This window comes from Sorex fumeus, unplaced genomic scaffold (genome assembly GCF_029834395.1).
Source record: "Sorex fumeus unplaced genomic scaffold, SorFum_2.1 ptg000047l, whole genome shotgun sequence".
NCBI classification, from domain to species: domain Eukaryota; kingdom Metazoa; phylum Chordata; class Mammalia; order Eulipotyphla; family Soricidae; genus Sorex; species Sorex fumeus.
Window position 1 is genome coordinate 4627501 of NW_026606104.1, and position 59441 is coordinate 4686941.

The following is a 59441-nucleotide window of genomic DNA, read 5'->3' on the forward strand; positions in this document are numbered from 1 at the left end:
ACATACATGCACGCACACATATGCACACACACACATGCACGTGCACACATAGGCACGCGCGCGCACACACGCATCCACACATAAACAAATACTAGGGAGTGACAAGAGCTCTGAGGAACAAACTAAGAGAACGAAGAACATGGGTGCGTGAACACATCCACGAAAATTCTTTGATTTTATCTTTGTTTTTGCTTTTTGTGCCATTCCTGTGTGCTCAGGACTGAGTCTCCGTGCTGCACTGAGATCACTACTTGCCGGGTTTGGAGGACCCTTTGCAGAGACAGTGAGTGAACCCGAGTAAGTTGAGAGTCTGCCTCTGTACTGTCGCCCCAGCCTGTGCATCTTGCGTGTTCAGAAAAGACATCTGGAGCCATGTTCAAGCCCGTGGTTTCCCTTGAACATATATATCTCACTTGCTTGTCTGTATTTGTTTGCTTGTTTATTTCCACTCTGGAGATGTCCATGTTCTCTCTTGAACACAGTTCCTCTTTTCCTCTTATCTCACATCTTTCTAAGCAAATTTCATTCACTAAAATCTACTTCACTCTGGGCTAGAGAGAGATAGTACAGAGACTAGGGCACTTGCTTTGCATGTGACTGGCCGGGTTCAATCTCTGCATTCCATATGTCCCCCCCCACCCCCCCCACCCCACCCCAGCACCACCAGTAGAGTTAAGAGTAAACTCTGAGCATTGCTGGATATGACACACCAGAAACAAACAAACAACCCCCCTCAAACAAACAAAACTGCTTCAAGGAAAAAAAAAAATGGGGAGATGGAAATAGAGTACTGGCTTTGCAGTGGGAGCCCCAGTTTTGATTCCAAGCACCTATAGTCAGTTCTCTGAGCACGGCTTGGGAGCTCTCCTCCCAAAACCAAACAATAAAACAAACCGGAAAAACCTCTAGAATGACCGGTTAGTCTTGGAAAATTTTCCAGCCTGGAGCTCCAAGTGCAAATTCCCTGAGGTTGGAGCATAGCTGGGGCGGTCAGGAGGTATCGGATGTTAGTGTGGCTAGAGGCAGGGGAACAGGGAGAAAAGAAAGTTAAGATAAGGTGGGGGGAGGGGACAGAGAGATAGGACAGGGGTTAAGCCACTTGCTTCCCAGCAGCCATCCTAGATGGTACACCCAGCACCCCATAAGGTCCCCTGAGCCCAAGGAGTGAGTCCTGAGGACAGAACCAGAGGCCTGAGCACCTCAAGGTGTGGCCCCCAAACCCAAACCAAACAAACAAAAGGATGAGGTGGGGGAGTGGGAGCAGACAGGAGGGTGCTCTGGGCCTTGGTGAGGGGAACTGGGGACCAGGGTTTGTCTGAGGGATGACCTCAGGCTTTGAGGCCAGAATCGGGTTACAGGGGTGCAGCAGCTGGAGCTGAGAGCAGAGGCTGCGGCCTGTGTGCAGATGTGAGGCCAGAGTCGCTCACCCCAGGGGGAGCAGTGCTGGGCAGATGGCAAGGAAGGCAGCCAGTGAGCGAAAGGTCGGTGGGCCAGGTCTCTGTTCTGCTTCCTCCTGCTTTGTGTGGGGGCTCAGGGGGAGCCGTTTCTGGGAGGGGGAGTCGGAGAAGGGAGGAGAAAAAGGGATTGGGGAGGTGACAATCCCCAGTGCCTTTGGGGGGTGCCTGTGGGAAGCTTCCAGTAAGCAGTGGTCTACGAGAAGGGGGTGTACCAGGCGCTGACCTGGCTTCTCGGAGCTGTGTGCTCAGGGCAGAGAGGAAGTGCTGATGGGCTTGTTGGGCCTTTGGGGGCTCAGGAAAAGCATCGAAGTCCACATGCTGCCTGCAGTGATGGTCCGCCCCAGTTCTAGGCCTTCCTAGAAGGAACCAGCAGCTTTCCGCCAAACTTTACCCTGCAGGCACCTCTGGAGAGCTGCTTCCTCTGTCAAAAATTCAGTTCCTTAGGTGGAGCAATAATCTAAAAGATAGGGCACTTGGGGCTGGAGAGATAGTACAATGGGTAGGGTGTTTGCCTTGCACAAGGCCGAACCAGGTTCGATTCCCAACATTCCATATGGTCCCCTGAGCCCCGTCAGGAGTAACTCCTGAGTACAGAGCCAGGAATAACCCCTGTGCATCGCTGGGTGTGACCCCAAAAAGCAAAAATATATAAATAAATAAATAAAAGATAGGGCACTTGCCTTGCTTGGGACTGGCCCAGGTTCCATCCTCAACCAGTGAAGTATTAGGAGTTACCCCTGAGCTCAGCCAGGTGTGGACCAAACTCTTCACCCAATCAAAGAGAACCAGAAAACAAAACTCAGTTCCTCTCCCTGAAGGCGCTAAAGCCCTCCTGTCCTTCACTCTCTCCTCCTACCCCTTTTCCTTGTGAGGGCCCTCCAGGTCATGAGGAGTTGAATTCCTTGTATCAGAAGCCAGAAAACCTGTCTGTTGGGGACAGTTGGAAAAGTGGAGCAGGTTCTCTTATCTTTTCCTAAAGGAAACCTTTATCGGAAATCTTTGCCAGCTCTGGGGAAGTCCGCCTCAAGGGACCCGCCAAGCTCCAAGCTCCATTATCAATATTGTAAATCACAGTGTTGAAAATAAAATTTTTTTTTTTAAAAAGAGACAGTACAACAGGCAGGTCATTTGCCTTGTACACAACTGACCTGAGTTCGACCCCTGATCTCCTGTATAGTCTCCTAAGCGCCATAGGGAGTGATCCCTGAGCATAGAGCCAGGAGTAAGTCTTGATTATGTCCAGGTGTGACCCCCCCAAAAGCAAAAAAAAAATAAAATAAAAAAGAAACAAATTTTAAAGAGTGAATTTTTTTTATTATTCTGGCCCCTGCCCACCACTCTGTAACCAACACCTTCTAAAAACGTGCTTCTCTCTTCTCTTTCTCTATAAACACATTTTTTTTTGTTTTGGGGGGCCACACCCTGCAATGCTCAGGGGTTACTCCTGGCTCTGCAGTCAGGAATCACTTCTGGCCGTGCTCAGGGGACCATATGGGATGGCTGGTTCAAACCGCATGTAAGGCAAAAGCCTGCCTGCTGTCCTATCACCCTTGGGACAGCTAGATAAGGATGTTGTTGCAGGCAGAGGGGGTTGGGGGGCCTGGTAACATATATTGGGGGGGAAAACATGTCTGGAGCCTAGATCTGCCTTAAGGCATGAAGACCTTTGAGAGACAGGAGCCTGTGAGGAGCCTGAACTATTGAGATGCAGAATTCCAGGCCCAGAGCCTGCGGACCCCTGGGAGGAGGCTCCACCATCAACAAAGGCCAAGAAAGGCAGAACCATCAGAAGCTTTTAGAAACTGACTTTGGGGGGCCATTGGGGTAAACTAGATCAGCCTGGAAGAGGGAAGGTGCAGGTGCCCGCATCTCCTAGACGCGGGAAGGGACTTGATTTTCCTCTTTCATGCTATGGCCTCTGACCCGCACTTCCCTTCCGTGTGGACACTCTCATCCCCTGGGCGCGTTTGCCCGCATCGCCCCTGAGGTATGTTGCTCCTTCATCCAGCACACATTTCCGACCGGGGAAGTGGCCCGCACTGCCCTGCCCGGGACGTGGACTTGGCTTTTACTTACAGAGAAGCCCATGGTCTTTCTTGAGCACACATCTCTCTCTCCCTTTTATTTCCCAAATAAAACTGACTTCTCCTGAAAAGCTTTCCCACGAGGGCAGGCGATGTACCTGGCAAGTCTGGTCTTCCTGCAAAGAGCAATTCCCCGCTGCCTTGCACACCTTGCATACCGCCGACCTGGGTTCAATTCCCAGCATCCCTTATGGTCCTCCAAGCACCGCCAGGAGTAATTCCTGAGTGCAGAGCCAGGAGTAAGCCTTGAGCATCACTGGGTGTGACCCCTCAGAAAAAAAAAAACAATTCTCCACTCTGGCCTGGGTCCCATGGTTCCTGGAGAAATCAAATCAGGTGCAGGGACCATGTCCCACATGGGGCAGAACAAATAGAAAAATAGAACCAGGTAGGGTTTGATGGCCACCTCGCAGAGCTGGTGAGGAGTGAGGTCTGTGCCGAGCAGGGGCTCAGAGCAGACGCTGTTCAGTCCTGGACGTCCCAGGCACAGCCCCAGGGCTGAGGTGGGGAGAGAGGGGAGCAGCAGATGCCACACTGCATCAGCCCCACAGAAACCAACTGCTGGAAGGAGTCACCTCCCCCACAGACACAGGCCTCACCTGTCTGCCAGCTGGTGTGTGACCAGAAAGCTCTTTCCACCTGTCACTGTTTCTCCATTGGCACCCAGACAGGGGGGAACAGAATATTCATGGTTATAATTTGCTTTTCTTTGGGAGGGGAGGGCCATACCCAGTGGTGCTTGGATCTTACTCCTAGCTCTGTGCTCAGGGATCACTCCTGAAGGTGCTAGGGGGACTATATGGGGTGCTGGGGATCGAATCTAAGTTGCAATGGCCACTAGGCATGCCAGGTGAGCATCTAATCCTTTATACAATCTCTCCAGGCCTTCATGGTTATAATTTGGCAAAGGCAGACAGTGAAGTCATGGATGCAGACCGACTTCAGATGGGAAAACTTGGGACCCTCTCTGTACCTCTAACTCTTACATCATTCCCAAAGGGTCAGAGAAAAAGCTGGGGTGAGTCTGTGTGTGTGTGCAGGGGAGCGTGTCCAGGTACTTGAGGTACGTGTCCAAGTACTCCCTTGTCCTCTCTCTGGGTCCCTGTGGACACTGGGCAATTCCATGAGTTCTCTCCAGGAGTGAGGATGGTTGTGGATGTTTACCCAGATGCGGGAGTGGAGTGCTCTCTCTGCATGTGGTCCTGTCTGTCTGTTGTTTCCCAGAAAGAATGCCTGCAGAAAGGGAAATTCTGATTTAAAAGATACCCTTGTCTCCTTGTGAGAGCTCTGCAAGGTTGGAGGCAGATCAGCATAGAAATCATGGCGTTCAGATCTGGTTTCATTGGTTGGCAAACAGGACAGACCAAATCATTGCGGAAGACCAGAGCAATGTATAATCCAGCAATGTCAGAGACTTGGACACTGCTTAGTTAGAAAGTGGGCATTGCCCCACTGCCTTTTACGTGCCTGGAGAGGAGGCAGCTGGGTGCTTTCTCCATATACTGTGTGTCGTTTGTGTTATATGTTGGTTTTCCTGTTTGAATCTGCGAGTTTGGAGAAGCTTTCCTTTCCTCGTCTGTGTTTAGCTTTATGCTATACGATCTAAGCTCTGTCTTACTAAGAAGGAAAGGCCAAGTGGCAATTATCAGTGTGGCTGAGAGTTATTCTGGCTCCTGAGGCTTAGCTAAAACTTAATATGTTGATTATTCCTTTTGTCTTTTCCTTAAGAGAGAGTGAATTTTGGATCTGTTGCGGGAAAATGCTTATTGGTTTGCTGCATCACAGTGAAGTTGGAAGAGTCTTAGTTCCTGAGCCTATGAAAAACTTTGAAGTTTTAAATCGAAATTTCTTTCTTTGTTTTTTGTTTTTGGGTCCCACCTGGCAGTGCTCAGCTGAAGCAATAGCTCAGCGGGTAGGGCGGCTGCCCTGCACGCGGCCGACCCAGGTTTGATTCCTCCAACCCTCTCAAAGAGCCTGGCAAGCTACCGAGAGTGTCTCGCTCACACGGCAAAGCCTGACAAGTTACCCATGACGAATTCATTATGCCAAAAACAGTAACAAGTCTCACAATTTATTGTGAGATGTTACTGGTGCCCACTCGAGCAAATCAATGAACAATAGGAGAATAGTGACAGTGACAGTGACCTGGCAGTGCTCAGGGTTTGTTCCTGGCTCTGTGCTCAGGAATCACTCCTGGCAGGAACTGGGGAACCATATTGTGGTGCCGGGGATCAAACTAGAGTCAGCTGCTTGCAAGGCAAGACTTGCCTTACCCACTGTATAATCTCTACAGCCCTTAGTAACGACTTAAAGATATGTTTTAATTTGTTTCCCAAATCTCTTGGGAAAACCAAATTGCTAAGTGGTGGGAACTGTTAGTAGAGTTTAGTAATAGTTTTTTTGTTGAGCACTTTTCAAAATGTGATTATAAAAAGTACAGATGTATATTTTATTTATTTATTTGTTTGCTTGTTTGTTTTTGGACCACACCTGGCAATGCTCAGGGGTTACTCCTGGCTCGGCACTCAGGAATCACTCCTAGTGATGCTCAGGAGTGATGTGAAATGCCAGAGATCAAACCTGGGTCAGCCACATGCAAGGCAAGAGCAGTACCTGCTGTACTATCACTGCTCCGGCCCTAGATGTCTTAAATAATAAAGACAATAGAGAGAGATATCCTTATTAGAGAAAGCTAAGAATTCTGTCTTAAAGTGGAACTGGTGTTTCGGAAATGGAATGAAGATAAGTTACAGGACAGAATGAATGTAAAGAAATGTGTAGATTTATTTGAGGGCTGTGTTTTAGGAAAAGAAACTATGGTCAAGATGAATTGTTAAAAGTAATTAAAGTTAAATTTTAACATCTATGATATATTTGAGTAAAATCGAGTTTAAACTTTCCTAAAAGGACGAAAAGTATGGTAAAAACTAAGTGTTTTTTAGACTTTAAATTGTTTAATTGGTCTTCCTGGAAAGTGAAGACATGTATCATTAAAATTATTTTATCAGATCTTTTAATAAGCCTTGTCTGGGTTTTGAGAAAACTAAGTTTTAGCTGCAGTTTTGAAATCTTTGCTATTGTGTTCAAATGGGTAGTTGAGTATTGTTTCGTGGTTATCTGTGTCTTAAGCCTTTTAATACCTGTGAGACAAAGCTTCCCAGAAATTGGGCTGGAGATATGATAGTACAAGGAGTAAGGCACTGGCACCACATATTATCCACAGAGCTCCGCCAGGAGTGACCTTGAGCACAGAGCCAATAGTAAACCCCAAACACTGCCAGGTGTGTCCCCCCCAAAAAAAAACAAAAGAAAATTTCAGAGCTGATGGAAAAACTGAACACTTGAAAATTTCAGGAGGTGAGAGCTGGAGTGATAGCTCAGTGTGTGGGGCATTTACCTTGTACGTGGCTGATCTGGGTTCAATCTCCGGCATCCCATAGGGTCCCCTGAGCACTGCCGTGCATAATTCCTGAGTACAAAGCCAGGAGTAACCCCTATCACTTGGTGTGGTTTCCCCCCCCAAAAAAAAAAGACGAAAAAGAAAATTTTAGGAAGTCTAATGCATTAATAGTATTGGAAATCACAGACTCTCAATCAATAAAAAAAAGTTTCTTAAAAAATTCAGGAGTTCAAGATTTTCTATATGGTACTGAGTGGGCTATTGAGAATAAGTTTTGATCTGTAGAAAACTGGTAAACTGTACCTTAGCATTATCATAAGTAGAACTGAAGCATTCACTTTTGTCTCTTCTTGACACAGAATTTTCTTTAATATTTCAGGTAACATGTTGTCCGCATAAACACAGAAAGAGGTACTTAAAAAGAAAGAAAAACAGAAAGAGATCCTTTTGCTTTGTAGAATCATTTGGAAACAAGTTATATTCCTGAGATTTTTGTCTGGAATGTTAGAGGCAATTGTACTTTAGAGTTAAAGATAAGACTCAACAAAGAATTGAATCCATTGTTTAAAGGGTTCCAGTCCTGGGGTCAGAGAATAATACAGGGGTTAAGGCGCTTGCCTTGCACAAGGTCAATCCAGGATCAATCACTGGAACCATATATGATCTCCCAGCCCTTTCAGAAGTGATCCCTGAGCACAGAGCCAGGAGTAAACCCTGAGCCCCACCAGGTGTGGCACCAAAGCCAAAAATAAAAGATGGGGTTGGAGCGACAGTATAATGAGGAGGGCGCTTTCCTTGCACGTGGCCAACCTGGATTCATTCCCCAGCATCCCATATGGTCCCCCAAGCACCACTAGGGGTAATTCCTAAGTGCAGAGCCTGGAGTAACTCCTGAGTATCACTGGGTATGATCCAAAAAGCAAAAAATAAAAAATAAAATTAAGAAAAGATAATAGACCTCAGTAGATTATTAGCCAGGTGACAAAGTAGCCCCTTGTATACTATGGAACATCAAGGATTAAGTTATTAACTCCAAAATACATGTGCTAAAGGTAGAGGCTGATGGTAAATAACCTTTCCCTATAAAACCATGGATGTGGGACAGAGTGCTAGGACAGAGGTAAGGCACTTGCCTTGAATGCTTCCAATGCTAGTTTGATCCCTGCTACCATATACGGTCCCTTAGCCCTACTAGGAGTCATCCCAGAGTGCAGAGTCAGGGGTAAACCTGAGCACTGCTGATTATGCCCCTACCCCCAAAAACCAAGCCAAAGCAAACAAACCAAAAAAAACCCTGGACCTTAGTTATATTAGTTGGACTTAATTAAGCTTCAGATGCCATAAGATTGGCCTTAATTCCTGACAGACTCCTGCCAGGAGCGTCTGAATGGCAGCCAGGCCACTCCACTTCCACAGGGAGGGCCTGAGGGCCCCTAGTAATGCAACTACCGTTGGTCAAGAGCACTGTTGGGAGAGGCTCTGACCCAACAGAAACAAACAAAATAAATTTCGCAGGTCTCTGGAGGGTTAAGAAAAGCTAAAACAGACTGGCCTGAGGACTGTAGTTTGGAAATGAGGACAAGCCACTTTGTTCTGATTTGGTTACTTCACGCTAATAAGGACTTCCGACTCCTGTCTGGAAAGTCCTGAACGGTGGAGACTGAGCCTGAGAGAAGTGATTTGACTTCTGAACTCAGGGGGTCATTTAAGCTCAAGCTGAAGCTCCACCAATATAGGTTAAAGGAATCTGTAGAATTCTTACTGTGCTTATGCAAAAGAGACAGTCGTGTTTATTAGAAGTAATCATAATCTGTTTCTATAATTATTTAGTACATCAATTCTGAAGGTGGAGAGAGAAACATTTTTTTTTTGTTTTTTGCTTTTTGGGTCACACCCGGCGATGCACAGGGGTTACTCTTGGCTCTGCACTCAGGAGTTACTCCTGGTGGTGCTCAGGGAACCATATGGGATGCTGGGAATCGAACCCAGGTCGGCCACGTGCAAGGCAAACACCCTACCCGCTGTGCTATGTCTCCAGCCCCTGAGAGAAAAACATTTTAACAGTATCTTATTTTTTATTATTATTAATTTTGGGGGCTACATCCAGAGATGCTTAGGGCTTATTCTTGGCTCTCCACTCAGGCTCTGCAGTGCTTGGGGCACCATACAGGGAAGGAAGCTGGGTCAGCCACATGCAAGGCAAACACCTTACCCACTGTGCCATCTTTCCTACCCCCAATAGTATGTCTTTTTTGGGTAAAAATCAGATTCTGGTCTTCTTAATCTTTTTGGTTTCCTCAACTTGGTTTTTGGGCCACACACAGCTGTGCTCAGGGCTTTCTCCTGGCTCTACACTCAGGGATCATTGCTGGCCATGCTTGGGGAACCGAATGTGGTGCCAGGGATCGAATCAGAGTCACCCGTGAACATGACAAGCATCTCACCATCGGTCCCGTGTTTCTGGCCCCTAATCATTTTTTAGAAGTTTTTCCTTCTACAATGGAATTGATGTGGAATCTCTTCGTGCCTTTCTGAGCTAGCACCTCCAGGTGTTTTTTCCTCGTTGTCTTGCACTGATTTTGAATTTGGACAGTCTGCTAAAGGCCAGGCAGCTGGAGATGAAGAGCTTGATGTGGTCTGTAGGGAAGAGCAGCAACTGTGTTGTTTCCTGAGAGCCTGGGGCGTGCAGAGGCGCTGTGAAGCCAGGAGTACGTCATCCGAGGATGTTCCGACTGAGCGCTGGGACCTGCTGTTCCTGGAGCTCTCGCCTGCATTTTCAGCTGATTTCCATTTTAATTGTTTTCCTCTTGGTCAAGGGTTTAGATACAGCTCCTTGGCTGGGCTGATCCATCCTCAGGACTGAGAGACAGGTTCTATGAAGTGGGCCAAGCTTCTGAACTGTGGAGCTTCCCAGGAAGTTCCAAAAGCAAGATTGTATAAAAGCAAACATCTCTGGGGCTGGAGAGATACTGCAGAGGGACGGGGTCTTGCCCTGGACAATGGTCAAGCTGGGTTCTCTTCCTGGCATCCATATGGTCCCCTGAGCACCGCCAGAAATGATCCCTGAGCAGAGCCAGGAGTTAAGTCCAGAACAAAACTGGGGGTGAGTCCAAATCCCCCCCCCAAAAAAAAAGAAGCAAGAATCTGTCACCTCCAAATATATCTTGGGAGAAAAGCCTACTGGTGGAGGGGTTGCACCGAAGTAACCTGTGTAAAAACACTTCCCCCACACCCGTTTGTTCTATCCCAGTTACCCTAAGACAACCCCCCTTCAGCACACTGCATTTTCAAAATGACCTGCTGATAGTGGGAACTGAAAGAACTAACAAAAAGGGAGAAATACCAGAAAACAGCTTCTTTTAATGTTAGATGCCCCAGGAAATTTCATCAGGAAGCTGAATTGACTCAACACCTCCACTTCCATAGAAAAGGGGGTGGGGGGCGGGGACAGTGGGGACTTAGGCAGCCAAAGAAATGAGTACTTGATTTCAACCCAAGGCCAGGAAGCCTTTCTGCGTAGGGATGGTTGGAAATGTGGAGAATGTCCCCTCTTATCTTTTCCCAGAGGTTTTCTTCAACAGAAATTTTTGCAGTCGCAGGGGACATGTGCCTCAGGGGATCAGCCAAGAGAGAATTTATTGGTGGCCCTGGCGCCCACCAGCCCGGCACCCAACCCTCCTAAAAATGTGCTCCCCTCTTCTCTTTTGCTATAAAACCCCTTATTGGGCAGGAAAAGTGCTTGCTTTGAGGCCATTAGTTAGCCTTCATCCAACTTACTGGTATGATGCCAATAAATTGTCACCATATCTCTTGTTTGGCCCTCCAGTGACCTTTGAGGTTACCCTTGAAGAGCTGGTCTGCTGCTCAGTGGACTGGTAGACCATGTGCAGCCTTTGCAGTGTAGACACTGCTGAGACTAGTATAGCAGTAAAGTGCTTGTCGTGTACATGACTGACCCCAGTTTAATCCGTGACACTACAGATGGTCCCCTGAATGCCACCAGGAATAAGCCCTGAGCACTCTATTATGGCCCCAAAAGCCAAAAAAAAAAAAAAAAAAAGGAAGAAAATTGTCCATGCCACTGACTGACCCCACATGATTCCCCGGTCCTTTTTTTTTTCTTTTTGGGTCACACCCAGCAATGCTCAGGAGTTACTCCTGGCTCTGCATTCAGAAATTACTCCTGGTAAGCTCAGGGAACCATATGGGATGCTGGGAATCTAACTGGGGTTGCCGCATGCAAGGCAAACGCCCTACCTACTGTATTATCGCTCCAGCCCCCTTCCCCGGTCCTTTGAAGGACAGAGTTTGAATGCTGCCAGGAAGAGCCAAGGAGTCACAGGCACAGATCAAAGTTCAAGTCCCAGTGCCTCCTTTTATGGGTTTGCTGTCCTGGAAAGGCTCCCTAAGGGCCTCAGGGCTGGCTCTGAAATAGAGAGGCTAGATCCTTCCTTCTCCCTACCTCCATACCTGAATCAGAATGGGGTGAAGATACCCAAGTGGGCTGGAAAGATAAGAGAGCAGGGAAGGCATTTGACTTGCATGTGGCAGACAAGGGTTTAGTCCCCGGCACCACATATGTTCCCCTGAGCCTCACCAGGAGTATCCCTGAGGCAGGAGTAAGTCCTGAGCACAACCCAGTGAGACCCAAGTACCACCCGCCCTCCAAAAGAGACAAGAGGGGGATGGAACAGGAACAGACACAACACCCCATCTGGGACAGAGGGATGCCCCAGCTCATGGATTTACTGCATTGCGAATGGGGGAAAATGTCACAGGCACAGTCGATGACTCCTGTGACATTTTCTCCATCGGGAAAACAAATGTTCTTGACCATGATGCCCTATTGGACGGGAGCACAAGCAAGCGAGTGACGCGAGTGGGATAAACGATCCACACCACAAGAGGAACTGTGTTTTATTAGTGTTGTTGTTTTGTTCTGTTTGGGGGCCACACCTGGTGGTGTTCAGGGTCACTCCTGGCAGGGCTCAGGCAACTTATATGGTGCCAAGGATTTAACCCTGACCGAGACAAGCACTCTCTGCCCTGTACTATCTCTCTGGCTCCAGGAGCTGAATTTTTTGGAGGTTGGTAATCATAAGTCCTGACTCCATGCCCAGATCCTCTGCACCTGGACAAAAAACATGGCGCGGGGATCAGGTATCAGAACGGCTGCCTAGCTCTGCCTGAAGCACAGCTTCCTGGGGCTGAGCACTAAACTTCAACCCACAAGGCCAGAAAGCTCGGAGTGTGTTGGTCCAGGGTCCGTGTTCTCTGCCACTCACCACGTACACATCAGGATTTATCGCAGCTGTGTCACATAGGACTTTGCTCAGGGGCGAGTTTCATAATGCTTCAGGCAACAGTGCTGGAGCTATCCATACATATGCTAAAGCAAACAGCGTCTTAGAAATTTCTAGAAGTGGCCCGGAGAGATAATAGAGTGGGAAGGCACCTTGTACCAGACTCAGTTCTGTCTCAGGCTCTAGATAGGATCCCTGAGCACCTCTAGGAGAGATTCCTGAGCACAGAGACAGAAGTCAGCCCTGAGCACCAACAAATGTGGGCTCCCCACCCACACCCCCCAAAAGGAAAGACATTTCTAGAAGCTTAGCAACCTTCCTAGTCTTCCCTGAAAATCCATGTCTTTGCCTTTGTCCTCAAATTTAGGACTCAGGAAAGAGATCACAGACCCACAGTTCCCAAATCCATCTGGATCCTCAGTCCTTGGCTGCCTGTTTCACAGCCGCTGGAGCAATTGACAGGCTTGATGCCACCGTGGAGTTGGGCCCAGCACCCCGTGGGCATCAGGCCCTGGCCCTAGCCATTGGGAGCCAAACTTCAGCCTAAAGTTTGGAATCCAGTCTCACACCTAGGTTTGAATCTTGACGTCACTGAAACCCAGTGAGATGGCCTTGACCCTCTCTGAGCCCAGATGAGGACACGAACTATAGCCTCATAGGGTTGCTGGGACAGTTAACAGGACAGTTTACACACTGCTACGTGACCAGTATCACAGACGTGTGTCTAGTTGTTAATGAATACAAGTGGCACTTTTTCCAGGATGGGATGCCAATCAAGCCTCAACGTCACCAGGGCCCAGGAGTTCATTGGGTGGAGCCGCCACCAAGCTGACCCGGGAGGCTTCTGGGGAGAAACGGAACTGCCACAGAGCCTACTGGACTCCCCACCGACTCTGAATCTCAGTGAAGGGTTTTTTTTTTTCCACTGTGAGAGTGTCCCAAATATTATATAGGTCACACTTCTACTAAAAAAAGTACTCATTGTTTGTTTATCTAAAATTCGTGTTTAACTGGGGACCGGAGCCATAATACAGCAGGTAGGGGCACTTGCTTTGAACGTGGCCAACCCATGTTCGATCCCTGACACCCCCATAATGGTCCCCTGAGTTCACCTGGAGCGATCCCTGAGCTCAGAGCCAGGAGTCAGTCCTAGGCACCGCCAGGTGTGTTCCCCAAAATGAAAAATAAAGAAATAATAAAATTCAGATTAAACTGATTGTAGTCAGATTTTTATTTGCTGAGTCTAAAGAGTCTGGAGTTAAAGGGAGGGTGGAAAAGGGGGCTGGGAGAACAGGCCTGCATGCCGGGTGGGAGCCAGGACTAGCTGGGGATTGAAAGGAGCCCCTGGGGGCAGTTTATGATACTCACACTTGACTCATGAGGGAACTGAGCCAGGATACCCCTGAGGCCAGTATTTAACCTGCCCCTCCCCCCCACCCATCTGGGGTGTAGGAAGAATAGGGATAATGCACTTGGGCTTTTTTGTTTTTCTCCTTCCTTCCTTCCTTCCTTCCTTCCTTCCTTCCTTCCTTCCTTCCTTCCTTCCTTCTTTTCCTTCTTTCCTGCTTACTTGCTTCTTGGGCCACACTGGACTCCTGGCTCTGTGCACAGGGATCATGCCTGGTGGGGGATTGGGGTGCTGGGGATTGAACCCCGATTGGCCACATGCAAGGCAAGCACCCCACCTGCTGTATTATCTCTCCGGTCCCAAAACGCATCACCTTGTATGGTCCCCTGCACCCTACCAGGATCGATCCCTAAGCAAAGAGCCAGGAGAAAGCCCTAGATTTCACCAGGCCTGGTCCCAAAATAAAAAATAAGGGGCTGGAGCGATTAGCACAGGGAGTAGGGTTGCATGTGGCCAACCCGGGTTCGATTCCCAGCATCCCATATGGTCCCCTGAGCACTGCCAGGAGTGACTCCTGAGTGCAGAGCCTGGAGTAACCCCTGTGCATCGCCAAAAAGGATTAATAAATAAATAAATAAAAATAAAAAAGTAAAACATGATAAATCAAATAAACCACAGGCTGCTGCTTTCTTGTTCTTGTCCATCCCAAGCCTCCCTCCTTCCTGAGAGTAGCAGGAAATAAAGGAAAGGAGGGAGAAAAACCACTTCCTCACAGGGCTTGGTGTCTGCAATTTCTCCCTTATTTTATAGGGGCTACCCCCCCAGTTGTGCCCAAGGGTCACCAGGGCCATCCCCATAGGGCAGAGAGACAGAGACTGCTGGAGAGATCAGACTCAGGACCTCCTACGCGATGGGCTTATGCCCAACCTCTTAGAGCCACCTGCCCACTCCCACCATTTCTTCTCTGCTTGGGATTTTGCTCTGGACTGGAGGAACCTCCCCAGTGCTGCTGGGGGCCAACAGGGCTATTGCTGGGGTGCTCAGAAGACCGTGGTACTAAGGCATGCCTCTCTTCCCTTGAAATCACTCCCCAGACCTCTTTGGTCATTTCTTTCTGTTTTGCTCTCATTCGGAGGCCACATCTGGAGTGATTGTGGGCTATTTCTAGCTTTGTGTCTAAGGGGTTGCTTACAGTGACAGGCAGGCGACATGGAATGCCAGGGACCAGATCTGTGGCTCCCGCATGCATAGCCTGAGTTCAGCGCTTTGAGCCCCTTGCCAAGCCACTTGTCGTTTCTTTGTGTGAGCCCCACAGTAGCCAGCTGGGTGTACGGGTCCTCTCTCCTTTCATGGCTCTACTGATCCAGGCTGTATGTTGGGGATTCTGAATCATTCATCCAAATGAAGCACCCTTCCACTCTCAGGCATGAATTCAAACCATGATCACGGTCCCAGAAAGCGGTGCCCAGTTTGGTGCCTGGTCATTAAAAGATCCCCTGTCCTTCACCAACCCGGTGCCAGAAACTGCCATCATAAAGGCAAACTTGGGCTGGAGAGAAAGGAGGGGATAGAACACTTGCCTTCATTCAGCTTATCTGGGTTCGACCCCCAGCACCACAAATCCTGGCAGAAGTGATCCCTGAGCACAGAAATAGAAGTGCTGAGGGTCAGGAGTGCTCAGTGCTCAGGATCCCCCGAGCCCCACCAGAAGTGATCCCTGAGCATGGAGTAAGCCATGCCCGAACTCTGCCAGATGTGAGCCAAAAACCAAAGCCAAACAAAACTCAAAACCAAACCCGAAAAAGGCTGTGTGGCCAGAGAGATAGTATAGGATTTGCCTTGTTTGCGGCTGACCTGGGGTCCCCCGAGCCTCACCAGGAGTAATACATGATCACAGAGCCAGGAGTGAGCCCTGAGCACTGCTGACTGTGGCCCCTGCCACCCTATAAACAAAAATAAAAGCAAAATCCAGGGCTGCCCTCCAGGAAAGCTCGTGTGTCTGAGTAGCACCACTGCAGAGCACAAACCTCTTCCTGCCATCAACACAGCATCATGGGGGGCAGGGAAGCAAGTGTGATGATTGTTCTTCATAAATAAATAAGATAAATGAGGGAAGTTCAAAGAGTATGTATAATTAAAAAAATAATTCCTAATGTGTTTTTGTTTAGGGGGACCACACCTGATGGCGCTCAGGACTTACCCCTGGTTCTGTTACCAGGAATTACTCCTAGAGGGGTGCTGGGGACCATATGGGATGCTGAGAATCAAACCTGGGATTGCTGCATGCCAGTCAAGTGTCTCCAGCCCTCTAAACCCTACTACCTTCTTTTGGCTTTTCTCAAAAGAAGTTTGGGCCAAGGCAGAGTGTTTTCGGAGAAGTAATCCTCTTAAAAGAATTTAAAAAAAAAAAAAAACATAGGAAAAACAGCTTGATTCAACGAGCATCAACTGGAGCCCACTCTGGGCACGGATCGCCAAGACGCAGCTCTGGGCCTCCGAGGACGAGTGACGGGGACAGATCCGCACTGGGCTTGATTTCAGAAAGGAAGGAACAAAGTAAACATTGTAAAAGACAGAATGTCACAAGGGCCCAGAGGAGCGGGTGATTAATCCATGCCGCCGGGAGGTGGGCTGCAGCCAGAGGGAAGGATGAGTAGGATTCTGACAGCTGGTGCCCATCCCCGGCTGAAGGCACTTGAGCAAAGGTAGTGGGTTGCGGGGGTGCGGCTGTCCGGAGCCTCGGCACAGGCACTTTTGCCAAAACACATGTGGTGCTGTTCTAATGAGGACATGCTGTCAAATGGCACCTCACCTACTTGCTCCGGGAAGTAAAAATCACACACCTGCAGGCAAGCCCCGAAAGGCCGTTAAACTGATGATTTATAAGCAAAGTGGTTTTGAAAAAGATGTGCGTTTCCCAGGCGAACCCAGCCTGGCCAGCGCTATGGCCCTTCCCCACATTCCAGGCCTAGGAACACACACCCGGTCCAACAACAGGCCCCTTTTCTTGTCCCCGCTCCTGCTTGGGGGTGCTTCTGGCCACCCCTGTCTCTGTGCCCCTCGTTAATGTGGGACGGCCACACAAGCACACACAGGCCCACCCCCACATATACACACACATACACACACACAGCCCCGCCAGACAGGAAACACATTCGCAGCATTTTAAACCATTTTCAAATGTGCCTTTACATTTTACAACTTGTTTTACTTGCCTGAGGGAGGAGCGAAGACCCTTGTATAAATATCACCCCCAAACAGGCCTACCCCACATCCCACCCAGCTCGGGAAACTTGGTGTGAGGTAGGTGTGTGTGTGTGTGTGTGTGTGTGTTGGGAGGTGGGTATGTGTTTATTTTCTTTCTTTTTTTTTTCTCCTTCTGTTTTTGTTTCATCTCTGTCTTCTTGTCCCTGGTGCTTTCAGTCTGTTTATTTTATAGATGCTTCTGGTAGCCAAGAGGGGTGGAAGAGGCTTTTTGGCTCCACAGGTCACTCCTTGCCCCCCATCCTGGGACACCCCATTCCTCAGGCTCCAGGAGCACCTGTGAAACACCCCGGTCTAGAATCAGGGCAGCTGGTAGCTCTCTTGGTAGCAGGCTCTGGGGAACCCCAGGGAGTGCCACAAGATGAACCCTCAGAACTGAGATGAAGAGGCAGTGGTCCCAGCTGGGACAGACACCCCTGTCACACCTCTCTGGAGTCTCCATGGAACCCAGACTCTGTGCTCTGCTCCTTGTCTCTGTGGACAGAGTGTTGGCCACACCCAGCGGAGCTCAGGGTTTGCTTCTGACTCTGTGCTCAGGGATCACTTCTAGTGCGGCTTGAAAGACCTTAGGGGTGCAGGGAATTGAATCTGGGTCGATGCAAAGCAAACGCTTTAACCCTTGTGCTATCTTTCTGCCCTTGGTTGTCTTTTTGCACTTTTAATCAAGGATTATTTGGTGTCGAGACCCTGTACAGAAGGTCAGATGCCTGCCTTGCACGCAGCTGTTTTCTGTTTGATCCCCAAACACAGAGTCAGGAACAGCCTCGGCGCATCTCTGCTATGGCCCAAGATCCCCCCAAAGTATAACTGACATACACCTGGGGTTTCCAAGAGGTGCTTTGAAGTGTCCTTTTGGGGACTCAACAGCATCTCCTGAGGAGAATCTGCTCAGAGCCTGTGGGCGGCTGACTGCCCCCATCTGCTCCCAACCCTGTTTTATCTGTTTAGTTTTAGTTTGGGGCCACACATGGTGATGCCCAGGAGTTACTCCTGACTCTGTGCTCAAGGACCACCCTTGGCAGGGCTCGGGGCCCTATATGGAGCTGGGGTTCAAAACGGGGCCATGTGTAAGGCAAGTATCCTCCCCCTTGTCCTAGCTCTCAGCTCCGCATGTTACATCTATAGATCGGTGATGACTTTGACAAATATATTTGCCACTATGACCCCCCCCATCATCCCCCCCTATCAATATAAGAATCATGTCCATCTCCTGAGGGAGTTTCCTCAGCCCCCGTCCCCCTTTCTCACACCACCCCCGACTGGCCTACTTTCTGACATCAGGAGATTGGAAGCACCTTTGGGGTGCGGTGTGACCGGCTGGGTGGGTTCAGACCCTGTGCCCACCCCATTGCTGATACCCCAACTTCTGACCTGCCACCCTCCACATGCATCTCGGGACACCAAGGAACTTTTTCTCTTTCATTTGTCTCTAGAAGAAGAAGAGGGTTCTGGAGGATCAGGCCCTCAGGAAGATGGGAACAAGGAGACAGGGGAGGGCTGGGGGTTCCCTGGGCCACAGAGAAGGGAGAAGGTAGAGACAGGTGATAGGGTTCAGGGTTCAGCTGGCCAGAGGGGCTCCCTAAGGCCAGGAGCCTGGTAGCCAAGGCTCCAGATGCCCACCGTGCCTACCATCTCTCCCCTGTGGCCAGCTGCTGCCCTTGGGAGCTGAGGCAGGACAGCATCCTACAGCCAGTGAGAACCGGGGTTCAAACAGCCAGACAGGAGCACCTCAAAGGAGTCCTGGTCCAGGCCGAGGCAGCTCCATCCTCCAGGGAGGGCAACAGAACCCGCAAGAGGAAACAGCAGGAAGCAGGCCGCAGGAGCCCGGCCAGCTTCAGAGTCCAGGCCCAGGGTCAGGAGCAAAGGGAGAGGGACACCCCAGATATAAGGCAGGGAGCACAGCACCTTCCTCAGGGGCTCCCCAAGGAGGGGAGCAGAAGGGAGAGGCAGCCCTGCACCCCGAACCTCAGCAGCACAATGAGCACCGTGGGGGGTTGGCCCTGGGCCCCTCACAGAGGGAGACTCTAGGGGTGCTGTAGGGCCGAAGCCAGCGGGAGGAGGAGCACCAGTGCTGTGGGGTTAGTTCCTGTCTGGGGAGCCCCCAAGATAGAACTCAAATAATCATCACCAGAAAAGCTGATCTGGGGGGGATGGAGCGTTAGTACAGTGTATAGGGTGTTTGCCTTGCACGCAGCAGACCTGGGTTCAATCCCCGCATCCCACATGGTCCCCCAGCACCGCCAGTAGTGATTCCTGAGAGCAGAGCCAGGAGTAACCCCTGTGCATTGCTGGGTGTGACCCAAGAAGCAAAAAAGAAAAAAAAAGAAAAGCTGATCTGGGAGCTGGAGAGATAGTACAGTGAGTGGGTAGGGGTTTGCCTTGTGCATGGTCTAGCTGGGTTTGCTTCCCGGTACCCCATATGGTTGCCTGAGACCTGCCAGAGGTGATTCCTGGGTGCAGAGCCAGGAGTAACCCCTGAGCACTGCTGAGTGTGGCACAAAAGCAAAACCAAAGCAAAACCAAAAGCGAAGCTATTTCGAAGACCTTCCCATTTGTTTTCCTTTTAATATATTGGGGGTGGGGTGGGGGATTCGTAAAATTATTTTCCTTTTGGTTTTGGGCTGTGTTCAGGGCTCACTCCTGGAGGGATTCAGGGGGCCATGTGCGCTGCTGGGGATCAAACCTGGCCTGATTGTGTACAAGGCCAAGTGCCTGGCCTGTTGTACTCTCCCTGAAGCCCCTTAAATTCTTTGTTACTCGTGGGCTTCCAAAGCAGATTTTCCTAAGAATTCTCCACACATTATCTAGTTTAATCCTCTCAAGGGCCTTGAGTAGATATCATTATGCTATTATTTTTGTCAACATCACTTTGTTTTCTGGGTTATACCCAGCTCTGCTGGGGGCTTCTCCCAGAGGTGTTATTCAGGGGTGGGGGAGTGCTGTGCTGGGAACTGAACCTGGGTCTCGCCTGCAGAACATGTGCTTCAGCCTTGTAGCCTGTCTCCCACCCCTGGGTGGGCATTACGGTACTCCTCAGTGGGTCACTGAGAAAACTGGGGCATCCAGAAGCTTCCCCAGGCTGGCACCTAGTAGGTATCAGGGCTGGCACTGCAACTCCAGAGTCCATCTCTAAAACCAGAATTTTGGGGAGAGGGGGAGGGGGCAACAGGACAAGGAACAGTTGATTTGGGAAGAGGTTCTTCGAAGACCCTCTCCTCCTCCTCTCCCAACCTCCCTATGCACCTGCACCCTCCCTGAGAAACAAATGCCCCCCTTCACCCAGATGTGCTGCCATCACTCTGAGCCCCAGCCCAGCACACTTCCCCAGAGCGTCATTCTGTTTTCCTATGTGCCTCCACCTGCCCCCACCCTGGTTTCTCTCTCTCTCTCTCTCTCTCTCTCTCTTTTTTCCTTTTTGGGTCACACCCGGCGATGCACAGGGGTCACTCCTGGCTCGTGCACTCAGGAATTCCTCCTGGCGGTACTCAGAGGACCATATGGGATGCTGGAACTCAAACCTGGATCAGCCCAGTGCAAGGCAAACGCCGTACCCACTGTGCTATCACTCCAGTCCTGGGTTTCTCTCTTTACTTGCAACTGGGCCCAGATTCCACCATCCAAAAAGTTCTTCCAGGGGCTGAAGCAATAACACAACAGGTAGGGCGTTTGCCTTGCACGCGGCTGACCCGGGTTCGATTCCCAGCATCCCATATGGTCCCTTGAGCACCGCCAGGGGTAATTCTTGAGTGCAGAGCCAGGAGTAACCCCTGTACATCGCCAGGTGTGACCCAAAAAGCCAAAAAAAAAAAAAAAAAAGCTCTTCCAGGGCTGATGAGAGCTCAAGGCCCTGGGTTCAATCCCAAGATCCACATTGCTTCCCAGAGTACCAGTGAGGGCAGCCCAAAAACAAACAAACAAAAAAGGTATCAATAATAATTAGGGCTGGAGGTATAGTACAGTGGGAGGGCACTTGCCTTGCACACAGAAGACCCAGGTTTGATCCCGAGCATCGCATAAGGTCCCCTGAGCCCCACCAGGAGTTACCCCTGAATACAGAGGGAGGAGTGACCCCTGAGCACTGCTGGGTGTGACACCAACACCAAACCAAGCACAACAAAATTGTTCCCTTTATTCTCAAACTTTCTCCAGCTACCACCTTTGCTTCGTGGGTATTTGCTCGTTTGTTTCCCAACTGGACAGAAGCCCAGCTCCCTTCAGCCCACCTCCAGGCTCTAGCAGTGGCCTGGGACACAGCAGGTGGCCTGGGGGACCACATGAGGCATCTGGCAGGACAACGAGAATCTACTTGGACTCAGCCAGTGGGGGTGTCTATGGAGGCCCAGGCCTCCCCAGCATGTGGTCCCTGCATGCAGTGACCGCAGCCAGCATCTTGCTCACTGTGAGCCCTAATTCTCCCCCGCCCATCCCACCCCTCTTTTGCTCTGCGCTTCTCAACTCCCCTCAGCTTCCTAGGCGGGCTCTCGGGCTTTGTCCTGTCCTTCCCCTAATCAGTTTTGGGCTCCGTTTCCAGTGTACCCACACCTCAACCCTGGATCCTTCACCAGCTCACTCCGTACCAGGTTCTGGTTTCCAGGGACAGAAATGGACTCTGTCTGGGTCACTTGGAGCCAAAAGGGAGAACAGTTGGAATGGATTCAGTCATCCACAGAAGGGATAGGGCCTAGGGAGCTGCAAGGGGTTGGGGTGGGAGGAGGACAGGTGACCAGGGTACACAGGGCAAGCGGCCATCAGCCAGAGAGAGGCTCACCCTGGGAAATGCATCTGGACTCAGCAAATTTCTCTCTGTCTCTCAGGCCTTGCTGTGTCGGGAGCCCCAAGGGAGAATGTCTGATTGGTTGAGCTCTTGCAGTAAAAGTCTGGGAAAGCAATTTCTTTTTGTTGTTTTGTCTTTTGGGTTGGGGGGGGGGGGCACACCCAGCGGTACTCAGGGGCTTCTCTCAGCTCTGTGCCTCCAGGGCATTGCTGGCACTCAGAGGACCCTGCAGCTCTGGGGAGGTCAGTCCAGGCCTGACTTGCTCGCAAAGCCTGCACTCAGCCCGTCTGCAGCTCTCTCTGCAGCCCGAGGGCAGAGATTCTAGCTGTGCAAACTGTATCCAGGCAATATATTTTGGTGCAGGAAAAATATGAAAGGCGGGGAGAACTTTTATCTGTAGATCCCAGTAGTGCTGCTTCTCTCACACCTACGGCCAACGCTGCTCCCCGCCATCCTACCCCTCCCCAAACAAGCATCCGAATCCCACAGAGGTGGGCTCCGGAATGGTCCAGTGACCTGCTCTCGTCGCTCCTCTCTATGGGAAGCTTCCGAAAGAGCTGGATAATATGGTCACCACACGATTCTCAAGCCACAGTGCCTGGTGGCAGAGTCGAGCTTCAGCCCCGCTGAGCTGTGTGACCTCAGAGACGGGGTTGATGTCTCTGAGCCTTCAGCTTACTCCTCTGTGCAAGGAGGCTAATAATGTTACCTCCCTCCTTTGGTGATGGTGAAGATTAAGAGCTTTAATGGAGGCGAAGTGCTTCAAATGAGCCTGGGACGAAGAATGTGGCGCTGATGGAATGATTCCCAGGGCACCTTGCCCATTATCCACTGTGAGTCTCACGCCTTCCCCTGTCTGCCTTCCCTCAGTGGACAGTACCCTGGGGAAACCCACCCTTGATGTCTCTGGGCTTGGCATGACTGGTCCTTAGGTCCTTGTACTGGGTCTCCTTCTGGGGGCCGGAGAGGTTCAATCCCCAGTACCCGATATAGTCCCCTTAGCCCCGCCAGAAGTGACCCCTCAGTGCAGAGCCAGGAGTAAGCCCTGAGCACCACCGGATGAGCCCTTCCACAGGAGAAATGTCCTCTTGTCCCCCGTCTTACAAGATGGAAGAAGGGTGCCTCAGAGGGGCGCCCCTCCTTTCCCTTGTCCACTCTGTAGCTCTTTTAACCATGATGGTCTCATCTGACATCGCTGTGGGGTCTTGGATATCATCTAGGAGACATTCATACTGACCTCAAGAAAAGGTATTTAGTGCGGGAGTGATAGTGCAGTGAGTAGGGTGCTTGCCTTGTACATGGCCTGATCGAACCCCCAGCATTGCGTATGTCCCCCAAGCACCACCAGGATTAATTCCTGAGTGCAGAGCCAGAAGTAACCCCTGAGCATTGCAGAATGCAAATGTTCAATGGTATTTATTTATTTGTTTGTTTGTATTAGTTTTTTTTTTTTCTCAGTGACTTTAAAAGTGTCCAGAACAAGGGTAAGTACCTGGTGCCATGCGTGTGCTGACATGAAGCTCCTCACCTCACAGTCTGGATTCTGGGCTAGAGGATCAAAATATGGGCTTGAAGAAAAAGAGCAGGAGCTTAGAGGACCTGCCTAGCAAGCATGTGGCTAGAAGTTCGAATCCCTGGTGTCCCACATGTGTCTGGTTTGCTCTGTTTGCACCTGGCAGCTCTGCTCGCTGTGATTTCTGGCGGCCAGGGGCACCTGAACAAGGAAGGGGACTGTGCATACAGGGCAGGAGGTGTGGCCCAGTAAGCACTGGAGCCAAAAGATTGTGACTTCAAGTGTATGGCACTGCCATAGCCCCAAAGCGCAGTCCACAGCAGGCACCATCACAATCCCAGCAACACCAAGGAAAGGGGGCTTCAAAAAAAGGGGTGTTGGGAGAACTGGAGAGTGAGGTTTTGTTTGTCCCACGTGCACATGCACACACACATACACACATACACACATACACATGTACACACATACGCACACATACATACACACATGCATGGCCCCTTTGTTCTAAAAGGGATATCTCTGAAGCCCACCCCACAATACTTTGGGGATCCTTCCAGGGCCCCCCACTGCCCTCTCCTCCCACAGCCCTTTTTTTTTTTTTCTGCTTTTTGGGTCACACCCAGCAATGCTCAGGGGTTATTCCTGGGTCTGCACTCAGGAATTATTTCTGGCGGTGCTCAGGGGACCATATGGGATGCCGGGGATTGAACCCAGGTCAGCCACGTGCAAGGGAAACGTCCTACCCACTGTACTATCGCTCCAGCCCCACTTGCCAGTCTTGGGCTCTGCAAGGAGCCCCATCCCTTCTCTCCCACATCCCTTTGACCGCTGGATTAATTTAGCGCTTGACACTGAGGCTCTCAGGACAGAGACCAGTGTGGTGCTAGGTGCAGCCTTACCTGGGGGCTTTGAATCCTGTCTCCTTTTTTGAGCCTCAGTTTCTTCACAGAGTGCCCCCCGCCCCCACCTCCACAGAATCTCCACTGTGACCACCTCACCAGGGGCAAGAGTCTATAAAGATGAAATAGAGCCACAGCTGAAAACAAGGGAAGGTCGTAAAATGTTACACAAATGTAGGGGATTCCAAGCCGGCTGTAACATGGTAGCATTAAATTGTAACCTTGCAAAGATATTTTCCATAAAACATTATAGAGCCGAGGTGTGCGGTCTCCTGAGAATTAGCTTCTGGGATGGCTTTTACCCCCTCATTTGTGCTCCTCCAAATTTTCTGCACTAATCCTTCTATAATTGGGGAAGCAGGGGAGATCTATTTCAAACTTAATATTTCTAGGGCAAGAGTGATGTGGGTAGGGAATTTGCCTTGCATGCAGCTGACCTGGGTTCAATCCCCTGCACCATGTATGATCCCTGGAGCACTGCCAAGAGTGATCCCCGAATAAGCCAGAAATAAACCCTGAGCACTGCAGGGTGTGGTCCAAAACCACCCCCCAAAAACAAATAATATGAAAATAATAGTGAAGCTGCAGGTTGGATCCCCAGGAATACCACTTTGGTGACCTCCAAAAGCGAAGCTGGGAGGAGCTCTTGAGCACTGCTAGGTGTGGCCCCCAGACAGAAACTACCAATCTCTGCTCAGAGGATATCTGCTTCTTGTTTTCAGTTTTAGTTTTGTTTTGCATCTCCAGCAAGTCTGATCCGGCCTTGCTGCACCTCTGAGCACACCACTCCCCTTTCCACTCCATTATCCAGAATGACTTCCCCTTGAATTACAAATCTGATTATATTTTCCACTTATGGTTCTCCGGTCCTCCGGATCATACACTAAAGTCCTGGCTCCTGATGGTGGTGTTGAGGGCCGCTGGTAACATGACCCAGTTGCCCCAAACCACAGGCGCAGAAAAGAGGAGCCTTATTTAGTCCCAGAATGATTCTCTCTCCAGGTCCTCCCAGCTCAGTTCTTGGGGTCTGTTCCCGGGGTTGCTTGGGGACCATGCAGTGACAAGGATTGATCCCCAAATGCAAGGCATGCCCTTAGCCCTGTGAGTCATCTTCCTGGCTCCCAAAAGGGGCTTTGTGGGGCTGCAAGAATATAATCTCAGGCTGTGGGATTGTCAAGAATCGCTCGGGAATTTGCCAGGGCTGGCAGTGGGCCCAGCCCCCGCTGTGTCTGGTGAGAGTTAGATGCCCCGTCATCACTCTGCGCTGTGCGCTGTGCGGCTCTGCTCCTTTCCTCCTCTCCGGGACAGCAGCCCCTGCCCCCCCCCCCCCCCCCCCCCCCCCCCGCCTGCAGCTCCACCTGCACAGTCTGTGGTTCTGGCCATGCGAGGGGATCCCCCGCACAGAGCTCTCCACCCGCGCCCTCTTCCCTGAGGGTGAACACCTACTGGGCCTCCAGAAGCCATTTCAGATATTCCCTCCCCCGTGAAACCATTCTCCACCTTCCTCTGTGGGGTGTGGCCTGTTAGCCCACTCACTCCTCTATTGCCATTCTTATCTTCTATTCTAATTATATATGTGCCACAGACTAGATTCCTTGCGGGCAAGGATATATTTCAGAGTCTCTAGCACCTCCCAGCATGATGTTGGACATGAGTGACTGGTTTGTTTTGGATAGAAGAGGTGGCAGCACAGAACAACTTCTGATCTCTCCTCTCCTCTCCTCTCCTCTCCTCTCCTCTCCTCTCCTCTCCTCTCCTCTCCTCTCCTCTCCTCTCCTCTCCTCTCCTCTCCTCTCCTCCCCTCTCTTCCCTCCCCACCCCTTCCCTCCCCTCCCCTTCCCTCCTCTCTCCTTTTGTGATGCTCGGGTTATTCCTGGCTCTGCACTCAGGAATCAATCCTGGTGGTATTCAGGGATACCTGGGACTGAACCTATGTCAGCTGTGTGCAAGGCAAACTCCGTCCCCACTGTACTATTGCTCAGGCCCCGTTTCTGGCCTTTTCTGTGCAGGAACTGAGCTCCATCTTCCCCAGCCAGTGCTCGCCCATCTCCCTTGTACCTTTCCTCACACCTAACTTCCTTTTCCTACAGTGAATCCCAAAGCAGAGACTGGGAAATACCCCCTTTCCCCATGGCGTCGGCTTCCTCCCTGCTTTAAGTTGGATTTTGGAGCATCTCTGTATTTGGGTAAGCTTGGCTGTCAATAAGAACTGAACTAGTCAGCCTGAGATTATGCCTTTTAAGTTTTATTTTATTATGATTTTTATTTAGAATCACAAATGTTAGTGCTCAGGGCTTACTTTTGACTCTGCTCTGGCATTACACTTGGTGGCATTCAGAGGAGCCTATGCAATGACAGGAATAGAACTCAGGTCCATTACCTGCGAGGCAAGTGCCTGAACACCTGTACTATGTCTCTGGACCCTAATTTTTTTTCTTTTTGGAGAATAAATTTCGTAGTATTGGGGGACCATGTGTTGCTGGAGATTGAACCTGGGGTTCCTGTGTACTAAGCAAGCATTCCAGTTCTCTGAGCCTCTTCGCGGCCCCCAAATCTGCCTTTTTGAAAATCTCAAAAGTACTTTTCCCACATCTGTGAAATTCTCCAGAATCTAGACAAGCAGATGTTCCAGATTTCATGGAGTCATAAAAGGAAACGACTCTCCTCAGCTGAGTCCCAAGGTCCTGTTCACGTCCCGCTCCAGAGTGGGCCCGCTTCTTACACACTCGGGAAAAGAAAGTCAACCTCACAGTCTTTTGTAAGTTCCACGAACCAATCAGCTCAATTGCTCAGAAACCATGAGTACTGCGTGGGTATGTCGCCTCTTTGGTAGGCAGATTCTGAAACCCCCAGTGAAACATTATACTGCCTTTAAAAGTATCATTTCCGAAGATGTTCTATGTTTTATTTTATGTTTTTTAAGATTTTGGGCTATACCCAGTGGTGCCTGGGGCTGCCTCTGAGCTCAGGGATCACGCCAGGCATGACTCAGGGCAATAGGGGGTGCTGGGGATCAAACCTGGGTCAGCTGCAAGCGAGGCAAACTCCCTATCCACTGTACTACTGGTCCACACCCCCCCACAAGAGTTTATGAGAGACAGCGTCTGACTTAAAGAGTTAAAAAGATACACAATATAAACGAAGCAGTTATCATACTATTTATGAGTGTCATGATGATTATTTTTTGCAGTGCTGACTATCAAAGTCACGCTTCACACGTGCAAGGCAGGTGCTCCACCACTAAGCCACACTCCCACCCTTATCACACCATCATTTGTGTGCAAACAAGTCTCACAAGAAAGTGACCAGAGGGACACATAGGACAGGGTTTTGTTTTGTTTTGTTTTGCTTTTTGCGTCACACCCGGCCAGCGGTGGGCAATGCACAGGGTTTACTCCTGGCTTTGCACTCAGGAATTACTCCTGGCAGTGCTCGGGGCACCATATGGGATGCTGGGAATAGAATCTGGGTCAGCTGCGCATAAGGCAAACGCCCTAACCACTGTACTATCGCTCCAGCCTCAAGGATAGGGCTTGTCACACTGCATGTGGCAAATCCGTGCTTTGATTCTCAGTCCCACATAGGGTCCCCGAGTGATCCCTAAGCATAGAGCCAGGAGTAAAACCTGAGCACTTCCAATTGTGGCCCCCAAACAAACAAATCTCACAAGCAAAAAGCTGGCAGGAGAGGGACTGGAGCGATAGTACAGTGGGTAGGGCATTTGCCTTGCACGTGGCCAACCTGGGTTCGATTCCCAGCATCCCATATGGTCCCCCAAGCACCGCTAGGAGTAATTCCTGAGTGCAGAGCCAGGAGTGACCCCTGTGCATCGTCGAGTGTGACCAAAAAAGGCAAAAAAAAAAAAAAAAAGCTGGCAGGAGAGAGAGGAAAATGCTGGTAATTCCATTTTAGGAGCAGCCTTGAGCACTGAGGGGTGTGCCCCAACCCCCCTACTCAGTAAAGCCAAGCAGCCACTGCTCCAGGTCTCCATGTGCCCTTACCCCAGTGTCCACAGATGTCCTCTGGGCTGCTATAAGGTCAGCTGGTGCCCTGGGCCCTGTGGCTGGCGCCTCTCCCCACCCCACACCTCAGGTCACAGGGCAGGGTGATGGCAATCCCCAGGCTCTGCCTGCTCCAAACTGAAATGGCTCCTTCAGATGAGCAGCGACCCCCCAGGGAGACAGCGAATCCCCCAAAGGCCAGGCCTCCCCCAAGCACTCACTCAGAGGGTTAATCTTGCCCCTCTGGAATTCCCAGAAGGAGCTCAGGAGGGGAATTTCCCGGGCAGGCAGACAGACAGACACCTCACACAGGTCCCGCCACTCAGCACAGATGTTTGCCTGCGGGTGTGGGTGCTGAGCGCCAGAACCAGCTCACAACACTGCGGTAAGCGGTGGCCCAGAGCAGAACCAAGATGAGACCCGCCTGGGCAGGCTGGGGGCTGCGAAGGGGAGGGGACCTGGTTGGGGGTGAATCTGTCTGCTGGTCGAGTCCCAGAGCCTGGGCTCCCGCCGATCCCCTGTCTAGATGGCATAGTGCTTGCAACTCCCCCTGAGGCCAGCAGGCGTCGCAGCGGCCCGGAGAGCGGCCCGGCAGAGCGCGCGCGCCGTGGCTCTGCAGACCCCGCCAGCGCGCTCCTAAGTTTGTTGTCTACTCATCGGCTCTTCTGTTTCCCCTCCCGGTCTACCCCGGAGCTCAAGAGCAGGGATTTTATTTCACAAAGTCTCTTATGCCCACACCCGATTGCCCCATTATAACTAACGAACGCCACCCCCCCCGCCCCACCCTCCAACACAAAGGCACCAATAGGTGACTAGCCAGAGTTGACACTGAGATGGGATCCAAGCCCGGAGCAAGTTGGGGATAGTGCCAAACGCAGGGAGCAAAGCTCTGCGCCGGGTTTGTGCCCAGAAAATCTCCCCACCTGTTATCCACCCGTCTTGCCCCAGACCTAGACGCAGGCGGGGCGGGAACGGACGTGGCCCCGCCGGGTTGGGCCGAGCGAGCCCGAACCTGCCCCGCTTAGGCAGTGCAGCCCCGGGACCCCACGTGTCCCGTCCCCGCAGCACCCACGGTCAATGAATTGATGGCATTCATTGACCTTAAGGCGTTTCCTTCAGGAGGCCACCCTCTCTGAGGGGTTGCCAGCACCCAACTCCCCTCTCTTCGCCTTCTCCCGGATCCTATCGAAAACCGCAGTCCAGCAAATGCGTCGGCACTGCGCAGTGGTTCAAAGTCATTCAGCAAATATTTATTGAGCAGGTAAGATGAGCGCCAGGCCCTGACAATACAACTGTCCACAAAACACAATGCCCAGCCCTGGTGAAGCTTCTGTTGAGCCGGACAGCGGGAGGGTCACGCGGGAAGCCTACACCCTGAGGTCCACCCAAGTGAGCAAAACGTGCTGCGACTCAGCCCGGGGCTGCTCGGCCTTTGGTCCCGACGGGAGGGAAGGACTGCACGTCGGATAAACGCCTGGCCGGGCACGTCCCCTGGCAGGTGCGCGGCGGCGGGGGGCGGGGGCACCAAGCCTGGCATAGACCCCGCGCCCCTTTGGCTCGGAGCTCAGTAAATATTTTTCCCCACGACGGGGAGCTGGGCCTCAGGCACCGGCACCCCACAGGGCCTGGGGGCCAGCCCGGGCCCTCCCCCACCCCAGACTCCTCCCCGGCGGGGTCAGCGGCGGAGTAGCCGCGGCGTCCCGGCCCCGTGTAATTACAGGGATTGTCGCCAGTCCTGGCCGTAAAATGGAAGGATGAAACGGCCTTGGGGACTGGGGAAGCTGGGCCCGAGCCGGCCGGGGGCGCCCGGGTTCTGTGGCTCCCCGCAAGGCGCAGCCGCATAGTAGGGCTGGCCAGAGGGCGGGTGGGTGCGCACCCCCCCCGCCCACGCCGTGCCGAGACGCGCAAGACAGCCGCGCAAAAGTCACCCCGCTCATGGCCTCCTGGAGCCCTCCCGCCCCAGACACGCACGGGAGTCGGATCAAACACCTGCCCGCCCTCTCCACCCGAGAGCTTCGGGGCAGACACCCACCGCCCGCCAAGCCCTCTCCAGACGGCCGCGGAGCCGGGCGCGGAGCGCAGCCCCGAGAGCCGAATTCCAGCGGGTTTGTTTACACGGCGCGGAGGAGGGGGGCCGCGCCGGGGCCTGGGGCGCGCCAGCCCCGGAGCCCCGGCCCCGCGACGCCTCCCTAGCACCCCGCCCTCGCCACCCGCCTGCACACGTCCCCTTCCCACCCCCCCAGCTCGCACACCGAACACACCCATTAGTGTGCGCACGCTTAAGTTTCACACGCTCCCCCACTCGCGCCTGTGCGGCTACGCACACGGGTGCTCACACACGCGCCCCAGCACACGCCTGGTACACATGTGCGCTCACGCCTTGTCACCAATCCCGCCCCTCCCCCACAGCCCACACTCAAAGCCGTTTTTGCACGGGACCGCTAGTGTGGTCGCACCACACACACACACACACACACAGGTCAGGAGGGCCTCCGCTGCGTCTCTGCAAACAAAAGCAGACCCCCCAAGCGGTCCCTGGCTCCCCGGTTCCCCCCGCCCCTCCCCCACCCCAGCGCGCAGGCCCCGAGGGGACAGAGGCGCCCTTAGCCCTGGCCGCACACGTTACACACTTGATAACACACAGGGTCGCACTTTATTCCCGGCATCGAGGCGATGACACAATCCCGCGAACAAAGGCAACATTGACAAACCCAACAAAAACAAACAGCCGCGTGTGTGGGGAGGGGCAGCCGAGGGCCGAGATCGCCGAGTGGAGAGGGGGGCGGGAGTGTGGGAACCCCGGCCCCGCCGCCCTGTGCCAGGCTGCCCGGGAAAGGTGCGGGAGCTCCCGGCAGCCTCTGCCCCCCGCAAGGTCCGCTGGCCTCGCGGCGGCTGAGCCCGGACCTGCACGCGCCCGCGAGCGCGCAGACCTGTCGGTGCGAGTCCGCTCGCGTCCCCCCGCCCGCCACCGCGCCGGGGGAGTCAGACCCGGGTCCCCCCGCACAGCCCACCAAGCTGCGCGCCAACCCACAAGCGAGCGCAGCAGCCACAGACCCGAGCCGGCGCGCCCCTCCTCCACCGCGCGCCCCTCCTCCACCGCGCGCCCCTCCTCCACCTCCCCAGCCCCCCAGCCCCCAGGCAGCCGCGAGCCGGGCGGGGCGGGGCGGGGCGGGGCGGGCGGCGCCGGCCCAAAAGGCGGAGTCCCGGGGCCGAGCGGCCAGAGCTGGGCGCGCAGTGCGGGCGGCGCGGCGGACACGACCCGCGGCCAGCCCGACCCCCCAGGACCCCCCGCGCGATGGAGTTCCTCTGGGCCCCTCTTCTGGGTCTGTGCTGCAGTCTGGCCGCTGCGGACCGCCACACCGTCTTCTGGAACAGTTCAAATCCCAAGTAAGCCCCAAGTCTCGGGCGGACGGGCCCGGGAGCGCGGTGGGCACCGGCGCCTCCCCAGACAGACTTCACGGTTCGCGAGCACCCCGTGAGCGCAGTCGTGGGGCGCTGAGCCCGGGAGGGCGGGATTCCGCAGACGGGCGACTTTCCCGGCGCCGGGCGGAGCCCACCGTGACTGCTTGCACTGGCATGACTTCTGCCCGGCCTCCTGGCCCCGCTGTTTACCCCCGCGTTGGGCAGCAGCGCGCGCAGCGTCCTCCTGCAGCCGGGACAGCCCCCCCTCCCCCCATGCTCCTGGACTGGGCCTTTCCTTAGGAAAGTGTCTGTGGCCGCCCCCGCCAGTCCTTGGGCGCCTGCCCACTCTGACAGGTATGGGGGGGTGGCTGCGGCGCCCTGGCTGCGGGCAGCAACCCTCTCTTCCGTATTTGACACCTGCAAGTCTCTTGCAGTATTATCAGATACTGAGGTGTGGGGGGCTAGGCCCGGGGAACCACCTGTTTATGATGTTCAAGTAGTCAAACTGAAGCGGTGGGTGAGGGTTGTGAGGTGGAAGGGGTTAAAAGCGCTTTAGCAGAGCCTGCAGGAAGGAGTTAATTTCTCCCGCGTAGGTTTAGGGCACAGAGGCAAATGGTACCAGAGGAAGAAGCTCCGTGGGGACCTTTTGTTCTTGCCCTGGAGTTTTCTGAAGTTATGGGAACAATATTTGCTGGAAAACGGGGGAAGGGAGGAACGGTGAGTAGGCAGGGAAGGGCAGAGTGAGTGGGGTGCAGCTTGGGGTCAAGCATGTCCTCACTATGCTCAGCTGCCCCAGGTCTAAGCATGCCTGTCCCAACCACCACTTGAGAATATCGGGTGCCAGCTCTCCCCCTGACCCCAGGGCAGTGCTCTCCTGCCTATCAGCTGCCAGGGCAGCACTGACCCCCCCCACATGCTCCTTGCTCCCTGTTCTTTGCTTCCTGAACCCCATCTTGTGTTAGTGGGAGAGAGCAAAGTCCTTGTTTATGCCAGTGCCAGGTGTTGGCTGGGAAGGAGGAGGGGACAGGAAGCCGGGAGCAGGGAGGGGGCGACCCTGGCCTTTTCCGTTCCCAAGCTCCCAGGTTTCCTCTCATTCAGGAAGGAGCCTCTTCCTTGCTCCCCCTCCATGCCTTCCCTGACGCCCGGCCCCCCTTTTCCCACACAGAGAGCAGGAGTGAGGGGAGCAGATTGCAACCCAGGAGGCAGGGTCTAAGCGTGCCCACCCCATCTTGCCACATGCACCACCGTACCCAGGCCCAAAGAAGGCAGGCCCCTGTGGAGCCCGGGCTCCCGCGCAGCTCAGGGACAGAAATGAGGTGGCACTGAACCGGGCAGGGGTGAGTCAGGGCAGTGGGCATTGGCCCTGGGATCTCCAGGCCTCAGACGGGGGAGCAGGGCAAGGTGGGCGGTGCCGCTGTGTGCTGGGCACTTGGTGGTCCTGTGCTGGATGGGAGGCGGGCAGGTGCCCACCCGCTGGGACCTGCCAGTTCCCTGGCCTGGAGGAAAGTGCCCCCCTCCCCCATACACACACACAAGTGGAATTCTTGGGATCCTGGGGGCTGTCCTGTGCCACCAGGTAAGCCTTCCCAGGTTCCCATGGGCGCTGGGGAGGGCGGCAGAGGTGGAGGAGGTGTGAGTCAGTGGCCGTCACGGGAGTGGAGGAAAGACGCCAGGCCTGGGCTGAAATACCTGTTCTGAAATGGCTTCTATGTTTATCTCTCCAGAGAGGAATTTTAAAAGCCTCTCTCTGCTTCTCCTGTGCGCTCTCGCTCTCGCTCTCTCTCTCTCTCTCTCTCTCTCTCTCTCTCTCTCTCTCTCTCTCTCCACTCCCTCCCTCTCTCTCTCTCTCCCCCTCTCCCAGGGGAGGGGCAGCTGCGGTAAGCTGAGCTGGGCCAGGCCTCTCAGGGCGCCTGCTGACTGGGCAGTGGGTGCCCACCTCATGGCCCTCTTGGCCCAGCTCCTGCCCCTCCCCCGCCACCCATGCCCAGGGCCTCACTTGGAAGCAAGTTGGCAGCCAATTTGCTGAGTCTCCAGCTGGCAGGGCTTGGGGGAATTCAGAGAAGCTGACCAGCTTGGAGAGGAAGGTGGGGAGAGCATCTCACAGGACCCCACCCACACTGGAGCCCGGTGTCTGGCAGCTGTGGGGGGCACTGGGCAGACAGGAGTCTACAGTGGGGGTCCCCCCCCCCCCCGGGAAATAGGAGAAAAGAGACAGTTCAGAGGAAGGGATTTGCTGCACAACCTGGGTCACCCCTGCACTGCATGGAGACCCTCAAGCCCCAGCAGAAGTCAACCCTGAGTATTGCTGGGTATGGCCTATGCCCCACCCCCCAAAAAGAAAGTCTCCCAGGTGAAAACTCAGGCTTTTCTGGAATCCCCCTTCTCCAGAAAAGGGTGGTGAGGGGTTGGGACCTAAAGGGGCAGGGATTTCTTGGGGGTGCTCTCGGAGAGGGGGAGCAGCTAGCAGGGAAGACTTGAGGGGACAGAAAGATTATTCTTCTCGATGTGAGATTTCACTTCCAGAGCTCCAGGCCTGGGCCCGGGTGTCTGGGGGGAAGGAGCAGCTTGGAACTGTGAGGTCATGCAGGGCGGGGGAGAGGGAACTGCTGGTGATGGGGAGCAGTCCTCTGGCTGGAATAGAGGAGGCAGGGCTCCCTCAGATCCTCACCTGGGGCCACAGGAGGTCTCAGTCTGAGGGCAAACAGCCGTCAGGGGAGCAGCTGGTAGAAGAGCTGGGGGAAATAGTTCTGAAGAATGATCCTTGAGCTAAGGAAATATCTAGAAGCACAATCTGGGGTAAATCTCAGATATCAAGGAAGGGAGGCCAACCCGAGCAGCCTGAGAGATTGCACACGGTTTTAGGCACTTGCTTTGCACTCAACCAACCGCAGTTCAATCCCTGGCACCACATAGAGTCCCCTAAGCCTCACCAGGAGTGATCCCTGAGCTCAGAGCCAGGATGCCAAGCGGTCATTCTTTTGAGGATGAATGGGGGACAGGGATTGGGGAGGGGGGTGTTTGGAGATGGAGAGCAGGGGCTGGAGTGACAGTGCAGCTCTGGGTTTGATCCCATATGGGCCCCTGAGCACCACCAGGAATGTTGATTCCTGAGTGCAGAGGCAGGAATCAGCCCTGAGCATCATAGGGTGTGCCTCCCCCACCAAAAAAAAAAAAAAGAGAGAGAGAGAGAGAGAGCAGCTAATACTGGGAGGAACCTCTCAGGGAACAGGATGGGGCTTTGGCCCAGCCTCTCAGTGCCCCGCTTGCCCTCTCTGCCCCTTCCCAGGTTCCGAAACGAGGATTACACAGTGCGCGTGCACCTCAATGACTACCTGGATATCATCTGTCCTCACTACGAGGATGACACCGTGGCAGAAGCAGCCATGGAGCGGTACACACTGTATCTGGTGGAGCAGGAGCAGTACGAGATGTGCCAGCCTCAGTCCAAGGACCAGGTCCGCTGGCAGTGCAACCAGCCCAGTGCCCGGCACGGCCCAGAGAAGCTATCTGAGAAGTTCCAGCGCTTCACCCCCTTCACCCTGGGCAAGGAGTTCAAAGAGGGACACAGTTACTACTACATCTGTGAGTGTCATGGGGACACGGTAGCACCCTTCCTCTCAGACCCCAGCTCTCTTCTGGCCTCAGTTCTGCTTTCATGTGTCCCTGGCACAGATGTGGCACAGATGGCCACACTGCTTGGGGCACAGAGGTGCATGTGGCAGAGAGGGTTCAACGGGCTGAGCACAGGTTTTGCATACAGGAGGCCTGGGGTCCGCTAGGAGAATAGACAGGACAGATCTAGGCAGCGCGGGAGAACAAGGGACCATGTGTCTGAACCTAAGAGCAAGTAGGGCCATGGGGCAGTTGGCCAGGTTTTAAGACAACTTTGTGCAGAAAGGACCAAGGATGCACCTGTGAGCGGGGCCGATATTGGAGAATAGAAAAGGACTGAGGTGGAGCAGGGTCTTTGTATTTGAGGCCCAGGTTCAATCTCCAGCACTGCAGGGTCTTCCAGAACGCTGCCAGGAGTGACTGCCTCCCCCCCCCCCCAGCACCACTGGATGTGCCCCCAGAATTAAAAGAAATGAAGGGGCTGGATCAGTAGTATAGTGGGTAGGGCACTTGGGCTGACCGGGGTCCAATCCCTGGCGTCCATATGGTCTCCCAAGCACCACCAGGAGTGATTATTGAGTGCAGAGCCAGCAGTAACCCCTGAGCATCGCTGGGTGTGGCCCCAAAACAAAACCGAACAGAAAAAGAAATGAAGTAAAATGGCCCAGGGCCTGGACGGGGTTCAGTATCATGAAGGCTGGTGTTCAACCCCCAAAATATAAAAGTAATAAAGGGACTCAGGGTCAGAGAGATAGTACAGCAGGTAGGTAGGGTGCTTGTCTTCACTCAGTCAACCCCTGCTCCGCATATCATCCCCTGAACCCTGCCAGGAGTGAGGTCTGAGTACTGCTGGGTGTGGCCCCCAAACCCAGAATAAATCAAATAGCTCAGCGAAGGGAGTAACATGGTGAAGGGATCCACCCTCTGCAGGTCTGGAGGAGTGAAGGGTAGAATGTGGGGTGGGAAAAGTGCCTTTTCTCTTTCCTCCCACCGCAGCGAGGGATTATCTAAAACATGGGTACTGGGGCAATTAAATTGGGCAAAAGTAAGGTGCAAGAAAGCAGGCTTGGGGCCTGAACGAGAGTTCAGTGGGGAGGGCGTTTGCCTTGTACACAGCCTACCCAGGTTTGATCCCCAGCATCCTAGATGGGTTTCCCAAGTACCACCAAGAATGATTGCTGAGTGCAGCGCCAGGAGTATCTCTGGGTGGGACCCAAAAAGCAAAAGAAAGAAAGCTTAGTGGCATTTGCCTTTCTATTACAAGCTTCCTGCTTTAAAACCCCATGGCTTTATCTTGCAGCCAAACCCATCCATCACCAAGAGGACCAGTGCCTACGGTTGAAGGTGACCGTCAATGGGAAAATCAGTGAGTATCAGGTCCCTCACGACCCCCTTTGTCCATCACTGTTAGGTCTGGTCTGGTGGTCTGGGCTGGTGGGGAAGTGTCCCCTCTAGCTTGTGCCCAGCCTTCTGCTCCCCGCTCTAGCCTGATCTCTTCCCCTTACCTTTTAGCTCACAGTCCTCAAGCCCACGCCAATCCACAGGACAAGAGATTTCCAGCAGGTAAGGCAGCCGTAGCAGAAGGAGAGGTCTGCTGGCGGAAGCTGGACCAGAAGAAGGCTTCTTTGCTCTGCAGGGGCTGGGAAAACTTGTGTTGGGGTGAGGGTCAGTGTGGCTGTGGACCTCCTCACCCTGAGTGCCCATGTCCTCCTGTCTCTGCAGATGACCCGGCCGTGCAGGTGCTCCACAGCATTGGTCACAGCGCTGCCCCACGCCTCTTCCCACTAGCCTGGGCCGTGTTGCTGTTGCCTTTCCTGCTGCTGCAGGCCCCATGAAGGTGCCACCACATCCGGCCGAAAGAGTGGAACTGGGCAGAGGAGGCGGAGACAGACCTTCCTGCGTCCCGTCCTGGGGCCAGTCCCAAACAAAATCCCAAACCTGGGACCTACATGCACAAGCTTCCAGCAGCAGCCTCAAAACGGGTCAGTATTAAGGGTTTCAACCCAAAGCAGGCTGGCAAGCCTTAGCAGTGCAGACTCCACCGTCCACCTCAGAGGGATGGACCGGCTCGTGGGAAGAAGCGCCTTTTCTGCCGTTTCCTGCCTGTATGCCAAAGAAAAACAGCTGTATCTGCTGGGACTCTAACAGAGGGCATCCCAGGAGCCCCGCTGGAACAACCTGGGCACATCCAGATGGACTCAGAGCTCGGCCAGGATGCACAGCTGAACTGACAGGAGGAAAAGCCAGACAGTGCCTGGCTCGGAAGCCTGGTACAAACAGGAGAGACGCAAGGCTTGGGCTGACCCTGCACCTCCTCCGAGACTTTGGTTGGTGGGGCCACCGTGGAGAGGTTTGTAGGGGCGCACTGCAGTCTTTCCCAGAGCTGTGCCAGTGGGAGGATGTTGCCAGCCTGTTCTCAGAGTGTTGCTGGAAGGGCAGTGCCCACGAGCGCAGTCTGTGCCTGGAGGTAGCCTGAGGGGCAGGACCCACACTACAGGATCTGTATATATAAAACCTGCTGTGTGTGTGTGTGTGTGTGTGTGTGTGTGTGTGCGTGTGTGTGTGTGTGCGTGCGTGCGCATGCGCACGTACTGATTTCTATAACTGGATTTTTTTTTTATACAAAGGAACATTGTAGTTCCTCGTCTTGAAATAAAACCACTTGTTTTTTGGATGTGTGTCATCTACTCCTCCAACCTTATTTAGGACCACAGAGTCCCTTGTGGTGTGTGACATTTTGCCTTTCTGGAAAGAACACCTGTCCTCAGTCCAAGAGGCTGGAGCTGGGGGCACGAGAGATAGGACAGTGGGGTGGGATGGGGAGGCCTTGCCTTGCACCTGGCCCACCCCAGTTCAATCCCTGGCACTACATAGGGTTTCCAGAGCCCCACCAGGAGGAAGCCCTGAGCAGGGCCAGGTGTGCCCCCTACCCCAAAGAAAGTAAAACAGACTGCGGTGCTTCTAGCCTGTAACCCACTCTGGGAAGCGCTTCCTCTCCAGTCTAGCTCACTCCCAACCCTCTGGGCCCTGGGCCTTGGCATACCATTCCGTTCAGGTACTCACGGTGAGTCAGGGCTGGGGCAACGCCAACTGAGGCATGCATCCGCCCCACGGCCCCACCAAGAGAAGTGTGGGAGGTGGGAGGGAACATTCCCAGCAGCAGGACGGAGGGGGGTGGAGGCAGCAATACGTGCTTGGTGATACAGAACCAATACTGGCAGAGTCCCTGCAAGGGCGTGTTGGGCTGTGACTGAGAGGTGGGTTATCCTGACAAAAGATTTGGTGGCTCCTGGCAAACCATCTTATTTAGGGGAGAGCCTGGGAGGTTTAACAAAGTTTAGCAAATTTCCAATTCTGGGCAATGAAGGCTCTGATGGAGCTTTGGATGAGAAGCAGTTTGTGTTTTTCTTTTCCGGGGCCAAGGTGGGGGGTGTCCTAGGGGGAGGTAGTAGTGGTGGATCAGCCCTGCTTACAGCAATGCGAAGTGAGCTAAACCCTTAAGACAATACAGTCTTACCTGCCTTTGTTTTTTATTTGCGGGGGGGGGAGGGGGGGGGGGGACGACGACACACACACACCACAATGCTAGCAACTACGCCTAGCTCAGTGCTCGGGTCAATCCCAGCCGCGCAATCGGCCTGGGGCCTCCTGCGCGTGTATTATGGGTTCTAGCCATTCCACTCGGGCTGGACTTTGGCTCTACTCCCCAGCGCTATTCCCGGGCGCGGGGCTGTATTTGGAAGTCGGCTTGGGGTCTAGTAGGGTTCCGTAGGCTCCCGGTCCGTGGGGAAGACTCGAGGCTGGGGGACTCGGTGAGTCCAGGGATGAGGAGTGATCCAAGAGCATCAGGCCCGGCGGGTGCTTGGAACAAAGCTACGGAGGCCTCGGGAGGAGACCCGTCGGGCCCGACCCCGGAGGTGCCTGACGGGGCCCGGGCCGGCGCCGACAGGGGCAGGGCCTAAGTTCCGGCCGGTCGTTCTCGGAGAGCCCGAGTTCCTGCTCCACTTCCGGGGACGGGCCGAGCGCGGGGCGGGGCCTCGGCGGCGCGGGGCGGGGCCGGCGGGGCGGGGCCTCGGCGTCGCGGGCTGCGGACGCGGCTCACTGGCGCGGTGCGCGCCGTGCGGGAATCCCGGCGCGGGCGGGATGGAGGCGGGCGGCGTGGGCGACTCGCTCCTTGCCGGAGCTTGCGTGTTCTTCACCCTCTGCATGTTCTCCTCCGGCCTGTGAGAGCGCCGCGGGGCTGGGCTGGGGCAGAACCAGGAAACCAGGGAAGCCGCAAGAGGGGCCCCGCGACTCGGCCGCAGCCTCAGGCTGTGTCCGGGTCCTGGGGACCCCCCGCACCCGGGGGATGGGGTCGAGGGAGCCGGGGTCCAGGAACAAGGCTGTTCGCTTGATCGGGGCTGAGGGCGGGACCGGAAGGACGACAGGCAGCGGGATCGCCACTCCGGGTGCCCCCTTCCCACCTCTCACCCCTGCCTTGGGGTTCGGGGTGCCTTACAGCTCGGACTTCAGGCACATATGGAAGACTCGGAGCGTGGACCATGTGCAGTTCCTGCCCTTTCTCACCACGGACATCAAGTGAGAGGGGCGACAGCTGCCCGAGGGGGAGGGGCGGCGGAGTGCAAGGCTCCCCCTTCCCCCACTCACCCCCAGCACATGCCCCTCCACCTCCACAGCACCCTGAGCTGGCTGAGCTACGGGGCCTTGAAGGGAGACTGGACGGTGATCATCGTCAACGCCGTGGGCACTGCGCTGCAGACCCTGTACGTCCTGATGTATCTGCACTTCTGCCCGCGGAAGGTAGACGCCCTCCCTCACCCCCCGCTGCGGTGCGCGCCTTGCCCTGCTGGCACTGCAGACGTGCTTCCTAGAAGACCAGCAGACTGGCACAGCTCTTTTCCTGGAAGGCCCCTCCCGCCTGGCAGGCCTTCCAGATGTCACAGCCCTCCTGACACACGCCCCTTGTCCAGGCTGGCCGCCTGATGCCTTGCTCCCCAACAAGCTAAGGGGAAAGGGCCTCTTGCCTAGATAATGCCCCATTCAATCGGCCCAGTGGCTGAGAACGAGATGCTCTGCTCTGCTCCCCATTGAAATCGCACAAGCACTGACCAGTCTCCCACTTGTGTGTACCCAGATCACAACAAACACCCTGCCCAATCCTGGAAAGCCTCGGTGTTGTGGGTGAGCAGACATGAGCCCAAGGGATTGGTGGGAAAGAGGCTGAGAAGTGTGATCCTGGAGACTTAGACAAGGGTTCGAAAAAGGGCAAAAGAGAAAAAGAGAGGATGGCGGTAAGGCACTTGTCTTGCACACGGCCCACCTGGGTTTGATCTCCGGCACTACATAGGGTCTCCTGAGCACTGCCGGGAGTGATCCCTTAGCACTGCTGCATGTGGCCCAAGGCCAAAGGGTGGAACTGTTTGCAGCAGACATCTCTGTGGGCCTTGGAGGGTTCTTCTAGAAATAAGAGTACTCTCCCCACTACAGCGCACGGTGCTCCTTCAGACCGCGGCCCTGCTGGGCATCTTGTTCCTGGCTTTCAGCTACTTTTGGCTGCTGGTACCTGAGGAACAGCAGCTCCAGCAGTTGGGCCTCTTCTGCTGTATCTGCACCATCTCCATGTACCTCTCACCAATGGCTGACTTGGTGAGTGTCCAGGGCGGTGAGGGAGATAAGAAGGGTCAAGTGGGGCTGGAGGGATAGTACAGCAGGAAAGGCTTTCACCTTCCATGCGGCTGACCCAGGTTTGACCCCTGCCATCTCATAAGGTCCCCTGAGCACTGGCAGGAATAGTTCCTGAGTGCAGACCCAAGAGTAACCCCTGAGTACTGGTGGATGTAGCCCAAAATTAAAAAAGAAAAAAAGTCAATCTCCCTTAGAGACAGTAGCTTCTCCTGAATAAGGTAAGATTCAGACTTCAGAAGGTGAATGCAGTAGAAACAGGTGAATAGGAAATCGGAGGGAAAAATTGGATCTGAAAAGATGTCTGAGCTTTCTTCCTTTTTTTGGGGGGGGGGGTCACACCCTACGATGCTCAGGAATTACTCCAGACGGTGCTTGGGGGACCATATGGGATGCTGGTGATTGAACCTAGGTCAGCCGTGTGCAAGGCAAACACCCTACCCGCTGTACTATTGCTCCAGCCCCTAAGCTTTCTTCTGATTGAGGCTGAAGAGACAAGACAGGAGAGAAGGCACTGGCCTTGCATGTGCTGACCCTGGTTCCATCCCCAGCTCTATGCATGGTTCCCCAGGACTTGCCAGGAGTGATCCCTAAGCATAGAGCTGGAAGTAAGCCCTGTACATTGCTGGGTGTGGCCCAGGAAGCAAAAAAGAAAATTGGTAGACAAGGGACAGGAGCGATAGTACAGCAGATAGGGTACTTGTCTTGCACACAGCCGTTCTGGGTTTGATCCCCAGCATCCCATCTGGTCCCCTGGGCAGAGCCAGGAGAAAGTCCTTAGCCTTGCCTGGTACCCCAATACACACAAAAAAAAAAACAAAAAAATTTACTATACAAGGCAGTTTTTATGTGGGAAGGCTATTCCTGGTTTAGTGTTGAGGATTGTTGCTGGCAGGGGTTGGCATACTGTGTGGTGTTGGGGCTCAAACCCATACCTCCTGTATAAGAAGCATGTGCTCCAACCCCTGAGCGCTCTCCAGCCGAGGGCAAGCATTTCACTCTGCATCTGGGTTAAGCATGTCCTTTATCTTTCCACAGGCCAAGATCATTCACACCAAGTCCACAAAAGGCCTCTCTTGGCCACTGACCATTGCTTCCCTCCTCTCCTCTTCCTGCTGGTCCTTCTACGGGCTCCGTTTCCAGGACCCTTACATTACAGTGAGCAGAACAGAGATGCGGGGAGGAGGCAGGCGTGCAAAAGGGGAAATCCTGCTCTTTTTCTTACGGCATCCTCATGATTTCAGGTGCCGAACCTTCCAGGCATTCTCACCAGCCTTCTTCGCCTCTGGCTTTTTTGGAAGTATCCACAGGAGAGAGACAGGAACTACCAACTCTTGCAAACCTGAAGAGGTTCAGCGGCCCACTAGACACCTTATTATCAAACTGTTACCAAAGAGAATGCCTTGTTTCAGCCATTCCTGCTACAGAACTCCAAGGCTGTCTCAAAGAGACAACTTCAAGAATTGAAGGACCAAAGAAAGATTCATTTAGATGGGACCTGGGAGATGAATCGCTTTTATTTTATTTTTATTTTTGAGATGCTATTTTTTAATTTGGGAGGTTGGGGAGAAATCTTTAGAATGTGCCTTAAAATAAACTGTTCCCAACTCCTGCCTCTCATGACTCATTCTCTTGTGGGTTGTTTGGGAGCCACACCTGGCTGTGCTCAGGGATTACTCCTGGCTTATTCCTGGTTCTGTGCTCAGAAGTTGCTGGCAGGCTCAGGGGTCCAGGGATGAAACCCAGGTTGGCCACATGCAAGGCAAGCGCCTTACCTGCTAGACTGTCACTCCAACCCCTCAAGGTTCATTGTCTTGTATGATTCTTGGGCTGGGAATGTGGCTGAATGGTGAAGTGCTTGAGTGGATAAGACCTGGGTTCCATCCTGGTAGTATCTTATCCATTCAAGTGATTTTCAACCTGCCTGCTTTGGTTGAAGATTGAAGGATAAAAATACACTGATTCACTTTGTTTGTTTGGCCTTTTTGGGTCACACTCGACAATGCTCAGGGGTTACTCCTGGCTCTGGACTCAGGAATTTAATTCCTGGCAGTGCTCAGGGGACAATATGGAATGCCTGGGATCAAACCCAGGTGGGCTGCACGCATGGGAACAGCTGTACTATCTCTCTGGTTCCCAATGAATCACTTATTATTGGCTCAGAATAGCTAGCTAAAGGGCTGGGGTAAAAGCACACCATGTGCCTTGCGGTAGCCAACCTAGGTTTGATCCCTGAGACCCCATATGATACCCCAAGCACTGTCAGGAATGATTCCTGATCACCACCAGTGTGGTCTAAACACAAGAGAAAGAAAGAACCAAGTGATGTGATGACCTAAGAGAGCCTTAAGAGAAACACTTGGGCAGGAGAGATGGAACTGTAGGGAAGGTGCTTGCCATGCATGCAGCCTGTCCCAGGTTCATTCTCTGGAACCTCAAGGGTCCCCCAGGCACTGCCAGGAGTGCTCAGATTTCTGAACACAGAGCCAGGTGTACCACCACCACCGCCACCAGACAAGAAATTGGGCTTGAATGCTGCTAAGAACTGAAGTGAGATTTCACCAAGCACCACCTGGAGGAGCAGGACCAGGAGAATGACAGGACATTTTCACCCCGAGAATTCTTTTTATTTTTTTCTTTTTGGGTCACACCCAGCGATGCACAGGCGTTACTCCTGGTTCATGAACCGTGCTCGGGGGGACCATATGGGATGCTGGGAATCGAACCTGGGTTAGGCCCCGTGCAAGGTAAAACGCCCTACCTGCTGTGCTATCACTCCAGCCCCGTCATCCCGAGAATTCTTAAGAGGGGAGCAAAAAGGAGGAGCGATGCAGGATACAGAAAGGCTGGCCTAGCTGGCCTTGTCTGACGGCTGCGGGGACAGAATGCCAATTCCCATTCTCCGAACTCAGACTAAACAAAGTTAGAAAATAAACATGGTCTTTAATGGGGCGTAGGGAGTGTGGAGGGAATGAGTGAGGGGGGGGTGTCAGAAACGCATCCCCCTGCGGGCTAAGTCGGCTCTCGCCTCGTGGATCTGGCTCTGCAGCTCGCGGGCGGCGTCCTCGCAGTCGTGGAAAGTGGCCACGCGGTAGCCCACGGTGCCTAGCGCATAGCAGCCGGCGGACACCAGCAAATAGGCGGGCAGCGGCCACAGCACCTCCCGGCACGCCGAGGGCAGCTCCAGACCCAGGGCTCCCAGGGTCAGGGCCGCCCAGACGGAGCCCAGGAGCAGCAGTCCCCAGAGCCACTGCGCTAACTTCGTCATGGTCGCTGCGGGAGGAGAAAGGGGGGCTCGATATCACCTCCAGACCACTCCCCTCTTCATTGGGGACCCACTCCCTTTTCTTCGTCACCCCGCTCTAGACCATCGAGCAGACGCGCCGCTCCTCCATGGCCCTCGCCCTCCCTGCACCCCCACCTCCAGCCTAGCCCCGGCCCCTACCTGTCTGCACCGCACCTTCCCTTCCCGGAGAGGCAGGACGCCGAGACCGGAAGTCAGCGCTAGCTCCCGCCCCGCGCGGCCTTCTGGGAGTTGTAGTCACGGCGGCAGGACTCCTGGTCGTGGTCTTTTCTAGGTCTCCGCCTGCTCTGCTTGACAAATCTCTGCCTGGCGTCCCCAGGGGCTACTTCTCTCCTCTGAAGCCCCTCTGTGAGCTGAGGTTGGGATTTGTAGAATACCTGAGGACACCCTTAGCGTTTGTAACAACAGTGAGATCCTCCTAAACTCAACTCTCTTGCTTGAAACTCCCATTCAATCTTTCTTCTAATTCATTCATTTTTTTTTCGTTCTTTCACACGTTTCTTGAGATACATAATAGACTGATGAGATAATGGTTTCAAGACACACAGTCCCTCCTGGGATGGAGGGGAATGCAGGAGAATGTATGGAAAGCGGGTATTGTGACAATAGTTATGCTTTGAAATTAGTTTTTTGTTTGTTTGTTGATGACAGGTGCCATTCATACTGGTTTCCGTTAAAGAAAGAACTGTCTTTTCTTGCGGGGGAGGGGTTGGATCACATCCTGCATTTATTTTTATTTATTTAATTTTTTTTTTTAATGTAGGAGTTTAAAACGCTGGAGCGGTAGCACAGCAGGTAGGCCGTTATGCCTTGCACATGGCCGACCCGGGTTCGATTCCCAGCATCCCATATGGTCCCCTGAGCACCGCCAGGGGTGATTCCTGAGTGCAGAGCCAGGAGTAACCCCTGTGCATCGCCGGGTGTGACCCAAAAGGCAATAAATAAATAAAATAAAAGAGTTTGAGAACTGGCCTACAGAAATGAGTTCGGGGATGGGTTGAGGGTAGCACTGGGACAGTGGAGGAGGGAAGTGGACACTGATGGAGGGTTTGGTGCTGGAACTTTGTATGCATGAAACCTGGTCATTAACAGTATTGTAAACTGCACAACCTAACATTTAAAACAATTTTGGGGAAGGGAGCCTCTACGCAGCAACACCAGGCAGAGCTCAGGGCTTACTCCTGGCTCTGTGCTCAGGTATCCCTTCTGGAAAAGCTCAGGGAGCCATATGTGGTCCCAGGGATTGAATCCAGGTCATCCACATGCAAGGCAAATGCCCTACCTTCCATACTGTCACTAATTAAAGAAAAATAAGTTTGGGGATTCGATTAATGACACATATATAGAAACCAAGTCAAAGATGAAACAGTCAGGCAATTATCAATTTCAGGAAAAACTAAATAAGAGTTATAGAAGAAATAAGGGGCAGCCACGACAGGGATGTGATTCAGTGGTGGAGCACTTGGCTGACATGTATAAGGACCTGGGTTTAATTCCCAACACAGCCAGATGGGAACCTTCTGGACAGGCAGGGAATAGAGAATTCTGGAGTCTCAGGGCTGGAGAGACAGTACAGAGGGGAAGGTACATGCCTGTGTCAATCAATCTGGTTTGAGCCCCTCTACCACACAGGGTCCCCCAAGCCCTACCAGGAGTGAACCCTAAACATAGAGTCAGGAGTAAGCTCTGAGCACTGCTGGGTGTGACGGCAACACCAAAACAAAAAAAAACAAAAACAAAACCCATGTGATAAAGACCACTGGGAACGTAAGTGTAGTTGGACAGATTTATTGATTAACTTGTTGCTGCAAGACAGAACACACCAGGGCAATGGCTAGCGGCTCAAACAAAGGGAAAAGCAGGTCATTACAGAACATGGGAAAGTTTGAGTTTGGGTAACTTTTAAATGAAACAGTGTTTTAGTTCAAAGTAAGAGTGATGTAAGTGAAAGGTAGAATCAAAACAAACATGGACTTGAGTTGGCTGAGGTTCTAGTTGAAGACTACCAAATTAAGAAAATGAATTACTATCAATTATGCAATAAATAACTACATCACTAAGATAAATGCAGAACCGTTGTCTTCCAAACCCCATTATCTTAAGCTTTGCACCTAGAGTGGAAATCAAAGACCGGAGAGAGGGGCAGAAGGGAAGGTACTTTCCTTGCTCACAGCCAACCTAGGTTTGATCCCCAGCACCCCATATGGTTCCCCTGAGCCTCACCAGGAGTGATCCCTGAGCACAGAGCGAGGATTAAGTCCTGAGCACCACTGGATATGGCCCAAAAACCAAAAAGAAAAAAAAATTCAAGTCTGTTTTTCATGCCAAAGTAATCCTCATGACTCAGACCTCTGGGCAAGAAGTGAGCTATTTTATTTTCACTAAGTACAAATAGCAAAGTTCGGGACTAGCTATGATTTTAGAGAACAAAGAGTTTCAGTTCCTTGTTCTTGATGTTAATTAAAAGTGGTTTTCACAGATTCACAGTCTTACTACAAACACTAAACTTAGCTGTGAAAAATATTTTCACAGACATAAGAATGTAAATACTGGGTATTGGTTTATCTAAAAATTGGAATATGTTTGAATTGAAAGGTGGGAGAGGTGAATGAGATAGTAACAGTGTTTGGATTAGAGAGAACAACAGCCTCGCTTCTCATCTTTTCAGAGCAGGCAGTTTAAAACAGAAAAAAATAATATTAGAACAATATTTGGAAACACAGAGATAAGTGCCGAAAGATGCAGCCAGTGGGGCTGGAGAGGTAATACAGCAGGAAAGGTGCTTGTTGTGCATGCAGTCGACCCAGGTTCCATTCCTGGCACCCTATATGGTCCCTAAGCCCTTCCAAGAGTGACCCTGAGCACAGAGCCAGGAGTAAGCTGAGCATTGCTGGGTGTGACCTCAAAACAAAAACAAAAGATGCAGCCAAGAAACAAGAGTTTCTTGTTTTGATGTAGGAATATGTGTATCCAGGTGAGTGAAGTAGAGCTAGGAGCCATTGTTTCTCATTAAATGCTTTGTGAAATGAGTGGTTTTATACTTTGTGTATGTTTGTTTGTCCATGGATGTCATCTTACCTATGGTCAGGTGCTCAAAGGTCCTGCCAGTGCTCAGAGGATCTGCAGTATTGGAATTAAACCCAAAGCACCAGAGCAGGAGCAATAGCACAGCGTTTGCCTTGCACATAGCCAACCCAGGTTCAATTCCCTGCACCCCATATGGTTCCCCGAGCACCGCCAGGAGTAATTCCTGAGTGCCTGAGCCAGGAGTAACCCCTGTGCATCGCCAAAAAGAAAAAAAAAAAGCACCTTGGGGCTGGAGAAATAGTGCAGCTGGTAGGGCTCTTGCATACAGCCAACTTGGTTTTGAGTCCCAGCACCTAATATGGTCTCCTGAGTGCTGCCAGAAGAAAGCCCTGAGCACTGCCAGGTGTGTTCCCTTGAAGAATAAAAAAAAAAAAAAAAAAGATCTAGAACACCTGCATGCAAAGCCTGTTCTTTGATCTTGGTCTCTGGCCCCAGTGGATTTTTATTTTCTCTTATCCGCTTCCCTTGTTATTGCTTCGGTGACCGGGAGTGGCACCAGCACCTGGCAGTGGCAGCACTGCCATGCTCACCCCTGCTCCTTTCCAAGGCTTGTGCTTCCAGCCATGCTCACATGGCTTCTGCGCTTGATTTGTGAGCAAGCATGTGCTGGTTGTTCTGCCTGCTGGGGATCACGGTAGTGTTCACTCATGCTTGGAGGAGTCACATTTCCTATTCAGGTGATTGCAAATTTTTTTTGAGGGGGGTATGGGGGGTGGTAATGTTAGTCCATACCATACTCCAAGGGTCCTGCTCAGAGGCTTTTTCTGGTCTGTGCTCAGGAGAGACCCCTGGCCACGATTGGGAGACCATATATGATGCCAGGATTTGAACGAGGATCTGTGGATGCAAGGGGGAACCTTAACCTTTTGTTTTGTTTGGTTGGTTGTTTTGGTTCGGGGGCCCACACCCAGCGATGCTCAGACATTATTCCTGGCTCTGCACTCAGGAATTACTCCTGCTGGTGCTCAGGGGACCATATGGAATGCTGAGGATAGAACCTGGGTTGGCCAAGTGCAAGTCAAGAGCCCTACCTGCTGTGCTATTGCTCTGGTCCCCTTTTGTTTGTTTTGGGCCACATTTGGCAGTGCTCATGGGCAATTCCTGATTCTGTGCTTAAAGTGATCCTGGGTTCAGCTCAGGGGACCATATGAGGTTCTGAGAAGTCAAACAGACCCCAGGCAGAGGGAATCACATGTAAAGCAAGTAGCTTCCCTCCAGTACTATCTTTCCAGCCCCAGAACTTTAAGCCTGGAGAAACACTTTGAGCCCTTGAGCTCTCTGACCCTTGCAAACTTTTGTTTTGTTGTGGGTTTTATTTGAAACACACTCAGTGATGCTCAGGGTTAACTACTAGCTCTGTACTCAGAAATTATTCCTAGCAGTGCTCAGGGAAACATATAGAAAGCTGAGGATATAACTTGGGTCAGTAGCATGCAAGGTAAATGCCCCATCCACCGTTCTATGCTCCAGTCCTACAAATCTTTTTTTTTTTTAATTGTGGTGCTTGCCTGGGGTTCTTTATTCCACATTTGGCTGTGGTGGCACCGTAGCACTGTCCTCCCATTGTTCATCGATTTGCTTGAGCAGTCACCAGTAATGTCTCCATTGTGAGACTTATTACTGTTTTTGGCATATCAAATATGCCACAGAGAGCTTGCCAGGCTTTGCCGTGAGAGCAGGATACTCTCAGTAGCTTGTCGGGCTCTCCGAGAGGGATGAAGGAATCGAACCCGGGTAAAGCAAACGCCCTACCCACTGTGCTATCGCTCCGCCTTTGGCTGTGGTATGACTGGTAATCGCTTGAGGGTGAATGCTGGGGACCATAGGCAGAGCTGTAGATGGCAAAGATTGTAGGACACAGGGGATTCAACTCTTGGCTTCACACACTTGCAAGGCAGGTGCTGCAATACAGGGCTTCTTAAACTTCTCCATGCAGTCCTTTTGTGCCCCTTTGCAGATTTTTGTTTTAATTTTAATGTAGGAGTATTGCTAATTATTCAGTCTTTGATTAGGCTGATTGAATTGGGCGTGAACTCCATCTTACCTTTTTTTCCCTTTTTTATAAATTTATTTATTGAATCACCGTGAGAGCAGTTACCAAGCTTTCCAGTTTAAGTCTCTTTGCAGAAATTTGTATGCAATTCAGGTGTATAGGTAAATGAAATGTCATACAAATAAATTATCTGTTTAATAGTACATCATATAGGGCCGTGGAAATAGTACAGCAGTTGGGCTTTTCCTGCCTTGCATGCAGTCGACCCAAGTTCCAGCCCTGGTATCCCATGTTGTCCCCTAAACCCTGCCAGGAGTGATTCCTGAGTGCAGAGCCAGGATTAAGCCCTAAGCACCACCTGGTGTGCCCCACCCTAAAAGCCTGGCATTTTCAAACCCCACTCCTGCCCTTCACTGTTACTCCCAAATCTTCAGACTGTCACCAAGTCCTCCTTGGTGCTTCAGATATTTGTACAATTGGGGCATCGGCTCTCCCCCTTCACATTCTACTCACTCGGGGCTGGAGAGATACTACAGTGGGGAAGGCCCTTGCCTTGCAAGCAGCCAAGCTGGGTTTGATCCCTCTCATCCCATATGGTCTCCTGAGCCCACTAGGAGTGATCCCTGAATGCAGAGCCAGGAGTAACCCCTGAGCATCACTGGGTGTGACCAAAAACCAAACAAACTAAACAAACAAACAAAAAACAAACATTCTACTCACTCACTGTAGAGCTGACCGTGGAGAATTAACCCTCCCAAGAAAGAAGGCTGGGAAAGAGCGTGAGAAGGGCTTGTCCCTCTACCTAAAAAGAGAGATACTAAGTCATAACTATAAAACCATTCACAGAGAAAGGAGAAGCCTTCAGTGCATCACGTACAGCACGCATGACGGATGGTTATTACACACAATGGAACAAGGGCAGCTTTGGTTTTCCCATGGTGCTCAGTAGATAATTTTTTATCCTCAGGGATGGAATGAGGAAGTCCAAGCAAATAGTAAAAGGGCAGTGGCTTGCCCAAGGCCGAGTCCATAGTAAGCAGCAGCATGTCCCTCTCTGCCCACGCAGAGCGCTGTCCACGCTGAGTCATCCGCCCTCCTGGTTATTGGTTCAGGACTGGGCAGGGCACACAGAGATGAACCCAGCAGCCAGCAGTCATTGATTGATTCCTGAGCCAGACACAGCGATGAGCACTTAGTGTGCATTATCTCGTCCCATCTTCACAGCCACCCTGTGAAGGAAGCACTATTATTACCTCCATTCCACAAATGGGCCAAAGGAGGCACACCCAGAGCCTACGACCTGACTGCTGCTACTGGCTCCCTTCTTGATGAGGGGGACAGGGTGAAAAGAGAAGAAATAAATCAAGCATATTCAGGCTTAGCTAAAGACAAGGATGGCGGCTCAAGGGAGAGAAGATGAACCATTTCAGATACCATTTGCAAGGAGTTTACCTTTTGAAACAGTAAATACCGGGGGCTGGAGCTACAATATCAGTGGTAGGGTGTTTGTTTTGCATGTGGCCAACCCAAGTTCGATCCCCAGCACCACAATGGGCCCCTGAGCCTCACCAGGAATGATTCCTGAGTACTAAGCCAGGAGTCAGCACTGAGCACTGTTGGGTATGGCCCCAAAACAGCAACAACAAAAGTAAATTCTGGAGGTCAGAGTGATAGTACCGAGGAGAAGGTGCTTGTTTTGCACATAGCTGACCCGGGTTTAATCCCCAGCACCTCATATGGTCCCCCAAGCCCCACCATGACTGAGTGACCTCTGAGTACAGAGCCAGGAGTAAGCCCTGGGGACTCCTAGGTGTGGCCCAAAACCCAAAAGGAAAAAGTAAATGACAGGGCTAGAAAGATAGTACAGGGATTAAGGCATTTGCCTGACAAGCAACTGACCCCAGTTTAATCCCTGGCACCCCACAGGGTCTCCTGATATCCACCAAGAATTATTCCTGAGCATAAAGCCAGGAGTAAGACCTGAGCACTGCCATTATAACCCAAATTCCTCCCTTCCAGAAAAACTTTTTGAAAGTAAAAAAAAAAAACAAATTTTGAAGGCCACTCCAGGCAGTGCTCAGGGTGCTGGAAATTGAACTAGAGGCCTTCACAGCACAGGTTCAGCAGCCCTTTGTATTAAGTCCCTGGTCCCTAAGAAATGTCAAATGTTGGGGCCAGAGAAATAGTCCAGTGGGTTGGGATCTTGCCTTGCATACAGTTGACCTAAATTCAATTCCTGACATCTCATTTGGTTCCCTGAGAACTGCCGGTAGTAATACCTAAGCATAGAAGTAAGCCCTGAGCACAGCCAAATGTGGTCCCTCCAAAAATATGTAAAAAGAGAGAGCACCAGCATAAGGTGCTTTCCTTGCATACAGCTGGTCGACCTCAATTCAATCACCAACACTGCATAGGTTCCCCAGAGCCAGAAGTGATCCCTGAGCACAGAGCCGGGACTAAGCCCTGAGCACAGCTGGGTGCTCAAATTTTTTTTTTTTTGGAAGAGTTAGGGGAAATAAAAAAATTACACATGAAAAGCTCCGCCACAAGAAAACGTTTGCATGTATTCCTCGAATGTGGTGTAAGGACATGGCGTTTACCAGGGTGAACTCCACTGCTCTTGGATTTCCCAGTCGGCTCACACAGGTCTATGGCACATCCTCTGGGCCCGAGCTCAGTGGGAGACACAGCAGGGCTTCTACAGGGGGGGTCGGGGGGTCGGGGAAGGAAGAATGGGTAGGCACTGAATGGTCTCCAGGGAAAGGGAATCCGCTTTCCTGGGCGCAGGAAGCAGAACTATTCAAGAGACAGAGGGCCTTCTGCCCAGGCCACCTGGCCACCACCGGGCAGTCTGTTGATGTGTGCCCCAGCCCCTCTCTCTACAGCCTTTGGGCTGATGTCTTTTAGTACCATGCCAGCACAGACTCTGGGAGACACAGCAGAGCCTGAGATGCAGAGCAGCTCAGGGGTAAAAGTCTGAACTTTTCCTGGGGCCAGAAAGAACTCAATGGGCTGAATGTGTGCAGCAGGTCCAGGACCAATTCCCAGCACCAAAGGCTCCCCCCAGGTCCCTCCCACAGCAACCCCCAAGCACAGAACCAGGAGCAGCCCCTGCGCATCACTGGATGTGGCCAAAATATGAAAGTGTTTGGACTTCTCAAACCCTCAATCTCAAGTTGTCTTCAGATTGCTTCCTGAATTTTTTTTACACACATTCCCTTCTGTGCTCAGGGATCACTCCTGGCCGTGTTCAAGGAACCACATAGGGTATTCGGGAATAGAACCAGGATCTGCCGTATGAAAGGCAAAGTGCCTTACTAGCTGTACTATCTCTTCATCCAGAGTCCTGGTTCCTTTCTTAGCTGGGTGACCTTGGGCAAATAACTTGACCTCTCTGAGCCTCACTTGGCGAAGCTCAGCAATCAAACTGATCATTGATGCTTCTTCAAAGGGTTGCTCTCAGGATTAAAAAGAGATCATGTAGGTAGGGTGCTTCAAACAATGTGCGGCACTTCTGGAACCCGCAATGGGTGTTAGTTATTATTGTTGTTGTTTGTGAACAGCTGTCATTAGCTATATTTCAGGGTTGAGGACACACCTTGGTCCCCCACGGCATTTCCCCCGCCTCCCAACCAGCATTCACAAGCCACCTTCTGAGATAAGAGATTTGGCTAGTCAGCCGAGCTCCTTTTTTTTTTTTTTTTTTTTTGCTTTTTGGGTCACACCCAGCAGTGCTCAGGGGTTACTCCCAGCTTTGCACCCAGGAATTACTCCTGGTGGTGCTCAGGGGATTCTGGGGATCAAATCCCGGGTGACCGCATGCAAGGCAAACATTCTACCCACTATGCTATCGCTCCAGCCCCCAGCCAAGCGCCTTTCTGTTGGAATCTTTTGCTCTTGCACGCATTGGTTTTAGAGAAAGAGGAATTCCAGCTCTGGGAGACCTTTACCCTAATTTCACCAAAGAGAAAGGTGAGGGAGGCTTATACCCAACTGCTCTCAATGTGAAGGGGGAGAAGCTTCGGGGAGGCTCCAGTGAGTAAGAGTCAGGTGGAGAGGTGGGGCACACCAGGCCAGGGAAAGCCCGAACAAAGGCACCGAAGCAGGGAGTTCAGGTGAGTAATGCTGGGTACTGCCTCTGGGACAAAGACAGCTTCATGGGACGTGGCAGGAGATGCGGCTGGAAAATCGAGCCAGGGCCAGGCTATTAAAAAAACAGAGATGTGACTCAGTGGTGGAGCACATGCCTCACATGTGTGAGTCCCCTGGATTCAGTCCCCAGCACTACAAAATAATAATAATGATGGTGATGATCACGATAACAATAAGGGTCCAGAGATAGCACAAGGGTTCAAACACTTGCTTTGCAAGCGACTGACCTGCTTTTGATCCCCGGCACTGACTACAGTGCCCCAAACACTGCCAGGGGTGACCCCGGAGCAGAGTGCTAGGAGTAAGCCCTGAGCACCATCAGGTGTGGCCCCACACCCAAAACCAAACAAACAAATAAAAAACAATAAATAAAATTCCTTAAAAAAATTGAGGTGTGGGGCTGGAAAGACAGCACAAGGGTCAAGGCCCTTGCTTTGTATGTAGTCAACCCTGCTTCTATCTCTGGCACTGCATGGTCTGCGGGCACTGCTGAGAGGGGTTCTTGAGCACAGAGCCAGGAGTAGCTTCTGAGCACAACAGGGTCTGGCCCAGGACACCCCCCAAAATTGATATATACACACATATAGACTGATCTAGCATGGTAAAGGAGTACATAGAGATCAGTGAGTATGTCACTGTACAGAGATCATGCATCATCCATCTGGACATATTAGCAAGGGAGCACTGCAACCATGTGTGACCCCAACACAAGACATCCCTGAGGAGAATAGGGGAGCGCAGCTCAGGGGCAGGAAGACAGCCTCAATTTATGAGGATTGCACTCCTTCCCTGACACTCCCAAAAAAGCATGTTCATGTCGGGGTTTCTCAGGTCAGTGGCTCCATCCCTCGGGGGCTGGGGAACCCCATGTTTTCATGAGTGTGTTTTGTCAGCGGGACCTTTGGGTGCCCACAGGTACCACAGCAGTTACTAGATCTCTGGGGAAGGTTCCAGGTGGCCGGGTTGGGTTGCCGCCCTCCCTGCCTCAGGCACCCACAATTCTATAGGGGTGACAGACACATGTAATGAACAGACACAGACTCGGAAATGACAGACGGGCTGCCAGGGGAGATGGCGGATCTGAGATTGGGGTGCCGATTTGGACGCCCCATGAGTCAGGCTTTCCAGAGGAGGCCAGGGTGGGAAAGAAGCTAGCCTGAGGCACAGGGCTGGGCCCGCCCGAAACATCTGTGTGATCCTGGGGAGTCAGAACCTCAGAGTCGGGGCAGGGTAGGGGGCTCCCCGCAAAGCCCCAGAGTGTGACCCAAGAGGGTGCATGGTCCTTCTTTCGGCAAATCAGTGCTGAGTACCTCCTCAGCTCAAGGCAGCCTTCACAGGAGGCGAACAAACCCCCTTCCCACACTTCAATGAAAACATGCATTTTCTGTCTTAAAGAAGTGGTGAGTGCCAGAGACATGGTACAGGGGGGAGGGTGCTTGCCTAGCATGTGGCTTACCCAGGTCCAACTCCCAGCACCCCAGAGGGTCCTCCAAGCCCACCAGGAATGATCCCGGAGCAGAGTCAGTAAGCTCTGAGGACTGCTGGGTATGGCCCCCAAACAAAAGCAAACCAAAACATAACCAGCTGGCTAAGGGGCAAAGAGTGAAGTCTACTGTGTTAGCTTGGGGCTCACACCCTGCACCTTACCAGGTGCCTATGTTGCCGACATACCTGTGTAGTGGCTTGAGGTCAACCCTCATGTAAACCCTTTCCCAGAGAGGGGGCTCCCCCTCCATGGCTCCTGACCTGGACAAAAGGAGCCTGGCTTGGCAGTTCCTCTTGATGCTGTAGCTTCAGCCTAAAAGGGAGAGGGGGTCCCCCACTGATCTCTGAGCTTGAGGGGAGGGAATTCTCAAACTAAGGGGTCCTCAGACACTCAGATGGTCCCTTGGCTCTGGCCTTATTCGTACAGTATCTCAAACTTGAACCAGAGAGACTTCAGGCATGGAGCAACTTCAGCACGGCACTGCCCAGAATTCATGTTACCAAGGCAGGATCTTCGCTATGGGCTTTCCAGGTGGACCAGAGTGAGCTGAACAGGCTCTGGATCCCATGCTGCTTTGTATTACAGTAGATGCCTGCATTTCCCGGGGAAGGAAACAAGTTCTAAAAACCCTGTAAGAATCCCAGAGTTGCATGACTGTATTGTCAGAGATTTTGTGTTAAAAAGTGTCCTTCTGGGGACTGGAGAGATAGCACAGCGGGTAGGGCAGTTGCCTTGCACGCGGCTGACCCGGGTTCAATTCCCAGCATCCCATATGGTCCCCTGAGCACCGCCAGGGGTGATTCCTGAGTGCAAAGCCAGGAGTAACCTCTGTGCATCGCCAGGTGTGACCCAAAAAGCAAAAAAAAAAAAAAAAAAAAAAGTGTTCATCTGACACCTGCTTATGGCTGAGACATTCGGGGCATCTGGAGGGTGGTGGGTCAGCCCATTGCCCAAGCAAACAGAGAGCCCTTGCAGCCACTTGCTTCCACACCCCAAAATCGCCATCATGCCTGAGGACAGAATCCAGCATCTCAGGACTGAGTTCACCAAGAAATTAACCTGCCAAGGATTTAGGCTACTGGGGAGCTGGAGTGATAGCACAGCGGGTAGGACGTTTGCCTTGCACGCAGCCATCCCGGGTTCGATTCTCAGCATCCCATATGGTCCTCCAGCACCACCAGGAGTAATTCCTGAGTGCATGAGCCAGGAGTAACCCCTGTCATCACCGGGAGTGACCCAAAAAGAAAAAAAAAGTAGTTTAGCCTATTGGCTCAAGAAGTGAAACCTTTGAACAGGAACTAAGGCTGAAATTAGGTTAAGGGACAAACATGATAACCTTTCAGGAACTGCACTGCAAACCACAACTCCTAAAAGGAGAGAGAGAGAGAGAAAGAGAGAGAGAGAGAGAGAGAGAGAGAGAGAGAGAGAGAGAGAGAGAGAGAGAGAGAGAGAAGTGCCTTCCATAAAGGCAGGCTGGTGGGTGGGGGTGGTAGGAGGGAAACTGGGGACATTGGTGATGGGAAATGTACACTGGCGAAGGGATGCATGTTAGAACTTTGTATGACTGAAACCTGATCATGAATAACTTTGTAACTGTGTATCTCACAGTGACCCAATTTTTAAAAAGTAGAAAAGAAGTATCCATTTGGGGCAGGAGGAATGATACAGTAGGTAAAGGCACTTACCTTGCATGCCTCCAACCCAGGTTTGATTGGCATCCCATATGGTCCCCTGAACACCTCCAGGAGTGATCCCTGAGTGCAGAGCCAAGAGTAACCCCTGAGCATCACCAGGTGTGGCCAAAAACAAAATGCCTGTTTGTTCTATGTTGATAGTTCAACTGTGCATATTTTGGGACTGGAGCAATAACACACAGATAAGGCACTTGCCTTGCACACAGTCAACCCAGGTTCAATCCCTGTCAACCCAGATGGTCCCCTGAGCCCAGCCAGGAGTGATCCTTGAGCACAGAGCCAGGAGTAAGCCCTGAGCACTGCTGGGTGTGACCCCCCAAACCAAACCAAACCAGAAACATACAGGTGCTTATTTCCGCTTTATTTTGTCTTATTTTTTGCTTTATTTGGGGACCACATCCAGCAGTGCTCAGAGCTGACTCCTGGCTCTGTGCTCAGGATCACTCCTGGTGGGACCTGGGGGACCCTGTGCATTGCAGAGGATGAAACTCCGGTCAGCTTGCCCTGAGTCCCATGTCCCTGGGCCCTAACCCCGTATTTTGAAGTGTGTCTGGAGTCTCTGTGTATCTGTGGCTGGAGTGGTAGCAGGGACCTGGGCCTCATCCAGTTGCAGGGAGCCTGTTTGGGAGAACTGTGGGTGTGGGAAGGAAGGAAAAATGCCCCAGGCCAAGAGCAGGCGACAGGCGGTTCCTGACTCCTGGGCCAACCCGGGGTCTCTCTCTGCTAGAGTGCAGACTACTACCAGGCCAGTGCCTGCTCCGGGGGCCGCTCTCAGCCTGGAGGCTGGACTGCAGGAGCGGAGTCTGGGCCCTGTCCCCCGCGGGTGCAGCCCTGGGATGAATGCATGCCGGCTGTGTGAGCTGGTGGAAGATACGGGGCCGAGCCCCTGCCCCTGCTGGCTCCCGAGGCGACTCTGAGAGTGACCCCGGAGCGCGTCCCGGAGCGCGCATGGCCCGGCCCGGCAGCCCCCTCGCGTTCCCACAGCGCCCGCACAATGCCGTCGGTGCGCGCTTTTCACCGGCGGGGTCCCCTTTGTATCTGTCTCGGCGTCTCTCGGCGTCTCTGCCTCTCCGGGTCTCTGGTTCTCTCTTGTTTCCCAACATCCTTCCAGGGCCCCTGGGGAGCGGGGCTGGGGGGGCCAGGCAGTGGGAACAAGACCGCGTCCTGTTCTCACCACGGACAATAAGGGCCGGAAAGGGCTGGAGCCAAGGCTGGCGCAGGCTCCCCCACCCCCAGCCCTCCTGCCCTGGGCACCGCACCCCCGCTCTGACCCTCCGCGGTGCCCTCTGTGCCGGGCAGCCCGCCTTGCCAGGGCCAGTCCCAGGGTCTCTGTCCCCGCGGGCGGCCGGGCGGGGAGCGTCAGTTCTGGCAGCGCCACCTCCTGGGCCGGGCACCTCCCTGCAGCCTGTCCGTGACCGCCACCCCCCCCAAGCATTATTTACTCCTGTTTCCGGAGCTGGCGGCAGGAGCTGCCGGGTGTCGGGGCCACGTGTGAGGGAGCAGGAGGAAACATCTGGCTTCCCTCTGTCCTGTGGTGGGGACCGCCCCGCGCTCCCCCAGGTCTTAGGCCCGGGGTGGGGGTGGGGCCTAGGGCTCAAGAGGTTAGCACCTCTGCCCTCTCACCTTCCTCCGGTCCACAGGAGCCCTGCTGGCCTCACACCCCCTCACTTAATGATGGTGATTAGGTGGCTGGGGTCCCCCTGGCATGGCTAATTGGCAGCTCAGGGGCCGCAGCAGCCTGTAACTAGGCACCCCTGATAGGCTGGGTGGGGAGCCCAGCTTGGCGCCGAGCTGCCTTGTAAATGCCTGGGGAAGGGGTCATTACTCCAGGCCAGTGCCCCCCACCCCCACCCCCACCCCCGCCGACAGTGGGTGGCAGCAGGTGGCCTGTCCTTAGGGCTACTGGGCACCTGCTCTCCAGAGCCTCCCCACCCTCTCTTCCTCCCCAGGTCCCTGCCTGGCCCTGCTCACCTGAGCTGGCCCCTGCCCCTGCGCTGCTGCCTCCGGGGCCAGTGGAGACAGTCACATCTTGGGTTTTGTTTGTTGTGCTCAGAGCTGACTCCTGGCTCTGCACTCAGGGAGTCCAGCTGGGGACCAAGGGACCCTCTGGGGTGGTAGGACCAAACCCGGATGGGTTGCCTGCAAGGCAAATGCCTTAACACCTGTCCTATCTCTCTGGTCCCTTTTTGTTTTGGAGTCACACCCAGTGGTACTCAGGGGGCACACCTGGTGAGACTGCAGGGGCAGGGGCTGGGGCTGGGGGACAACCCTAATGTGGTATGGAATTTGAACCACAGTCATGGCCACAGATCCAGGCTAGCTGGGCAGGTATACCATTCTGGACCATGGCTCATGGCTCAAGCCCAAAAACCAAGTCTAAAGAAAGGGCAACCTGGAGGGCGGAGGGCCAGGGAGAGGGCTTAGGGAGGGGGCCTGGGGGTGAGAGCAAGCCCCTGGCCTGCAACTGCCCAGCCCCCAAACACAACACAGTGCGTCTGAGACTGGGAGAAGCCCAGGGCACAAGCCCCCAGGTAAGGGCGCCCCCGAGCTGTCCCCAACATGCTGGGCCCCTGGCATCACAGGGCCTGCTCCCCTCACCAGTTCAGGCACGGAACCCTCGACTGACCAAGGATCCCTCTGGGTGGCCTCTGGACAGTATTAGGGAGCTCCCCTGTGCCTCGTCAAATAAAGTGAAACCTAGAACCAGCCCAGCCTCCCCTCACCCCCAGTAGGTCTAGGCTGTTTTGGGATCACACCCAATAGTGCTCAGGGCTACTGCTTGCTCTGTGCTCAGGAGTCATTCCTGGAGGTGCTAGGGATCAAACTCACTGGGCCCTTTTTTAAAACTTTCTTTTAGGGGGCTGGAGAGATGATGCAGTGAACAGGGTGCTGGCTTACCTTACACGCAGCTAACCTGGGTTCAATCCCTGGCACTCCATGATCCCCCCGAGCCCACCAGGAATGGTTCCTGAGAACCAGGAATCAT

General features: G+C 52.9%; 3 protein-coding genes across 4 annotated transcripts; 2 read left to right on the forward strand and 1 right to left on the reverse strand.

Annotated features, from left to right (window-relative positions):
* Positions 1-31235: 31235 nt before the first annotated feature.
* EFNA1 (ephrin A1) lies at positions 31236-37731 on the forward strand. Its single transcript, XM_056123799.1, has 5 exons — positions 31236-31430; positions 34732-35027; positions 36358-36423; positions 36570-36620; positions 36780-37731. Exons 1-5 carry the CDS (start codon positions 31339-31341, stop codon positions 36890-36892), a joined length of 618 nt encoding a protein of 205 aa, XP_055979774.1. The 5' UTR covers positions 31236-31338; the 3' UTR covers positions 36893-37731.
* Positions 37732-39129: 1398 nt separating this feature from the next.
* Positions 39130-42362, forward strand: SLC50A1 (solute carrier family 50 member 1). Of its 2 annotated transcripts, XM_056123796.1 has the most exons (6): positions 39130-39280; positions 39558-39635; positions 39734-39857; positions 40545-40703; positions 41778-41897; positions 41984-42362. In XM_056123796.1, the coding sequence occupies exons 1-6, from the start codon at positions 39201-39203 to the stop codon at positions 42083-42085; spliced, it is 663 nt and encodes a 220-aa protein (XP_055979771.1). In that variant the 5' UTR covers positions 39130-39200; the 3' UTR covers positions 42086-42362. The 2 variants fall into 2 exon arrangements, with proteins under 2 accessions (XP_055979771.1, XP_055979770.1); XM_056123795.1 differs by having other exon boundaries at positions 39138-39635.
* Positions 42363-43662: 1300 nt separating this feature from the next.
* DPM3 (dolichyl-phosphate mannosyltransferase subunit 3, regulatory) lies at positions 43663-44036 on the reverse strand. The gene has a single exon (XM_056123803.1). The coding sequence runs from the start codon at positions 44005-44007 to the stop codon at positions 43729-43731; it is 279 nt and encodes a 92-aa protein (XP_055979778.1). The 5' UTR covers positions 44008-44036; the 3' UTR covers positions 43663-43728.
* Positions 44037-59441: the final 15405 nt, after the last annotated feature.

What these genes read in the sequence shown, in the direction of transcription:
- SLC50A1 (XM_056123795.1), top strand. Translation starts at nt 39,406, where the DNA reads ATGGGGTCGAGGGAGCCGGGGTCCAGGAACAAGGCTGTTCGCTTGATC. An exon ending in TTTCTCACCACGGACATCAA is followed by an intron (nt 39,636 to 39,733) that starts GTGAGAGGGGCG and finishes CCACCTCCACAG; the next exon opens with CACCCTGAGCTGGCTGAGCT. An exon ending in TCTCACCAATGGCTGACTTG is followed by an intron (nt 40,704 to 41,777) that starts GTGAGTGTCCAG and finishes ATCTTTCCACAG; the next exon opens with GCCAAGATCATTCACACCAA.
- EFNA1 (XM_056123799.1), top strand. Translation starts at nt 31,339, where the DNA reads ATGGAGTTCCTCTGGGCCCCTCTTCTGGGTCTGTGCTGCAGTCTGGCC. An exon ending in TGGAACAGTTCAAATCCCAA is followed by an intron (nt 31,431 to 34,731) that starts GTAAGCCCCAAG and finishes GCCCCTTCCCAG; the next exon opens with GTTCCGAAACGAGGATTACA. An exon ending in GGACAAGAGATTTCCAGCAG is followed by an intron (nt 36,621 to 36,779) that starts GTAAGGCAGCCG and finishes CTGTCTCTGCAG; the next exon opens with ATGACCCGGCCGTGCAGGTG.
- DPM3 (XM_056123803.1), bottom strand. Translation starts at nt 44,007, where the DNA reads ATGACGAAGTTAGCGCAGTGGCTCTGGGGACTGCTGCTCCTGGGCTCC.